At 42.6% G+C, this 71,548-nt stretch overlaps 2 protein-coding genes across 3 annotated transcripts; one reads left to right on the top strand and one right to left on the bottom strand.

Annotated features, from left to right (window-relative positions):
* The first annotated feature begins 27,816 nt into the window (after positions 1 to 27,816).
* DLX5 (distal-less homeobox 5) lies at positions 27,817 to 32,221 on the top strand. Of its 2 annotated transcripts, XM_079149253.1 has the most exons (3): positions 27,817 to 28,365; positions 30,311 to 30,495; positions 31,565 to 32,221. In XM_079149253.1, the coding sequence occupies exons 1-3, from the start codon at positions 28,011 to 28,013 to the stop codon at positions 31,892 to 31,894; spliced, it is 870 nt and encodes a 289-aa protein (XP_079005379.1). In that variant the 5' UTR covers positions 27,817 to 28,010; the 3' UTR covers positions 31,895 to 32,221. The 2 variants fall into 2 exon arrangements, with proteins under 2 accessions (XP_079005379.1, XP_079005380.1); XM_079149254.1 differs by lacking the exon at positions 31,565 to 32,221 and having other exon boundaries at positions 30,393 to 30,490.
* Positions 32,222 to 41,574: 9,353 nt separating this feature from the next.
* DLX6 (distal-less homeobox 6) lies at positions 41,575 to 46,631 on the bottom strand. The gene is made up of 3 exons (XM_079149442.1): positions 46,155 to 46,631; positions 44,718 to 44,911; positions 41,575 to 42,874 (listed from the first exon to the last, which is right to left on the bottom strand). The coding sequence occupies exons 1-3, from the start codon at positions 46,582 to 46,584 to the stop codon at positions 42,623 to 42,625; spliced, it is 876 nt and encodes a 291-aa protein (XP_079005568.1). The 5' UTR covers positions 46,585 to 46,631; the 3' UTR covers positions 41,575 to 42,622.
* Positions 46,632 to 71,548: the final 24,917 nt, after the last annotated feature.

Raw genomic sequence — 71,548 nt, forward strand, 5'->3', positions numbered from 1 at the left:
TTTTTATCTGTTAGTTAATCCTGTAAAAAATGAGTCAAAATGGTATAGAAATGGATTACTGATTGTCTTTCTTCATTTATAATTTCTGTATATCTGTTTGTATATCTTTCTGTTTATGTGTGTATGTATTTGTATGGCTTTTGATAAAAATAACTGCCTTATTGGTCTGGAGTGGTAGATACTATGTAAATGTTAGAAGTAGTATCACAATTTCTTCTTTTCTTTTAAAGAATTACTGGGTTGCCAAGGTTTCCTCTGATAATTTTCTGATATTCACCCTACCATCAGAGCAGGACTGATTTCTTCATTACTAAGTCCAAAAAAAGCATTAGGCCTATCCTTAAAAAGAAGGTTTTCATAATATTTAATCTTTTTTTCATCTTCCTTTGCTGCAGCTTAAGTCCCATTACTCCTGGTCCTGTTCTTGTTGACTAACAAGGATAATTGGACCCTTTCCTCCTGAAAACACCCTCTTATGTGTTTTGGAGAGTTATTATGACCCTTTTCAGTCTTCTCTTCTCTAGGAAGAGCAGGCCTGATTCCCTTAACCTTTCCTCACAGGGCTGATTTTCCAAACCTTTGATCATTTTTGCTCTTCCCCTCTGAACTCTCTCCAATTTGTCTGTCTCTTTCAAACTGTGCTGCCCAGGAAAGAATTCAATCCTTCAGTTGAATCTTAACCAATGTGGTATTAACCTGGTCAATGCTTACTGGATATGAAATAGAATCTTAAATATTATTTATCCAAATTCTGGTACAGAATTTCCTTTTATTTAAAAACACAATAGAAATTAGGAATTTTAATTTGACACTCCATGTTCCTTAGGTAGGCCACATGATAATATACAACAGTATTCGAAACACAGTGAGCTGTCAAACAATAGTGAACAGAATTTGAGTTGGAGAGATAGAATAACATTTTGGAGTAGACGAGCTTTCTAAAGAAGGGTAAATAGAGCTTTTCAAACATGAAGAAAGATTTCCGTACTGTTCTTATGCCATTTTGCTCTGTTATGTAGTATCTATCATTTGTAAAAGAATTTATTCTGTTTCTGTTGCCTTAAAAATCTCCTGGGAGTAAGTTTTCACAATTCCAGTTGACATAAGGCTTATTTTTTATGAGGCTTATGTTTTTGTTTTGTATCTCAGCTTTAAATTATACCAGCAGTTACCAAAAACTACAATCCACAAACTAGTCAGAAAACAAGAGATAAGGCTTTTCACTGAAACGTGAGGAAATATTAAAGAATTGTTTATAAAATAATATGTTTTATATAGTTTACACCATTAAAAAACTGTGAAATATACGGAAAAACATAAGATATCAACCCTAGCTTTTTCAGCATTTAAACACTAACATGTAAGACAAGATCAGGAAGCATGAAACATTAGTAAAACAGTTAATGTTTCACTGTGTGATTCTAGGGATGAATAAAATGGTGATTCAGAGAAAAGACAGATCAGTAGGGACTTAACATAGTGAGACATGGCTCCATGAAAGAGATGGATGTAAAATGAGCCTTGAAAAATAGGCATCAGAGAAGGAGGAACAAAAGCAGGAAAGGAGAAATTAATATGGTGTGTCCAGGGACAGGGAGGAAACCACCTTGTCTGGAATAGAGAAAAGCGTTGAGGAACTGTGAGGTAGAAGAAAGCTGAAGGATTCTCTTTAGTGATTTGAAAATCAGGCAGGCACACGAGTTCAGTGTGGTGGGCAGCTGGGGACACCCGAAAGACTGATAGAAGTTCCTCTTTGGGGAGATTAGTCTGGTGGTTGCCTCTGTGGGGCAGCAGGAGCAGGGAGGGCAGTGCCAAGGCCAATGAGGCACCTGTGAGCCTTCTACTTATTAATTATCAGACTCTTTAGGCTTTCAGACTTGTACTTTTAAATAAGTGAGCCCAGTTGCCAGGCGACTTTCAAGCAAGTCACAGAAATACTCAGACTTAAACATTTCAGTCTTGATCCATCAGAATGTGTATTTGAAGTGACTTAGAGATGCAGAAAGGCCATTTAGTAGAGATAAGCAACTTTAAACACTGAACTCTGATACCACTCTTTCTGAGGGGAGAGGGAATATGGAAGCTATGTGACCACTAGATGTCACTGTCGCTGCTAGGCTACCTGAAGGTTAGAAGTTAGTATCTGGAGGCTTAAACTGAACTGAGCCTTTGGTGCAAAAGAAAATGTTTGAATTCATAATTCTTGCAGCCAAAGTGATCCCCATTCCAACTATCCCCCACATAAATCCTCTTCCTAAGAGGAAAATTCAAGATGCTTGTCTAAGGGCATGTTATAATTTCTAAAATAGGTAGGATGCCATTGTTGCTTTCTTACTTTTTATGATAGCTTCCTTCTTTAGCATTGGGTTCTCTAACTGGCTTTTTGTAAGGGCTCGGCTGTGCTGTCACTTATTAAGCAGGCTTATTGCTACACTACAGCAGAATTCCAGAGTTCTCTGTGTCAATGCTTCATAATGCATCTTTTAATACAGTGGATAATTTGGAAGCCCAGCTCATACTTACTTTTGTGTTTACAGAGTCCTAATTATCATATCATTTAAGATATTTTGGATATTTTAATTGTCTTATATGTTTAGGCTATAGTTTATGGTCTGAACATACCATCCTATAACAGCGTGTTTTGTGTTCCTAATAAAGGCTCTTAAGTAGCACTGTGTGTACTCTTCGTAAATCAATACTATATAAAATACCTTATGAAATACTTAAAGATCATCTTCTACAGTAACTAAGTTGTATTTAACCAAAATTCTGGGGGTTTTCCCCCTATTCCTCAAAGATATTATTTAAATTAAAGTGAAAGAAAGTTAGCTACATACTAAAGTGGAAGCAAGGTTTCATGAGTTTGCAATCTTAAACATCTGGATTTTTTTTTCCCGTCTCCTGCTTTCTTGGGTTTCAAAATCATTCCCACTTCTGTTTTCACCTATTAGTAAAATCCCTCAAAGGTGCTAAAGACAGGGATACAAAAAAACACTCCTATTAAATTAAGGTAATTAAGAAAAAGATGCAGATTCATTACTAGAACTTAATAAAATGCCCATTGACTTTTTGTTCTTTTGGGGGTGATATAGATTCTTATTAGAATTTTTATAAAATTATGCTTCCAAACATGGTTAGTCCCTATTCATGAACTTTGGGTTATACAGCCAAGCAAGTCTCCAGTTCATAATCTTCTACTAGGCAACAACATCTCTGGAGAACTGATTGGTCATTTACCAAAAATACAAAATCAGTGACACACATCTTACACCATCATTTTAGCACATCAAACATTCCAGATTCAGAGAATGTAGACAGCCCAAACGATTTTGAGAGTAAAGACCTTTAAGATCCCAGACAGGATGTGCTGGTCTAGAAGCAGTTCTCAAGCAGCCAGCTGTGTGAAAAAATAGGGAATGTACAAGAGGAGGATGCTCTCTTCTCTCCTCCTCTCCAAAGAAGATGTTGGTTTTTGTTTTGTTTTGTTTTGTTTTTCTTTCCATCTAATTAAATCACCACAAGGTACAGATTCAGGATGACAGATTCTTAGAACAGTATTCATGCAATGTAGTACTGAATGACAGAAAAGTTTCTTTCCATATACATACTAAGAAAAGTACATCAAGTCCTATTTTTAATGCCCTGTGGAAACTTATTTCCTGAAAATATTATACATTAGGATGAGTTTCCATGCTGATCGTAGATATTCATATTTGTTTACATTGGTTTCATCAAAGAAAGAACACATTTTTTGTGAGAATGGTGATATGAAAATATTTATATTGACAAAATAAAATAAGAAGTTGAAACAACCGAGTTACTTTTTAAGAAATGCTGATACTAAAGGAAATAATCTTGTTCTGTTTGTTGTGAAGTATAAATCAGAGATTTATAAATCTCAGATTAAGCCCCTAAACATTCAGTTATCTTCATCAATTCTTCTGCAGCAACAAGCCAGGAAGCTCAAGCAATCTGAAAAAAAAAAAAAAAAAATCTGATCCTGCGGGATCCATATTTTATAAGTTAAAATGTTTACTCACTGACATTATGGAGTCTCTGTTTTTTAAGTTATAATATATACCATCAAAGAACTTCACATATTTTCCATTAAGAATCATGTGAATAATACTTTGGGAAATTAAGTCATTTATAGGATACTTCAGAGCAACCAAAGAGCAACTGCTATTCTCTATTCCTCTATTCTATCAGAAGTCATGCAAATTTTTCCTAATTTGTGTGATGCAATAATATTTGTACTGAAGGTGGTTATTTCCATTTGAGGTCAAAATATGGTAACAATAGAAAATGAGACATTTGGTGGAAATCCTAGCTTTAAGCTTTATAAAACAGAAAAACTGTTTGATCACAAGTAACTTGGAAAAAAAAATTTGTGTTTAGTTTTATGAAAAAGTCTTTCAAATTAACAATTTGTTATTGGTAGTGAAGTTTAATGGAATATTTTAATCCAAACAAAAATGTAATAGTTCAGATGGAAAGCCCACAGTAGAAGGGAAAAAAGCAATTAAAACTCTGGGCAAAGAATCCCAGGAGAGATTTGCTCTCCACGATGACTTGTCTGGCATGCACTTTGGAAATGCTCTCTCTCCGGATGCTCCCACACTCCATCATGGGACCAGTGCCAGTTGCACACCACATTTGAGCGAAGAGCAGAGATGTGAAATCAAGAGCTTGGTGGGTCTTTCCCAAGTCCAAAATCCTGCACAGTCAATAGAAAGGGAGAAGGAGCTGGTGCTAAATACAGGGCAGGTCTCATAAATGGTTTCATGGTATTTAGAATATATTTTCAAATATATTAATTCCTGTTGTTTTCATTTTTGTTTGTTTTGTAGTGTTGGGGATTCACCCAGGTCCTCAAGCAAGACAGACAAGTGCTCTACCACAGAGCTACATCTCCACTCCTAAGGACCTAGTTTGTAGGTGTTCAAGGAATTAGAGTCAGAACCTCCCTGATGCTGTACTTTGAGAGGTTTGGAGCCTAGAAAACAATCCAAACATCTTCTCCACTGCATTCATGCAGAAGAATAAAAGTCCATCTGCTCCTGAGGTTAAGAGGTACGTTCTCAATGAGGATGTTACACCCCTAGGGGGCCAGCAAATCATGGTTCTTGGGGGAAAAAATACTACTCTTTTTATGTATGGTTATGCAGATAATCTGTAAAGAGATAAACTGTCTTTCTGAGGTATTAAAATTTCAAGGGTGTAGCTCAGTGGTAGAGTACTTATCTAGCATGTGTGAGGCCCTGAAGAGTCAATTCCTAGAACTAAAAAAAAAAAAAAAAAAAAAAAAAAAAAAATCCTCAGAAATATTCTATTGAGATTACGTTGGCAAAGGAAACACAGAATCAAGTGATGAACAAACAATATGGATAATGTGGACAGATTCAGCTATTATAAGAGAACCGAAGAAATAAAAAATTCACTTCCTTTTTTACAGTGTGTATACATCCTTCAGACAAAGAGAATCTAGCACAGAAAAAATAGATGCTTAGCAGGCATATCACTATGTGACTATGTAAAGAACTGTCTAGCCAGGCATGGTGGCACACACCTATAAGCCCAGCAACTTGGTAGGCAGAGTCAGGGAGATTGCAAGTTGGAAGCCAGCTTGGGCAATTTAGTGGACCCGGTCTCAATATTTTAAAGGTAACAAGAAGTAGGGTTAGGGATGTAGTTCAGTGGTATAGTGCTTGCCTAGCATGCACAAAACCCTGGGTTCACTACCCAGTACCATGAAAATTAAAAAAGAAAAAGAATTGTCTAGGTCTGGGATTGTGGTTCAGTGACAGAGTGCTTACCTGGAATGTGTGAAGCACTGGGTTTGATTCTCAGCACTGCATATAAATGAATAAAATAAAAGTCCATCAACAACTAAAAAACATAAAAAAAAATTATCTAAAATGTTTTTAACAATGTTAAACAGTTTAGGTTTATAAACAGCTAAATAATAGTACAAAAAATAAAGTCAAGGGTGGCTCAAGGAGCAGAAAGATTAGGGTGAGGATCAGGGAGGGATTCACACAGGAAGTGGGATTTGAACTAGGCCTTAAAAACAATGAGAGGGGTTTGACTCAGTACAGAGGAAATGGGAAAGTATCCAAACAAGACTGAGGATTCGTATCAGAACACAGAGCAAGTCTCCTGTTATGGTTTGAATGTGAGGTGTCCCCCAAAAGCTCACATGTGACAATGCAGGAAGATTCAGAGGGAAATTATTGGGTTGAAAGTCTTAATCCAATCAGTGAATTAATCCCTCATGGGATTAATTGAAGTGGTAGGGTGTGATTGGAGGAGACTGGAATTGGGGAGTGGTTTGGGGGTATAGATTTTGTATCTGGAGAGTGGAAATTCTCTCTCTCTGCTTCCAGATGATGCAAGCTGCTTCCCTCTGCCATGTTCTCCCCCCATAATGCTCAGTCTCACCTCGAGTCCTGAGGAATGGAGCTGGCCTTCTATGGACTAAGACCTCTGAAACCGTGAGCCCTCAAATAAATTCTTCTTTCTCTACAGTTGTGCTGGTTGGGTCATTTTGTCACACAGCAAAAAATGCTGACTAAGACAGCTCCCAAGCCCAGAAGGAAAAATAAAGTCTCAAGGGATCTAGGTGAGTTAAGAGACCTGTGCTGAATTTTGGTCACTACGTAGGTCACCCTGGAAACCTCTCCCACCTCTACTTCTCATTAATTTTTAAAAAAAAAATTTCTGTAGCAATTCTGGTATAGGGTATGAGAAGTGCTACCCTATTGTGGGTGTTGTTTATTCTTATACTTGTTGTAAAATACATACAACTTAAAATTTACCATTTTAACCATATTTAAGTGCATCGTTCAGTGGCTTTAAGTACATTGATTGTTGTATAACCATCACTACTATTCATCTCCAGAATACTTTTTCTTCATCTTGTACTGAAACTCTAGACCCATTAAATAACTCCCCTTTACCTGCTTCCTCAGCCCCTGGTAATCACTTTTCTACTTTCTGTCTTTACACGTCTGACAATTTGTACAAGTGGAATCATACAGTATGTCATCTTTTATGTCTGGCTTATTTCACTTAGTGTCATGTTTTCAAGGTTCATCTATGTTATAGGATGTATCAGGGTTTCATTCTTTTTTAAATTGCCTCCTGCCCTTTCTTCTTGTTCTTACTCTTTTGATAATTGGAGATGAGAGAAAAAAACATTCACACAACTTTCTGAAGGCCTTATAGCACTATAGCCTTGAGAAGGCCAGATTACCCAAGGTTGAGCTGTAGTCACTGAAAAGACCCTTCAACTAAGGTAGATGTAAACACTGTCAGAAAAAATCCCCTGCAGAGGAGGGGCAAAGAGCAGAGCACACTGAGCATGCCAGAACTGCATCCCTGGCCTCAGCTGAGGAAGTAGCTCCCAGGAGGTTTGCAGGATGACAGCTACTACAGTGAGTGAGGAAGGTGAAGAAGTACTGGGGATTACAGCAAGGAGAAAAAACCATCACAGGAAATACAATCAAGGAGCAATTTGGTGTCAAACTATTGTTAGCTTGATCCCTAAGGGCTGGGGTGGGGAGCGTGCAGAAGACTTAACCAGGCTCAGAGTTACAAGATGGTAAGGAAAGGGAAAGAGCTGAATGGTAAGAAGATAAAGGAGTTATTATAACACATGATAGAAAGAAGAGAAGCAGTATTTCTGTAGGTGTATCAGTTAGCTACTGCTCCACAACAAAACTCCCCAAAATTTAGTGGCTTGAAACAACACCTGTGTATTAATTCTAATAAATCTATGAGTTGGCTAGAAGATTCTGCTCATGGGAGCCAGATGTGGCTGCTCTTATCACTCTGCTCACACATGAGTCCTGTTATATCAGTTGGGACTAGCTGGTCTAGGATGACAACATCTGGGACTTGAGTGCTTACAAGATCTCTCTTCTCCAGCAAGCTAGCCACAGTTTGTCCTCACAGGATAGCTGAGGTCCCAGAAATCAAGAAAAGGCTTCCTGGGGTCTAGACTTGAAATTGGTGGGTCATCATTTCTGCTATTTTTCTGGCCAATGAAAATACAGCCCAGTCAAGATTCAAAAAATAGACTTCACTTCTTGTTGGGAGAAGCTAAAAATTCATGTTATAAAAGACATACATAGAAGGATGGAGAATTAGGGCCATTTTTGCAAGGTATCTTACAGAAGGAAAGTGTAGCAAGACTTCAACTGCATAAATTATGTGCACAAGAAAAAAAATTCCATTTCTTTATCTTTTTATGTGCAGTTTTCTTCCTCTTGAGTCCTTACTACCCTAAATATGGATCCCTAAGTATGGGTCAAGAAAGCTTAAAATTTCAAGTCTTACTCTCTGTGTTTTAAAATCACTTCTTACTCTCTGTGTTTTAAAATCACTTCACAGTAACTCAGTCTCTTCTGAAAGCTGCTTAATCCTGTGTACTCTCTCTCCCCCTGTTTCTCCCCAAAGTGATGTCTCCTTCCTGGCAAGGCTCATGTGACATCCTGGCAGTGCTGGGTTGGTGCTGCCACTCTCTGCTGAGGTGTGATTGGGTAAGTTCCTGAACCAATAGCACTCAGGCCTACTTAAAAATGACTAAGGAACCTTCAAGTCACATTCTCTTTACTTAATCCACACCTGTGGTCCTCCTTCGATAAATCTATTCCATCATAACTTTTGCCATTGTTGAAATCCTTGGTTGAATTTCTGTCACATTTTTTCTGCTCCCTACCTCTCACTGCAGCAGTCCCCACTACAAGATTACCAGCTCACTAATTAGCTATCCTTCATGTACAACAAGCCATGGAGCCTGCAAAAATATCTAGATCTCCCCACATCACATGGGAGCTGAGGAAGATGAACCACAGCCATGTCCTTAACCATGCATACCAACATCTCCACCTTGTGGCCCCTCCATGTTGGCATGTTTGCATCCTAGCCTACTCAGGACATTCCCACTAGAAGCACAACAAAAGCCTTCTTCTTCAATCCAGCTAATGATCAACCCCTATGCATACATCTGCAAATCTGAGCCCAGACTGAAGCCTCAGCCTCTGCCTTTCTACTTTCTTTCCTCTACATTTCTTCCTGCTCTTACCACCAGGGGCAGTAAGGCCAGGCTTTCTCTCCTGATGTGGCAGACATTTTCCCTACCTCATATTTAGCTACATTAGTGACTCCTACTGATTCGAATTTCATCACAAGTTTTGCCCCACCACACTGAAGAGAAAGAAAAGTCAGACTTGCCTGGTGATATTACTTCATTCTCTTTAGCTTTAAAAAATTCCTGTTTCAAATAATATTTTAGGCTTACATCTTGAATCTTTTATTTCATTTGTTGTTTATAGATATACATGACAATAGATATCTGTTGATCTATTATACATACATGGAGTATAACTAATTCTAATTGGGATCCCATTCTTGTGGTTGTACATGATTTTAAGTTACACTGGTCATGTATTCATATATGAACATAGGAAAGTTATGTACAATTCATTCTACTGTCTTTCCAATTCTTATCCCTCTCCATCCCATCCCTTAATTCCCCATTGTCTAATCCAGTGAAATTTTATTCTTCCCCTCTCCACTCTCCCTTGTTGTGGGTTAGCATCCACATATCACATAGAACATTCAGCCTTTGGTTTTTGGAGATAGGCTTATTTAGCATGATATTCTCCAGTTCCAACCATTTACCAGCAAATGCCATATCATTCTTCTTTATGTCTAAGTAATATTCCATTGTGTATATGTGCTACATTTTCTTTATCCATTCATCAGTTGAAGGGCACCTAGGATGGTTCCTAGCTTGGCTATTATGAATTGAGCTGATATAAACATTGAAGTGGCTGCATCACTGTACAATGCTGATTTTAAGTCCTTTGGGTATATGCCAAGGAGTGGCATAACCAAGTCAAATGGTGGTTCCATTACAATTTTTCTAAGGAATCTTCATACTAATTTACATAGTTGCTGTATCAATTTGCAGTCCCACCAGCAAGGTATGATTGTACCCTTTTCCCCATATCCTTGTCAACATTTATTGTTACTTATAGTCTTGATAATTGCCATTCTGACGAGTGAGATGGAATCTAGTACAGGTTTTGTTGGCATTTCTCTAATTGCTAGAGATGTTAAACATTTTTTCATATAAAGTTTTTGACCATTCATATTTCTCCTTCTGTTAAGTGACTGTTCAGTTCCTTTGCCCATTTACCAATTGAGCTATTTGTTTTTGTTGTTGTTGTTTGTTTTTTGGCAATAAATGTTTGGAGTTCTTTGTATATCCTGGAGATTAGCTCTATCTGAGATGCAGGTGGTAAAGACTTTTTCCCATTCTATAGGCTCTCTCTTCAAGTTCTTGATTGTTTCCTTTGCTGGGAAGAGGCTTTTTAGTTCGATACCATCTCATTTATTGATTCTTTTTTTTAACATTTTTTAGATGTTGATAGGCCTTTGTTTTTTTATTCATTTATTTATATGTGGCACTAAGAATTGAACCCAGTACCTCACACATGCTAGGCAAGTGCTCTATCACTGAGCCACAACCCCAGCCCCATTTATTGATTCTTGATTTTACTTCTTGCAATTAGGAGTCTCGTTGAGGAAGCTGGTTCCTAAGCCAACATGATGAAGAGCTGGGACTACTTGGCAACAGGATCTCTTATCTAATGCCTAGGTCCTTGATCTATTTTGAGTTAAGTTTCATGCAGGGTGAGAGATAGGGGTTCAATTTCATTCTTCTACATAGAGTACAGTTTTCCCAGCACCACTTGTTGAAGAGGATATCTTTTCTCCAATGTATGTTTTTAGCACCTTTGTCTAGCATGAGATGACTGTATTTATGTGAGTATGTCTCTCTGCATTTATTCTGTTCCACTGGTCTTCATGTCTGTTTTTGTGCCAATATCATGTTGTTTTTGTTACTATAGCTCTGAAGTATAATTTAAGGTCTGGTGTTGTGATACCTCCTGATTCACTTTTCTCACTAAGGATTGTTTGGGCTATTCTGGACCTCTTGTTTTTCAAAATGGATTTCATGACTCCTTTCTTTATTTGTATGAAAAACATTATTGGAATTTTAATAGGAATTGCATTAAATATGTATAGTGTTTTGGATATTATGATTATGGCTTGAATTTTGAGATTTCCTCCCCTTCCCTTTCCTGTATCCCAACACAACATCTGGAAATAAGGGACAAATTTGGAAGGGATTTATATAGCCTAACAGCAGTGAAAGGAGATAGGCCTCAGATACACATACTGGTTTAGGCTATATAAGGTAGCCTAAAGGTGGCTGGGCAGGTTTCTGTGCCTTTTGTAAAATGAAAGATATTTGTTGGGCCTGCGACACTGGCCAAAATAAATCACGGATTTTTTTTTTCACACTCTAAGTATCACAGTTATCTGTATATGTCATTTTCTCATCACTATTTTTGAATTACATTATTAGCCATGCCACCACATCTTGTGATTTAATGCATTCATAAATAAGAGCATTTATAAGTATATATCACAAATTTGCTTTTTAAGATACTTGATTTCAAAATAATTGAGTTTCTTCATGATCTGTTGGTTTTATTGTATGCATTTTGCAAATACCATTCTAAAAAAAAAGAGTGCAATACGTGTCACCAGACTGTCAAGTGGATATACGATGGCTCAAAAGCTGCTAAGAACCCTTGCCTGGAATCCTCAGAGCACTCCACTGGGTTTGAGAGTAGGTGGCTTGCACTGAGGGTTTCAACGACCCACCCTGAAAGTGGTGAAGCCATCAGCTTTGCCACATTCCATTGGCAAGAACTTAAACAAGTGGCCCCACCTGACTGCAAGGGAACCAAGAAATGCCATCAGAGCATCTTCCAGGAAAAAGCAAGTTTGGTGAGCTTTTAGTCAGCTCTGCCTCCAGGGCAGAGCTCTGTTTATGGTTCCCCCCTCATTCCTGACTCTCACTCTAAAGCTTTAGTGCAAAAGAGAATCTGACCACTTGTTCCCTACCATGAGTGCTCCTTCTCTTCCTCACACCCCCAGAATCACAGCATTTTCCTGTTCGCTTTCTCTCAGCTTAAGCTCTAGGTAGTCTTTCTCTTCTCCCTAGGGCAGAACTTAACAGCCTATCCATCACAGGCAGAAGGTGAATGTTCCTCAAACAACCGGGAAAACTCCATGATATAAGTTTGGCTTTAAATGGGAGCGCTGTGGGGGAGCTATTAATTAGAGATTGCCAAAGATAAAACATACCAGTTTAATATCCTCCTGAATAGCTCCCCTGTTACATAAATAAGAGGCAAGATGTAGTCAAGACTGATTACCACCTTTAGGGTCAGGAGAATCTTAGACTCGCTGAAGACAGAAAATCCAAAACATAATAATGAATTCCATCCTGACTGAATTGGAGGTAATTATGGAATAAATGGAAATGTCTACTTGAAGATGTTTAACTGGAATTCAGGACAGAGATTTGAAAAACAGAAGTAAAATCTGGGATTGTGAGCATTAACAGGCTCATGTGAAGAAAATCTCAGCACTGAATGACTTATTTCAGGAATAGGTCATGTCCTACCCTTCTGTATTTAAGGGCTCATATGATTGGACTGAGCCCACTCAAATAATCCAGAATAATTTTCGCATCTCTGGTTTGTAAACTTAGTCACATCTGCAGAGTTCCTTTTGCTATTTAAGGTAACTTATTTACAGGTTCCAGTGAGTAGAACATTGGCACCTTTGGGTAGCCACTATTCTGCATGCCACACTTGGCTTTCATGCCAAGATTTCTACCTGATCTAGTTTTCTATCTTTGTTTTCTGCAATCAGAAGAGTAGGAGAACTGCCACATAACGACTTGAAAGCCTGGGCCATGCCTTTGTCATTTCCATATCCCTAATAACCTGTAAACATATCATCAGAGTAGGTGCTTGTTAGTGTGTTAAGAAGGATAAAAGGAAAGAAGGGAGGCAGAAAACAAAGATAGAACACTGGATAAGGAAGAGATCATGGCATGGAAGCCAAGTGTGGCAGGCAGAGTAGTGGCCATGCAAAGGTGTCAATGTCCTACTCACTGGAACCTATAAATAAGTTACCTTAAGTAGCAAAAGGAACTCTGCAGATGTGATTAAGTTTTCAAACCAGAAATAAGAAGATTATTCTGGATTATTTGAGTGGGCCCAGTTTAATGGTATAAGTCCTTAAATACAGAAGGGTGGGTTAGAGAGATGTGACAGGAGGACCCCAGTAACTGTTGCTGGCTCTAAAGATGGAAGAAGCAGCCCAAGAGCTAAGGAACACAATGGCCTCTAGAAACTGAGAACAGCCTTCAAATAACAGCATAAAAATGAGGACATTGGTCCTATAACTAAAAGGAAATGAATTTGACAAACAACCTCCTGAGTGAGAAATGGATTCTTTCCTAGAATTTCCAGAAGGAACACAGCCTACCAACACCTTGAGTTTAGTCTGGCAAGACCTATACCAGACTTGTGACCTGAAGACTATTAGATAATAAATTGTGTTATTTTAAGTTTACAGTAATTTGTAATGGCAGCAATAGAAAACTCACAGGCCATATAAAGGCAAATAAGGAAAGTCACTACGACAGATAATGTTGAGGCAAAAACACACCAAATTCTCAGGCTTTCATGTGTTTTAGGTAAATAGCTCAAAAAGGTGACAGACCTGAAAAATGGAAGATGGTAAATGAAAAAGTTTTACAGTATAGGGCAAATCCCCAGAGAGTAAATGCCCATGAGGAAATTTAAGTATCCCTAAGACAGTCTCGGAAAATCAAGGGAAAGAAGAAAAGAAAAGAGAGATTAAAGACAGGGACTGATTGAGATAAATTTCACCTATTTTGCAATTTTTCTCAAAGTTGAACTTGGAAACAAAAAGCAACACTATAGTTTATAAACTCACATAGATGTTACTTAGTGATTTGGGATTATTTCATTGACAAAAAAGAAAATAACAAAGAAAAGAAAATTTTAGTTACTAGGCAGGTGTGGTAGTGCAAGTCTGCAATCCCAGCCACTCAGGAGGCTGTCAGGAAGATTATAAGTTCGAGAACAGCCAGGAAACTTAGCAAGACCTTGTCTCAAAATGTAATTTTTAAAAAGGGGAATGGCCAGGGATGTAAGTCGGTGGTAGAGTGCCCCTGGGTTCAATCCTCAATAATGAAAAAAGACATAGTTTCTAAGATTCTGTTTTATACATTGCAATTAATGATCAATAATAAAAAGCATGAATATTTGAAATAGCTATGTTTCTAATTCCATCTTGAAATGTAACATCCGGTTGTCAAATAAAACATTATATATTATCCATGTAACCTTAGAAGTTTACTTAAGTTCTCTGGACCTCAGTTTAGTCATTTTTAAAGCCAGGTATAGTAACTTTCATGCCTACAGACTATGAGCTATACCAGGTTTTCTCTTAAAGCCCTTTCTAGCTCTAAAAATTGATGATTCAGGAACTATTTACTTTCCCCCACAAATTCACAGGTATATTTATTGCAGACCATCAAACTATTGCAGGGAACAATCATCAAGTCACAATTTCAATCTAATGTAATCCAAGGCTGTCCTGATACCTAAAACATCAACATCAGGGATGGCAACTGGGTTTATCTGAAGTATCATCTCCAATCAGTCGATTGAGGTTGACCTGAGTACTGTGGTAAGAAGGATTCTGAGGCCAATTCCAGACTGAGGAAATCTTATGCTTTAATCTTGCAATTCAAGCGGGATGGCTCAGTGATGTGACAGGGTGTGGCTATGTGAACCACCTATTTGCCATCTCTGCAATGTGAATTAAGGATAATTAGGAAGTATAAAGATCTATCACTAACATTTCTTGCTGTTTCTTGGAGCAGAAAACATTTGGATTGAGGCTTGAAATGGACAAATAAAATTTTGGTAGAGAAGGAAGAGGGCAGACTTTGAGGATGTGAGCAGGGACTGCTGTTAAAATCACAGACTAGCTCTCTGAAATGCCACTCATTCGGTTTATAGTTGCCTTCATGTTCACCAAGAGTTCTTTGCAACTAGAATTCCATAATGCAGAATAAACTATGTGCCCTGTATTTAGTGTGGGAAAGAGAAGAGAGGGGGAGACCTCTTAAAATTTGTTCTAATTAGTTATACATGACGGTAGAATGCACTTTGACACATCAAGGAGGGGGGGCCATTTTTATATCCCTTTTGGCTCTTTACTGGCAGTGATAGGATATGAGATTTGGGGGAGGGTTCCCCCAAATGCATTCTAGTGTTTTTTCTCCAGCTTCTTTGATGGTGAGACCGTGGCTCCTGATCCTCAAGTAACTGTCTAGCAGCATATTAAGAAATCACACTTTCTGACACCACCTTTCCCAGTGCTCTAGGAGTTGTAGCTGGAGGCCCAAACTGGACTTTTACTCCAGTCCTTCTGATACTTTGTAAGCACTCGATCCCCTGTATGAAATCCCTTTCTGCCTAAAACATCTAGAACAACATCTCCTTCCTACAATGATTTCTGATATAGGTAGGGGTAGAATAGTCAAAGATGCAGAGGTGGAAAATATGATCAGAAAACAAGGAGGAAAGCAACCAGAAAGAATAAATGAGACTGGGGAACTCAAAGGAGATGGAGATATGCTGGTTTGGCAGACTTGGACAGATTCTGGAAGACTTTGGTGCCATCATGTGGAGTTCAGATGGGATCTCATAGCAAGCAGTAGCTGTCATTGGCGAGGTGACTGGAATAGTGCACAAAGAGATTGAAAGTAGGAGGACCAATTGTAGGTCACTGCAATCACAGGGCATGAAATGATCTGAGAATAAAGCACTCAGGTTGGGAGAAAAGAGGAAATTTCAAGGCATAAAGAAAGACTGAACTCTGTACCTAAGATGTAAAAGATACAATATTCCTGACCTCAGAGGCTCATTTGATTAAAAATACTTGTTCGTCACAAAATAAGTACAGCTGTAAGTAGGCCAATGCACATGGATAGATGGGAAATTCCAGGTGTTATGACTTTATCCAATTAAAATGAAAATAGTATTCTCAATTGGTTTCATTCTTTTGCAAGTGAGTAGAGGAATATTTTGTAAAATAAAATTACTCAAAGATAAATAAACTGGTTCTTTTTTTCTTTTATTTTTAGTACTAGGGATTGAAACCAGAGGCACTCTTATTACTGTACTACATCCCAGCCTTTTTTGTTTCTTTCCTTTTGAGACAGGGTCTCTCTGAGTTGATGAGGCTTGACTTGAACTTGTGATCCTCCTGCCTCAGCTTTCTGTGTGCACTGTAGATAAGCTAGTTCAGATCCATCTATAGGTTCCATCCAGTGACACAACTGTATTTCACTGCTGAATCAATGCAGAGGCTGTCCAAGGAAAAACATCTAGGACTTTGGACTATTGATCTATCTAGCAGAAGTGCCAAGAGTGAGGAAATATCTCTAACAAGTCCCACTCTCAAGCCACCAGTTTCTGTCCTAGTTCCCAGATTGGTCAAGGTATTTTGAATTACAGAAATCATTCCTCCTTTTTGAGTGTCTATTATGTCCAAGTTCAAAACCAAGAGTTTTTATCTTTCATCTCATTTTACTCTAATGATAGTACTATAACAAAGGTTTGCTTTGTAAATGTATAAATGAGAATACTGAGACTCAGAAAGTTTACAAAATTCTGAACAATTCATACAACTACTTTATTTTATCACCTTAAAATTGAAAATCAGAATAAATGATAGAATTTAGAAAAAAGAAAAACTAATTAGTCCATCCTGTCCTATCTAAACACCATGTCTACAACATTGGTAAAGCATAATCTTTGTGAAACATTTTAGAAAGACATGTGAAGGAAATATCAAAGTTCAATTGTGAAATCCTAATGTTGTTTCTAAATCATCCTTGGATTGCCCCATTTCCTGAAGAGCTATGCTGAAGTTGACTTTTTTTTTCTCAGACCAAATCAGTTCTATTTTATTAAGATAGATCCTCTAAATAATGCTAGATTATTTATCTACCAAAACCTAGAATTGACTCTCATTCACTGCTGTAACAATCATGTAAAAGGAAAATAGGAAAAATAGACTTCCAAAATTAAGTGGAGTTTTCTCACATGTATGACCTTTCAAGATAGTGATTAATTACTATAAATCCTTACACCCAACTTTCTTAGGCTTAAAGAAGTCAAAGAAATTAAGAAAAGTTCAGCCACTGCCCACTCCTGTAACACTAAGTCACTCTGTTTGATTATCCTACTTGGTGAAAAGAGAGAAGTAAGTTTCACTGGATCCCAGAAGCTTGGGCAGACTAATTAATAACTCTAAAATGCTTTCAAATTCAGGATGTTATATCTGTATGTGCTAACTTCTTCAGTGATCATGTTAATACCCTATTCATTTCAGTGGTAATTGTATAGCGCCATCATAATGTAATGATGTACGCCACGCAAAAGTCAGGTGAGATGATCTAATGATGTCGAGATGAATTGCTGTCAGTGTAAGTCTATAAAGATAGTGTAACACTGTCAAAAGTGAAAGGAAATTATGGCATTGTAAGTTCTACTACCATTAAAAGATGTTAGAAGGAAAGGGTTCCACAATCTGGGGCAATGTCTGTTATGACAGATCTGCTCAAGCAACTTATAAGACAAACTGGCATTCCTCATCTAATTTTCTTTATCCAAAGATTTTTATTAAAATTCTGTTAATTTGCTACATGAATGTCTTCAAGCCCAGAATAGGACTGTGATTCTCAAAAGCAATTTGTGTTTGAAATATTCATTGTTCTTTGGGTCTATGGTCCAATGTTAATTACACCAGATAATCATTTCTCTTGCAAGGGCAGGAGCACATTTTAAAAGTTCTGTGAAAGGTAATAATCCTCAAAGTTTCACTCTTTGAAGAAGCCTTGGCAGTAAGAGAGATCTTTGTTATACAGGGCACTCCTCAGAAGAAAAGAAATGCAGCCCTTTAATGCATGGTCAGTTTAGGCACATTTATCCTCTCTCTATACACTGGATTTTGAAAAGCCTTAGCAAAGTCCAAACTGAAAAGAAAATAAAACCTTTCAGTATAATTTTGAGCATTTCAAAACCTCAGGTTCCAATTCTCTGAAGTTTTCTATTATGTGGGGGATTTAGATTAAGTGATTTAAAAAAATATAAAGGCACAATTTCTGCCAAGACTATTAAAAAGATAATAATGGAAATGAAGAAAGGGATATAGAGACAACACTTAGGAAAAGTTAGACAAGGGAAGTGAACTTTTTTATACTCAGGGATTCCATTAGCCTATGTGGTGCCTTTGTGTGAGTTAGAAACAGATGCTCCTTTCTCAGAGCAGATGCATTCCCTTACCTGAGCATGTATAGATTTCAACTCCCATTACCCCTTCATTGTGGCATGCTTGTGCAATGTGCAACTGCTTAACCACAGGTGATGGTCCTGACCATCCCCAATCTGCTAAGGATCCCAAGTCTTGGGCATCTAGAAAATCTCTGCTCATCCAACTAGACAAGTTTCCATGATGCCAGGCTTCTGGACAGGAGATGGGCCTAAAGGTCTTTGGAGTGTTATAAAAATGTCACACGATTAAGATTTAGCTAAGACCATTCCAGTTTACTTCTGCTGTCACAGTACAATTATTACCATCTCCTTTTCACTTTTAAAAATAACTAGGTTTGGATGTTAAATTACATGGTCTTGTGAAATTTGCCAGAATAGTACGTCGAGAGCCGTGTGAGATATGTATGTGAGTATGAAGAGGAAGGGTAAGGAAATAATAGAGGCACATAGTAAGACAGTAAGACAGGATGTCCTGCTCAGTTCCCTGTGGATTTGTCCTCTGGTCCAGGGACCAGGTGCTTACTGATGTGTAATATCAGTTATAAATTAAGCTTTCTTTTTTTAAATATGTTTTTATTTTTAAGTGACACATAGTCATTGTACTTATTTATGGGATACAGTGTGATATTTTTATACACGTACGGAACATGTGATGATTAGATCAGGATAATTAGCATATCCATCACCTCAGAGACCTATATGATATTTTGAATTAAGGACACTAAACATTCTCTCTACTAGGTATTTTAATATATATGGTTGAGCTGGACGTAGTAGTGCATGCTGTAATCCCAGAGACTGGGGAAGCCAAGGCAGGAGGATCATGAGTTCAAAATCAGACTCAGCAAAAGTGAGGTGCTAAGCAACTCAGTGGGATCCTGTCTCTAAATAAAATACAAAATAGGGCTGGGGATGTGGCTCAGTGCCCCTGAGTTCAATCCCTAGTACCAAAAAAAAAAAAAAAAAAAAAAAAAAAAAAAAAAAAAAAAAAAAAACAAGAGTAGCAAGTTTGCTTCAGTCTATGACCAACTCTCATATATGTATATACAGATCACCTTTTGATTATGGGGAATTTTGACTATTCTTAAGTAACAACAAAATTTTACACAGTGTATGTCCTGGCCTTGTTTACCCTTTAAGAATAAAAGGTAAATATTCTTAAATATTACATATTAAATACTAAGAATAAAGGTAAATGTTAAATTATGTAAGCATATTCTGGGTTTTAAAAAAGTGTTTAATACTCTAAGCAAACTATTATTATTATTATTATTATTATTATTAAACTGGACTGTCTGAGCCTCAGTGTATTAATCTGACAAACAGGTTACTCAAGGAAAAACTTTTTTTCAAAATGAATGTATTGAAATTAGATGTCCATTCTCACAGAGCTAAATAAATATATAATCTCTAACTGTGGTCCCGGTCAGTGCTACCTCCCTTGGTCTCAACCACCTGGAGAAAAAGTGAGGTATCTTGTCTTTCATGGATGTAAAAGAGCTGAGGGACACATCCCTTTTTCAGTAGCACCTTGGCCCCACAGAGACGAGAACCGAAGGTTAGGTCTAACTTCTACACTCCTAGAAAGAGTAAGGATTGCAATGATGGCAATAGGGAGGGAAGAGAGACTGGCTAGGCAGGAAAACATGGCAGCCTCACATCAAGCCAGCAAGTCTGAGGCTGGCTATTCCTAGACCTACTGAGAAGTGGTGGGACACACACTTGGCACCATTCATACCAGTCCTCAAAGACCAGGCTCTTTACTCCCAACAGCAGTGGCTGGCAGCAGTGCCACCACATCACTGCTCAAAACCACCAATAAAGGGTGGGGGAGGAGTGCCAATATGGAACATGAGCAAGTTCAAGTTAAATGAAAGGCAAATATATAAAACTTGAGGACCACCCATAACAGCCTGACATAGCCACTTCGCAAGGCTACTGTGAAAGTACAAGTGAGTTATATGTGAAATCCCTTTGGAAAACACCATTTAATGCTCTATAAAATCTGCAAAAGACATGCCAAATGTTCACCATAAGACTGTGAAGAGGAATGGAGCCTAATAATGTAAAAGAAAAATTTAAAGAACATTTCTCCTAATCTGTGGCATTCAGAGCCAGATTGGAGTTGAATGACCCTCATAAAAGAAAGTCACAAAGAAGAGAACTATCCCTAGGACCCATCACTCCATTCATTCCAACTTCTTTAAGAGGTGTTCCCCAAAAGACAACTTCGGATGCACAAGCTCTTTTCTTAAATGTTAGTCCAATGATTATTCTAGTTAGGAAAAAGCAAAGCAAGGAGGTTCTGTTATCTTTTTTACTTTTTTTAAGCTTATTTTTCTTCTAATCTTTTCCATGGTTCCTAAAACTTAGGAAAATTTACCAGCAATTCTAATTATCAGATATCAGTTTTATGCCTCATTGACAGGCTTCAAGAGTAATTCTATTAGAAATATTTTCACTGTAGCAAAGATGATCTCTTTGATTCAACTATTCTTCAATGCTGAAAAAATCCCCATCCTCTCCAAGTTTATTATGCATGTTAACTGCCAACAACCTAGCACAGTTACTCTATAATGTGACCCTGAAAGTATCTGAAACTCTTAAATGGCAAGTGTGAAAAAGCTGTAAAACACCATACCCTGAAGCAGTGAGAGACTCAAATAACCAAGAAGGTAATGGGAAAGTATAGGGAAAAACAGTGCCTCCATCCCATAGTATATACAGAATTTTTCCATGTATGAAAACTATTCTTGCCTGTATCATATGTTTATTTCATTTGTTGATTTCCACCCTCACTTCTTTTTCTAGGAAAGGATTTAATGCAATGTCTGTATATATTCTGTGTCTAGCTGAAGTTCCATTTCAAAAGAAGTATCTCTCCTCTTTATAGCACCAACGATTCCTGGAATTTCCTTAAATCCCATTTTAAACTAACAATAGTTCATGCAGACACATAGTAGGTTGCCTGTGAAGTGAAGTCTATTGAAAAGTCGTAGCAACAGCCAAAGCGTTCCTTGATTTCCTGGGTAACCAATTGAAATACATATGGCAGTGGGGCTAGGGGTTCAAAAATGCACACAGCATTGAGTACGTGCAATTACACATCCAAAATTATAAACCAGGATGCAGTGATAAATTATATAAATGTATATGTTCACAAGTGCATGCACTACATGCACTAGCAGAGAGTTTGCTATACTGAGACAATGAAATAAAATAAAATTGAAGACTCAATGTTGAAAAAGTAAAATTTTGCTTAGCTCCCCATGGGTTATATATTCATTCCTCTTTATTCCAGGAACCACCACCCCCATACCGTAATACTAAAATTCATATGCCTTTAAGTCTCTTATATAAGATGGCACAGTATTCCCATATAACTACCCACATCTTCTGTGCACTTTAAATCATCTCTAGATTACTTAAGCTATGTAATATAATGAAATGCTATATAAAAAGTTGTTATATTGTTTAGGGAATAATACAAGGAAAAAAGTATTATATGTTTAGGACAGATGTAATTTCCCCAAAAATATATCAATCCAAGGTTGGTTGAATCTGAGGATGTGAAACCTGTGGATACAGAGAGTTGACTCTATAAATTGAATAAGATCTGGCTGCAAGCAAAGTATCTTTTCTGCCCACGATTTTTAAAAATGACTCCATTGCAGTGTCAGCTGCACTTCACTTGGAAAGCTATTGACTTTTTCTTTCTTTGCCTTAATTTTTCTTCTGTAGGAGCACAGAGGGATGCAAGTCCAGGTGGGCACTGTGCCTTCTACTGATTATGCTGTGTATCACAGCAGGGGAACCTCTTATCTCAGACTGGGGTTGCCTGTTTAAGAATTTTTTTCTTTATAAAAGGTATAAGGTAGTAAACACAGCTGTGGAAAAGGTTTTGTGTTTTCTTGCTATTTGCTAATCTATTAAAATGATATAATTAAGGCAGGGTGTGAAAATGTTCATAAAAATTACACTATCTGCCTTTGTGCATGTATGTTCTGGGCCAAATTTTACCTGGCTTTGGCATTTGAATAATCTGAATGGGTTTGACTTTAAAAGTAGTTTTCTACATCTCTGAATAGTGTTGTCAGATCATAAAATATAGAAGCCTAAGATCAGTGAACTTTAAAATTCTAAATTGATTTTGGAATTAGGACGTTATTAAAGATGACTTAATCTTCACTCCTGTTATTTCCTTGCTAAAGCTGGATCATTGCTCTGAATTCCTGTCTGCTGGTTACCTTTCTTTTAACTCTAGGAGGGGCTTTTTAAATTGGAATATTTATATATGTATAAGAATAATAAAGACTTATAAATGGGATCACAGTCAAACTTTCCTTACAGGAAGATGAAATCTGAGTTTATGTCTTTTCAGTTTGCAAAAGCATATAATAATATAATCCCATTTACTTCCTACTTAGATGAACTTGAAGTGTTTTCAGCTGTGATATATTAAAATCATCTCATAGAGAATAGATTTGAGTGGATACTTAAAGTCTTTTCCTAGCTAGCAATGTTTAACTTAAGTGAATAAACATATTTTAATGTTCTTAATTATAAAAACAAAATGTGTAGAAGTCTATGATCTGCACTATCATTTGGAACAAAGTGAAAAATTCTATTAGATGGAATTAAGTGGAAAACAGTTTTCCCCTCTGGGGATTTTTAATTTATTCAGAATATTTATATAATTGCCAACTAGTGAATCATTTGAGATTACTTTGTTGGAGATGCTCTTTAACTCCAAACACATTTTTCTTGCAGACAAGTAGGTATTGTATTAATTTTGGTGTAGGAAGAATCCTTTACACTTATCCTTTCCATTTTCTCTTTATGCTTTTTCCTTTTCTCCCTTGCTGAGTTTGCTCATTGTTGATTCATATGGGTTTCTAAGCATTTTGGCTTAGGCCTGGTTAGTAAGCCTCATAAGAACTTTCAAAGGAAGACCTTGGAATCTGTGTGAGGAATTAAATAGTTTTGCTAACCCAGAAGATAAACCACCTGTGTATGTCACTTCCAAGCCAGAGTGTTTGGCCCTATGCTGGGAGACAAAGCCCATTTACTTACATTGCCCAAACTAATGATCAACAACTTGTGATGGTTTTGAAAGCCTTTACTACTTTTACAATCTTCAATACTAAGTTTTTATTATTTATAATTCATGGAAAGGTGTCTTTTCTGTATAACTATCATAGTGAACACTTCAGGACTATTACCTTAAGTTATTAAATGGTCTTTGTGCTCTAACTTAAAGATAAATGAGGCTCCATTGTCAATATGATTACTTAGACCTACCTCCATAGAATGTATGACTTAACCAGTTTTGTTTGTGTTTGAGACTTCTGGGATGAAAATCACCCTAGATGGATCCTGATCAATAAAAACATAATAAGAGTGAACTACTCTGACAGCATTTTTCGCTGGATGAATAAAGAAAAGTAATGGATAAAGCATTGGAAATAAAAAGTAAAATAAACCTATGCCCAAGAACAGAACTTTAAAAAGACAGTTATGCCACTGACAGAAATTCTAAACTCAAAAAACATGGTTTATATCAAGTGTGCATATAAATAATGTTAGCATCATATTATGTAGTTCTTTATTTACCTGGATTATATGAGTAGTGTGTAAAATGTATTAAATAAATGAAAGTTTCCACAGTTAAAAGATCTTAAGTTTTTAAATTAAATATTTTCAAGGGCATTGAATTGTCCGAGGTACAAGTCCAAAGGAAGGAATGTTGTACCTTTGGAACTACATCTACAAATAAATAGATTTCCAGAAAGGCCAGGGGAAAACAATGGAATTAATGCTTCTATTATCCCCCAGTTGCCTTGTACCACTCATCTGTAATCCCCGAAATTCAGGGGGCTGAGGCAGAAGGATCCCAAGTTCTAGGCTAGCCTCAGAGATTTAATGAGACCCTGTCTCACAATAAAAAAATAAAAGGAGCTGGGGGTGTAACTCAGTGGTAAATTATCCCAGTACTGAAAAAAAAAAAAAAAAAAAAAAAGAAGAAGAAAAAATTTCCCTACCCAACCCTTCCATATAGCATTCTTCCTGCAAATTCATTGTGGCAGGCACTATCTAGGAAAAGAGGGTCACCCTCAGTGTCTTCAAGTTATCACAATTGGGAAAATTGACCAGAGCACACAAGAATTGAAATAGGGTGCAAGCAAAGATCACTCAAAAATGGAATGCATGAATATGTAAGAATGGAAGGAAAGGGCGTAGGGCTGGAAAGAAAAATCTACTGAAAATTGAGAGAGAGAATCTCACCTGGTATTGGACTCGAACCTGGAGGACCATCTAGAGTTGCCCAACAGCTCAGAGTGCTTGAGAAGTTCGCCATTTGTACTATGTTCCTGGAGGACACTGGGGGGCGCTCGTGGTAAAGAGTTGCACTTCTCTTAGGTCTTCTCTTAGGGTGTCCCCTATTCACACACACACCCTTTGCAAATTTCGGCTACTAAAAGATGAAATTACTTGCTTTTGTCCTACATGTCTCAGTGGGAGCGCACTGCTGGAGGAGTCTGATGCCCTGGGGTTGTTCCTCCACGGCCTGGTCCGTTGATGGGATTTGAGAGGTAGCAATACCGCCCGCTGGCCTTCAGGACAAAGCTCCAGGCCTTGTTGTTAAAATCACCCCACAATACCAGTAAAACCTGCAGCCTCGAGAGTCCGTATACCCAGTGTGTGTGCGACCCCAGTGTGGGTCAAAGTCACTGCCAGGCCCGCAGCGGGTCGGCAGTGCGCAGAACCACATTTTTTATATATTGTAAAAATGAAATGATGCTACATATACTGAGAACAGACTCCTGCTGCTTTTAACTTGGCGCCTGCTCTCCCTCCCGCTGAGTTTAAGGAAGGTGTGTGTGTGTGTGTGTGTGTGTGTGTGTGTGTGCGCGCGCGCGCGCGCGCGCGCCCGCGCACAGGGTGAGGATGGGGGAACCTAGGAAAGAAGCTGTCAAAAAAGTCTAGAATCTGGACCTTCAGAGACACACCCAGATTTGGTCTCATCCAGAAATGAACTGAGCACAAGTGATTCAAATTTCCATGAGGATCAACATAACGCTTAGGAATACAAAGAAAAATTAAGTTTTTCCCACCTGCCCCACTGCCTCACACAAAGTGGGCAAAAATGTCTCTTGGCCACAGAGGAGGGGAGGTAAGAAGTGAAATTAAGCAAGACCTAGAACTAACATTGAGTTCAACCATATCTTGAACTTTACATTTTTGCCCAAATTGTCAGTTTCCAATTCCATTCTATCTTCTCAGTAAGGTGCAAGGGCACTGCTAGAAATATACTGATTAGTATAACTGTATTAACCATATTTCCCTCCTCCTTGCTAAGCTTAAATCTCTATTAAGCGAGGTGTTGGGGTGGGAGGACTTGTGGAAGGACAACCCAACTCCTTTCACCACTTGACTTTGCTGGGAGGCGCTTTGACCCGTCTCTGGTATTTATTTGGACGAAGTGATTTGTGCAATTAGGTTGTGTGTGAGGTGACTCCATGGGGACCGAGAGAGCCCAGGTTTGCAGTCCAGTAGGGTCCATACTGTTTCCTTGCTGCCTTGCAGCTCCTCGCAACCTCAAACTAGACGGTGAGTGGACACCAGCGCAGAAATGAATAGCACAGACTCGAGGCTGGCTCTAAGCCATGGCTTGGTTTGCCTCAACATCTGTCTCAGGGAAGAAATCCAGGGCCACATGGGCAGCAAGAAAGCAACCCCGGCTGGTGGGGGGAGGTGGGGAGCAGAGTGGCCTATGGAACTCCAGCTTCCTTGTGCTCAACCTGCACTGAGGTTGCCCTCCCGCCCCACACCCACCCAAAGAAGTAGGACAATGCTTGTGATTCTGTGGTGCCCAGGGAGCTGATGCATGTGCTACTGCTCAGATTTGGAGTTCTTCAGAGTTCCGGAGGGGAACTGGCATCCTGCTCCGGGTGCCAGACACACTCTGCCGACTTGTTTTGGACTCGGGTAGCTCCATGGCCAAAATGAGGCAGAACTAGTGAAGACACTTACATCTTTGGTTGGGAGAGAAGAGGAGGAAAAGCCTGAGGTTCCCATTCTGAATATCCATATCTGGTGTTGCTCCCGGTTCCGGGCCTTGGGCATCAAAGGGGAAGATGCAGAAAAGTTCCAAATCAGAATCCAGCTCCTAGAGTTGCCTATTTGAAGGGAGAGGAAATGGAGAGGCAGTGAGACTTATGTTAAACTTCTAACCCCCCACTGGATCACTACTAAAGCAAAAATAACACATAGTACAAAGTGAACTTTGGATTGTGTGTACCAAATATATGATTCTTGATCCCTTTCTCCTTTTGTGTGTAAACTAAGATGTTTTCTCCTTGGGAAATAAAGGGGAGAGGGTACAAGGAACCTGGACCTGAAGAATGAAGAGGTGGGGCCTAGAGTGCAAGGTCCAAGGAGTCAGGAGGAGGACAGCTATGGGCATCATCTGACTTCCCAAAAGGGTTTTGATCCCTATCTACTTTTCCATCTTCTCTGAGTTCCCATTTGGTCCCGAGGCATGATAAGTCACACGTGGACCCATTCACTTTTGCAAGAGTCTTTGGTTACTAAACAGAGTTACAGATTCTCTAGTTCAATGGATCCCAGAGAGACAAGAATATTGAGCAGAAGTGGGGCTGCCCAGCTCTTCTTGAAAGTCAGCAAAGAGGATTTTAGGCGTCATTAAGTTATTTATGAAGAAAACGATGATTTCTTAAAGGTCCATGTAAAGATTTAGGTTAGAGGAATTCTGCCTTTAACAGCTTTATGGGCACCGGGCATTCTCATGCATCTCTGTGCAGTTGTATCTAAAAGATATTCAACTTGTGCAAAAGAAGTGCTTGCTACACATTTGTCTCTTTCTCAAGTTTTCAACACAAGAAAGTTACAACTTGCTTCCCAACACTACACTTTAAAAAAAAAAAAAAAAAAAAAAAAAAAAAAAAAAAAAAGAAAAAGCTACTGCTTGAAGTTCTTTCTCGCCTTAGTCTAAATTTCTTTCCCTTGACTTTCCATTTCAATATGTGTTCAATTCTATACCCGCCCTTGGTGGGGCTCACAGGGGCAGGAAGGCGGGGAGCAACGAGAGACCGTCGCCGACCTCATCCTTGAAACATGTGCACTTTTGAGACTGCTGATTGGAACACATTGTATCCAGACATCATAGAGCTGGGTGTTGGGCTTCTGCCTTGTCTTTGGTATTCACTAAAAACAGATTGACGGGGACCCCCCTCCCCCAACCAGCAACAACACACATACGCGTGCACACGCGCGCGTGCGCGCACTTCCCTTCACCCCCCCTCCCCTCCTCTTTTTAAGCAATGCTTTGTTGTGCTAAAACTAGTTGGACGAGTTAGGGTGTTGCTGCTGCTCCCGTGGCCCTGGCCAATGGAACCTGATCCACCCCGCTGTGCGTAAGCGCGCAATTAAGGATTTAACCAAGGCAGTGCTGCGCCTCAGCCAGCAGTCAGCTTGCCGGAGACAGAGCCTCCACGACTCCCAGCCTCCTCCTCGTCGCCGCCGCCACCGCCTCCTCCTACTCTCCTCCTCCTCTTCCTCCTCCTCCCTCGCTCCCACAGCCATGTCTGCTTAGACCACAGCAGCCCCACAACCAACTCGGGCAGCAGTCGCCGCCACAGCAGCAAGGATAGCCGCCACCGCCTGCGAGCGATGACAGGAGTGTTTGACAGAAGGGTCCCAAGCATCCGATCCGGCGACTTCCAAGCTCCGTTCCAGACGTCTGCAGCCATGCACCATCCGTCTCAGGAATCGCCAACTTTGCCCGAGTCGTCGGCCACAGATTCCGACTACTACAGTCCGACGGGGGGAGCCCCGCATGGCTACTGCTCTCCTACCTCAGCTTCCTATGGCAAAGCGCTCAACCCCTACCAGTATCAATACCACGGCGTGAACGGCTCCGCCGGGAACTATCCCGCCAAAGCTTACGCCGACTACAGCTACGCCAGTCCCTACCACCAGTACAGCGGCGCCTATAACCGGGTCCCGAGCGCCACCAGCCAGCCAGGTATGGGGCGGGGCGCAGATACCGGGGACCAGGACTCGGGGGATGAGAGGTAAAGTGGTAAATTGGGGGGCCACAAGTCCACTGCAATGAAAGGCAACCGGCAGAAGGGAGTGGGGGACCGGACTTTGCAAACAAGAGAGGTTCTGGGGCCAGCACTTTTAGGCGCTGAAGTTTCCCCCTTAGTGAAAGAACCCTGTGGAGGTTCAGACTAGCATCTCTTCCCTCCCGGCACCTTCTGGAATCCCTCAGTCGCTGTATTCCCAACTCGTCTGGTCAGAAGCCAGCTAGGCTGAAAAGAAAGTAGGGGTGGAGAGAAGAAACAATCAAGCAGCCCCAGTGGCGTTTGCGTAATAAAAAGGGAAGGTTAGTTGTTGGAATTCTTGGTCAGTGTGCTGGGTTGGTGCGAGTAGGAATGGAAGGCTGCGTCAAAAACTCTGTCGGGATTAGTCTGGGAACCGCCAGGAGCCAGCGTGGTGCGGGTGCCCGGAGAGCGCGATATTGAGGTGGGGGGTTGGGGAGCTGTGGCGCGCCAGAGAGGAGCGAGGCAAAAGCTTTGCGGCTTATCCATGGCATTTCCAAAAACAAAAAGCCTTTTAAAGGTGGAGGAGGGTTGCTGAGAGGTCACGTTGTTGGAGAGATTGCTGGCGCACTCTCTCTCTCCCTCCCTCTTGCTCTTTCACTCTTTCGGAGCCTAAAATTTGCCACCTACTCCTGTTTTGTCCACCTTGAAACTTACTTGGAGAGTTCAAGAGGGTTTGTGAGCTCCGGCAGTAAGAGGGGTATTAGATCTCTGTGGATAGATTTTACTTGTCCAGTTTGATCTCTCCTCACCAGCACATTAATAATCTTGCTAATATTAATATCCCATACTCTGGTAGAATGGAGACCACAGCCCTCATCCGCCACCCTTCCTCTCCCAAGACACACACACACACACACCTGAAGAGTTTATCCACCCGTTTCAGATAGGTAGTACTTTGGGGGAAGGAGCTTGAGGCTTCAGGGAATGTTTGTAAAACATGTGTTGGGAAAGTCTTTCATACACACACCTGGATCTACATTCATGACATGAGAAAGTCATTCTAACCTGCCTCCTCTTTGCTGCGAAAATATTCCACCACTGATTTCTTTTCACTATGACTCTTGCTAAACTTTAAGGAGATCGTTCCTTTTACGGTCGATGTAGTTCGGGCACAAGTGGAGGATTTTTTTTTTGGCCAAGAACATATTAAGTCTATTTGTAAAAGAAACCAGACACATCTGTGCCTTCGCAGATCTGCAGTGAGATTATGGGGGCTGCATAATCGGCCCTCTGTCTGCGGCGGCCCCGACCGCTTGCAGCTGAAGTGAAGGAGCATAGTTTGCTTGTGGGTCTTTGAACTTTGGAGACCTTGGTTAGCGTCTTCCCCTGCCCAAGCGTCTGGCCTCTGCGGGCGCCCCAACAGACGCCGACAGAAGCCGGGTCACGGCCCAAGGCCTCCCGGCTTTAAGGCCCAGGAGGGATTGTCAATTTTCGTCCCAGAAATTCGGGGAGCACAGGATGGGCATAAAAACAAATCCAGGAGAAGTAGGAATCTCTGAAAGGGCAGAATTCCGGACTCCAAGAAGAAGCGCATTGTAAAAACTGAGTGAGCAGAGTAGGAATTAGAGACTGCCCGGGTCTTCCATGATTCAAGGGAAGGCCATATTTCTCTGAGTTTTGGAAAGCAAAGGTGGTGGGCTGGGGATGTGGCTCCTTGGTATAGTGCTTGCCTAGCATGAGAGTCTCTGGGGGACGAGGAGGTTGTGATAAAGGGGACGAGAGTAAAGACTACTTGATAAAAAAAACAAAAAACAAAACAAAACAAACAAACAAAAAAAACTTCAAGGACTGTATATGAGGCCCTTCTGCGAAAGAGCTATTGTCTGCCCAAAAGCGCTAACCTAGTCTGTTTTGATTATTTAGAGAAAGAAGTGGCCGAGCCCGAAGTGAGGATGGTGAATGGCAAACCAAAGAAAGTTCGTAAACCCAGGACTATTTATTCCAGCTTTCAGCTGGCCGCGTTACAGAGAAGGTTTCAGAAGACTCAGTACCTCGCCCTGCCAGAACGCGCCGAGCTGGCTGCCTCGCTGGGACTGACGCAAACACAGGTAAATCCCGCCGCGGTCGCCTCGCCTGCAGGCCTGCCTGGGCCACACGGTTCGGTCCTGACCGGCTGGAGCCGATTCGATGGTACTCGCGAGAATCTCTGCAAGGCACCAACCCCGGCACCCTTCCCTCCATGAGTCAGGTTGGCTGTTGCCAACATGTAACGATGGGGACGGGATTCGTCGTTTATCCCGAGATACCCCCCAGGCATCAGGCCTCCAGAAGTGGGGGTTAATTTCCTAGTTAGCAAATAAGGGAGGGTTATTTCTAGGATGGTCTTGCAGCCTTGAGAAACTGATTTTCTTCACGATTTGAAGCCTTCGCAGGGTGAGCAGGGACTGGGGCCTTGTGGTGATCTCAAGCCGAGCAAAGACCAAGAACATCGCCTCGGGTGGGAGAAACTTAAGTCTTGCCCTGTTCCTGCCAGAGCTTTAGGCCGTAGCAACCCGAGGGTCGCGAGGTGGGGGGCGCTGTTGTACGAGGAAATATTCCTGGAACGTCCCCTTCCCTTCACTCCCACTCCAACCGGCTTGGGCCTATGGAAGCATAAAGAATGTTCAAGTCGCCTCCCAGAGCTGCAGGCGGATTCTAGCTTCGCCGAGTTGAGGAGAGTGAGGGAGTTGTGCCGAAGGTTGGGAAATCGCTTCTTTTCCTCAACATAAGCGCGCCTTAAGCCGGGCCCACGCCCCTACCCCGCCGAGCTTAGGCCATTGTTCGTGAAACCTTCGTGGCGCGGCAACCCGTGCGCCCCACGCAGGCCTACAAGTGCGCGCACGTCGCTGCGAACCTCGGGCGCACGCATTCTCCTCTCCTAGTCCAAACAAAAGACAAAAGCCTAGGGGTCCTTCCCTTGCCGTCGCCAGTGCGGGCCCAGCCGGCCAGGGTGCCCTCAGGGGCCCGCGCTCCATGCTTTGCCTCAGGCCCAGCCCCTTGGCCATAGGCGGCAAGCCGCTTGGAGACACCCGGGCCAGGTTGCCTAGGGCCCCGAAGATGCCTCCAGTCGCCGCCCCGGGGAAGGCGCGGGCGACCTCTGAGTGTCCCGGTAACATGTGCCTTTGTTCCCCCACCCAGGTGAAAATCTGGTTTCAGAACAAAAGATCCAAGATCAAGAAGATCATGAAAAACGGGGAGATGCCCCCGGAGCACAGTCCCAGCTCCAGCGACCCTATGGCGTGTAACTCGCCGCAGTCTCCAGCGGTGTGGGAGCCCCAGGGTTCGTCCCGGTCTCTCAGCCACCACCCTCATGCCCACCCTCCGACCTCCAACCAGTCCCCTGCATCCAGCTACCTGGAGAACTCAGCTTCCTGGTACCCAAGCGCAGCCACCTCAATCAATTCCCACCTGCCGCCGCCCGGCTCTTTACAGCACCCGCTGGCGCTGGCCTCCGGGACGCTCTATTAGATGAGCTGATCTCTTTCTTGCTCTTTTTTGGGACTACTGTGTTTTGTTGTTTTAGAAAATCATAAAGAAAGGAATTCATATGGGGAAGTTTGGAAAACGGAAAAAAATCATGTGTAAAGCTTTTTTTGCATGTAAGTTATTGCATTTCAAAGGACCCCCGCCCTTTTTTTTACAAACGAACTTTTTTGCGCAACTGTGGACACTATCAATGGTGCCTTGAAATCTATGACCTCAAATTTTCAAAAGACTTTTTCCAATGTTATTTTAACCATGTAAATAAGTGTAGATAGAGGAATTAAACTGTATATTCTGGATAAATAAAATTATTTCGACCATGAAGCAGAATGTTTCTGAAAAGCACACCTTTTTGCCTTCTTCATAATGGGCTAGTGTAGTTTTATGCAGGCAATAAAGAAAGACAAGCTCTGCAGAGATTCAACAAGGCAAAAATAATAATAATAATAACTGAAGTCAGGGGCTGCATAGATACAGAAGACTATGTGTATATGTTGGATGTTGTACTTTGTCTATATTTGTCTATATTTGTTGGATTTGTCTATATTACATGTGTTATACTGTTATATAACATATATTTAGGTATTTTTGGCCTAACCACAAAAGCCGTTTAGATAACGTTGTCGAACCCCAAATTATTTAGGGTAGAAAGTAATGCTAGACCCTAAATACATCTCTCCCACCCTGGATGTGAGTGAGAAGGCAACAGAAATCCCTCAATAACCCCTCTGAATTCTAAACTCAATGCAATTATCTTAGAGAACTGCAACCCCCCTTCAGCCTCTGTATTTCCAGAGCAATTAGACAAATCACACTCTCTTCAAAGGGTGCTTCCAGAGATGAGAAAAAGGAAAAGGGAGAAAGGGGGAGGGTTAAGAAGGAAAGAAAGAAAATAATTTTTCTATAATTTCTATTGCGTTTTTAAAAAATGTGAAATGTTTGGGGCATAGCAAAAGGTAGAGCCTTGGACTCCTTGTGTGTATGATTATAAGTTTGTTCAAGCTCCTTCAAAGAAATGAAAAGACTGCAGAGATTGAGGACAATGATGAATCTAAACCACTAGGCCAAGCATGCAGTGTAGAAGGGGGAAGCATTTCTTCGTCCTCCAATAAAGGGTATTGCCAAGACAGGAAACTTCCGGCTGAGAGAAAGGAATGAAAGCATTGTGACCCTGTATACATTTCATTTCATATAAGATAATGTTCTTAATATATTTTCCCCCTACATTCTCTTTACCACTCTTTTTTTTTTTTTTTTTTTTTTTTTTTCCAGGAAGGAGCTCCCTCTACTTTGCTTTTACTTACAAAACAATGCATTGCAGGTTTTAAACCATGGGAAATGGAATTTATATGCTGGGTATTCTTCTTCGTGAAGCTTTCTTTGGGGGCAGACATGAAGGACTTGCAACCACCAAGGCCTATGTCTAATCTTTCTCCTCTTATCACTTCATGTGGCTATTCACAATGTGACAGAGCTACAGGCAGGTCCAGAACTGTACTGCCAGGCCTGAATTGTAGGCTATTTTCTGGCTGGCTGTCCCTTAGTCCACCTGACTCTCTTTCCTTAGAATACCAGGGGAAATGTGTGTTGAAGATTGCCAGATGCATGTGAAATATTTTATAGCTAGGAAGTCGGCAGTAATAAATGTGACAAAAAGAGACTTCTCAAGGGGGGTGGAATATAAAAAATTACATCCTGTCATCTGAGGATTTCTGAGAAGGCTCTTCCAGGGTTGGGAGACTAGACCTGAAAAGGCATGCTGCAACCTGGAGGGGAATTTACCTGTGTGTTCTTTCTCTCCCTGCCTCCCTCTTCTGTTCTCTCCCTATCACCCTTCTATCTCCTCTTTTTCTTCTTTTTCCTTTCCCTTTCGTTCCAGAAGAGACACCAAGTCCATCAGTTTGGAACAACCCTCAGGGGGTTGTACCCTGCCTGACTCCAGGGCAGCACACTCTTGGCAGCCGGGGTGTGGACCTCTCCTCCCCCACCCACAATGCCGGAGCGGCCGTGTCTCCCACTTTTTCTCTTTCCCCATTCCGGTCCAGTCGTGGGGTGGCTAGCCACACTGGAGGGTGAGGGGGACGGGAGAGGGAGAGGCCGGTGCCCTGTTTTGTTTTCAACGCTGGCAGAGAATACGATGGGAGAAGAATTGAAGGTATCCACTTCCTGCTTTTCTTTCTTTGCTTGCAAGGATTTCGGTAGTTTCCATTACACCAAAGCCGGCGCTTTATTTCTGGCGACTCCGACTGGGAGAAATCCCCGCGATCGTGGTTTGTGAGTGCCTGGCTTTCTGCTGTCCTGGCGCCTCTCCCTGCGAATTTGGGAGGACTGGGGTGGGGGGCACATCCACTGGACACTTCTAACATTTTCCACCCACTGGTTGCCCAAGAGTGTCAAGAATGCTTGAATTATGTTTTTTCCTTCCTGCACATGGAGAGGGTAGTTATTTTTTCAGCTGTCTGGTCATCTCTTTACTCCCTTTCTTGGAGGAAAAGGGGGGATCCCTCCACCACCTCCAGTCACCAGCCGCAGCCCGGCTGAGGGATAGGTAGATTCTTCAAGGAAAGAAGAGGGAAGCTCTTTAATGACCACCCTCCTCTCTTAACTTTGATGCTGCTTGTCGTTAAGGACTCTAAAGCCTGGTTGCAAGGCGTCCAGGCCCAACGATTCGCTGACCCAAACTTGGTTTCAGGATTCCTTCCCCTGTGCTAACCTCACTTGTTCCACTCTCAGTGTCCTCTTCTCTCCCGAGCGTTCCCCCACCCCTCTTGGTCCGGGAGCCGTGAACAAAAATATTCTGGAAAGCCAGTCTTTAGCGGGCTTTCCCTGGCACCACGGGGTTTCTCCCCGGGGAATTTAACTCCCTGCAGTCCCGCGCCCAAGGATGTAAAAATAACAGATCCTCAGCAAAGCCTAAAAATATCTGTGATGTTTCTCTCGCGCACCCTCCCTCCCACCTTTCCTCTTTCTCTCTCCATTGTTCCTTCTAATACATACGCGTACCGCTCCCTAGAATATTCCACTGGCGGATCCCACTCTCCCAGACTTGGCGCGGATCGTCCCCTCTGTCTGACCCTTCCGGTTCCCACCTGCCTAACTCTCAGGCTTGTATTCCCAAGACGAATCAAGTCCACTCCAAGATTCCCCCCACCTCCCCAGTGGGTTTCTTCATCTCGAATACTTTCAAGCCTCCACCCCGGTCTTCGGACCTCCTGCCAAAGCTCAGGAGACCCAGGGCAAGCGACTCCTCGGTGCCCTGCCCACCTCCTGTAAGAGATCAGATAAATTGGCCTTTGTTTGAGGCTTGGGTTGGGCTAGGCGGATTTCTACCCTTTTTCCCCCTTTTTCCTGGCGGCCACCTCCTTGTGGGACAAGAGGCGGCCTGGGGATCCGAGAGAAGCCACATTCCTGTGGGTGCCAGGCGGCTCCAGTGCTGAGCCACAGGGCCTGAGACACACACACACAGAGGAACCCGCAGACCTCGCTGCCCTTGATCTCACTCTCTCTCCTTCCCGTCGGGGCACCCACCCGGGAGCCCGTCCACCCACACTCGGATCCACCCAGAGCCCGGCCTCAGGCAGGAGAGCATTGACCCACACAAAGATGCACACGAACCCCCTCCCGGTGACACAGGCAAGGCCAGCATCTCCCCGCCCATGCCAATCCTCTTTCTCCCGCCCCTTATCCCACAATCCCAGACGCGCCGGCTGGCCTCCTTTGACTCCTTTGATCCCACCCGACGCCCCACTGCTCGCGGCGTCCGGACCGAACTGTCCTGGGAGTCACCCACAGCGAGCCAAGGCCAGGCAGCTCTCGCCTCCTCCCAGCGCGCCCTATAGCTCACTCTGGCCGAAACACCGCTCAGTCTCCGGAGCTCCCCAGCCCGAAGCACAACGAATGCCCGCTGGAACACTGTCCCTGCACTCCCATTCTCCTCAGCAATTCCTTGAATTCCGAAAGAGGGGCCTTTAGGACCACCCAACCACCCCCTCCGCGCCCCATCCCTTCAACCCCTTGGATCGCGCGCCTCCCACTGGTCACTGGGATCTCGCCAGCCTAGAGGTCTCCAGCCCTCCTGAGAGGCACACCCTGAGGGCAGAAGCCCTTGGGCACCTCTGGGAAGCGCGCCACGCCATCGGATCCGCCTGCGGTCACCCCTCTCCTCCACCCTTAAGCACCCCCTCCCACAGAGACTGGGTGGAGGCTCCCACCGCCCGGAGCTTGGGGAGGGGACACTGCGGCTTGCTGTAGCCCTGAGCTCGCGCTCCCGTGTTGCCTGTGGACTTTGCCCATGGTACTTGGTATTTTCAACCCCAGCCCAGTCACAGCAAACTTTGGGCCTCGAAGAAAGTCCAAATAGCGGTGGCACATGTGGGATTGTTTAAGTCTTTTCTACGTAGTCCTGTCTTTCCCCAATCCCTGTCGTTTTCTTTTTCCCACTGACAGCCTTTAGATTCCTCAGTGGTGCGGGGCAGAAAGGATACCTTACATCTTCTGCCGGGGTGGGAGGGGGCCTAAGGGGAGGTGGGGGAACCTTCCCTTTCAATCATCTAGGGCTGCCGGCTGTAATGTAATAACCTGTTTTATAGGTCAGGCTCTAGCCGTGAAGATAGGAACTGAGAGAATTTACATGAATCTCTTTAAAGGAGATGAGAGTCCTGTTTGTAGCAATTAAGTGTTTCTGCTCTTTTGTTCGCTTGGACTTCTTACTTCTGATTTATGGGGATCCGAAGGAGTCTCTTTGCCAAAAGCACATGTATTATTGAGTCTGTTCCACATCCTAAACCAAGATTTATATAAAACTGTGAAATACTACACATTATGACCTTTCACCAGAGGAAAGAAAAAAATAGCTTCATAACATCATTCTACACACTCATGATCATCATCATCATCATCATCCTGGTTTCAGTAAGAATTTTCTGTGAAATCTCGACTATATTCAGTCTAGTGTATTTTTTAAGTGGGTGAGGGTAAAGGACAGTAAACAGTTCCTAAGCTATGATTTATTTTAAAGCATCTTTTTTTCAAAAGACATGAAAACAGAAACTGCCACTGGAAGCTTATTGTCATCCAAGGACTATTTCAGCCACTTGCCATTTGCAAGGTGGGGACATAGGGGCGGGGGAAGAGGCAGGATATGGACTCAACTTTCATCTGTAAACAGGGGTCACTAAACAGGGGACATTTCATTATTGCCCTTAAATTCCCAGGAGCTAGGAAGCCTGCTTGCCACCCTGCAGGGTGGCCCTGTCTGGGCAGCTCCCTAGTTGGTGAGGTGGTGGGAGGAGGGAAAATCAACACACACTGGCCTAGATGCTGGAAAGGATGCCCAGGAAATTTTCTGTGCTCACTGTGGGAAAAATTGAACTCCTGGGGATATAAGGGCTTTAGGTATACTTGACCAGGAGGTCCCCACCAGGAACCAAAATGAAGACTGGGGAAGTCTCCACCAGGGCAGGTTCATCCTCCTAGAAGCAATAGCTAGAATCCCTAGAGAGCCTGGACTCTAGGACCAGCATAATCTCCCAGTCTCTCTCATTCTAATTCTCCCATCCCTGGTCTCTTTGATCCTTACAATTTTAAGGAAACTGACCTTGTTCTGCTAGGCATAAGATGACATGAATTGAAAGAAATAGCTGGATTGGTTTATATGGAAGGATGATAATAAGCGATAATGATGGAATTAAAACCAATAGCCAGTCAAACCAATTGGAGAAGACAGCTTCCCAGCCCGCTAAATTCAATTAGCAGCAATTAATATATTTTCTGCTAATATCCTCTAGGACTCTCCATGATTTTTTCACTGTGAAAGAAAGTGGAAATGGAGCACAGGAACACTTACAAGCACCCACGGCGTTTGGCTCTGATGACAAGAGAGACTGCAAATTCACTTAAGAAAATGTTCATAAACAAGTGACAGGCACACTCTGAGGTGGCTTTAGTGGAAACAATGATGAAACTGACAAATGTTCTTTGCTTTGGGGGAAGGGCACTTTTTTATAGTAGAGAAATGCTTTGGGAAAGAGAAAAAAGACGGGAAATTAAAAAAAGAAAGAAAAGGAAAAGAAAAAATATTTCAAACTCCAGGCAGCAGCAGACACTGTAGCCCTTGCAAATACATCAGCCCTACACTATTGAAGATTTGGACACGTAACGCTTCAGACCACTGATTTGCTATTTTCTTAATTCCCGCTCTTCTTTTTCCATATGAATCAAACAGTCTTTTGTCCTTCAGGGTTTGATTTGATCGCTACTGTTCACATTTCACTTTTGTATTTTCCTCTTCCTATACCATTACTCATTGAGTGCCCCGTGAAATTACAATCGTACATTTTCAACTCAGCAACCCATTTGCAGTGCAAAAATAGGGTCTAAATAATGGCTGAATTAGCCCTACTGGACAGTTTCAGATGTAACACTCTGTAATAATTATATTGCAGGCTGGATTAGGATGCTATTATCATAATCTGGACGTTTACAATTATCTGTAATTTGCAAAGATGCGCCAGGTCTTGATTACAGCAGTTTTTTTTTTTTTTTTTTTTTTTTTGTATCACGCTAACCATCACTAAACAGTGACAGTAATAACAGCTAATTTTGCTGGCAATATAAGAGGTGCTGGGGTGTGCAAACAATTTCACACCTGGATGTGCTCACTCAACCAAGAATATAGAGAAAGAGCTTCTGCCCTGAGACTCAGAAAAATATTCTCCTCTGCTTCGGTTCAGTATAGATTTCTAGACCTTGATCATTGCTTAAGAGATATTCACTGGGGGTAAGTTTTTATTTCTTGCATACTTCAAGGCACAGTTCATATTTCTCTTCTCACACTTTCCAAGCTGTATGTGTTGTTGTAATTTATCATGGACTACAACTTTGCTTTATAGATTTTTCAATTCTGAGATTTTAGCCCCTTTAGCAGTGAAAGAGTTGTTCTGGTGAGTAAATGGATTTGGGTGTGGATGAGATCCTTAAGAACCTGAGTTGTCTTTCTTCCTTTCTGTGCTGTTGATGTGTTTGGTGCCAGGGTGTGACTGGAGACTGCGAAAAGCACCAGGTTTCTCTAAGGTGTGGAGGGAGGCTGAGATTCCCAGTTAAGATCTATTTGAAAACTGTTACAGTGTAATCCTAGGTGAATCCATGTACATGTGGCGGTGATTTAAGGTTTTGAGGCATCAAGAGATCAAACGGAGCTCCCGGCAGGACTCCTTTAGAATCACAGGTATGCGGTCGGTCATTTGCAAAGGCAGGTGTAGTCAAAATCTCCAGACTTTTAGCCCCTACGACATCGTTCTTCCAGTTGGGGAAAGTTTCTGTGATAACTGGCCTCTGAAATCCTTCAAGGCTGCTTTTCAGGGCCTTTACCTCAAGCTGGTGTTGTGTATGTGTAGGGGGTGGGGGTGGGGTGGGGTGGGTGAGGGTACCAGGACCTTGGAGCTTACTGCCCACCCAACCCAAAAGCTGTGACCTTGGGGCTGGAGGGGAGTGACTGGCTGATATGCAGAATCAAGCTGCAGAGCCAAGGAACCAGTATGGTTTAGGAAGGCACCAAGATTCAGGAAAGTAGTGCTGTTCTATCTATAGATGACGCTGTTTCCTGACCCTGTATTCATTATAAGCTGCTAGAAATGTTAAGTGCAGAAGTCTGAGAAATCTTTGACTTCCCTACCCCAGTGCAGAAAAGCCTTTCTCCTGTGGCAGGAACCTTTTGACTAAGTTGTGGCAAAAGATAATAAGATGCTTATTGGTGCTCAGGAAAAATAGTCTCCTTCACCCCTACCCCCTGCAGCTATTGTTCTCTTTCTCTTTCTAAAATGGGAAATAAGGTCAGAACTCGGCTTTAGAGCCCCAAACTCTGCAACCTCCCGGGAAGTTTGAACCTGGGGAGGTGTGTAGTAGGCATCAGAGGCTGGGCGAAGCCTTTTGCCCATGCCCCTCCTACCAGTCCCTCCCTCAGAAATCGGTTTACTATGGGGTCAATACCTTTCAAAGAGCAAAAATATTAACCCTTGAGGTTCAGAGGACCTAGAGAAAGCCCAGTTCCAAGGAGAGTTCTAGAGGGACTGCTTGGAGGTTTTAATTATCAAGAGATAAAGAGATTCATACCGAGGCATCACTGACAACACCTCCAATATGTTAACATATATTTGCTGGGTTTCAGAATTCCATGCACTCACAGTGGTTTGGCATATATCTGGTGAATTTTTTTTTTTAAAGAAAATTTAGTGTTGGTTCCGATGTATGGTAGCTTTCCCTCTAACGTAATTTGAATAATTCAGCAAAGCCCCACTACCAGCTGTACTTCTGCAGCCTCTTCCATTCTTTTCAGCATTATAATTTTGGTTAATTTTCAATTTTAGGTCCTACGTCTCTGCAATTTGTGTATGAATAACAGAATAATTTCCCTCTTTTGTTTCGCCTTTCCTGTTCCTGAATCTAAATAAAGATGGCTTTTTAGTATTAAAAGTGGAAGAAAATTACAGGTAATTATCTTTGACGGTAAAAACGCTGTAATCAGCGGGCTACATGAAAAATTACTCTAATTATGGCTGCATTTAAGAGAATGGAAAAAAACCTTCTTGTGGATAAAAACCTTAAATTGTCCCCAATGTCTGCTTCAAATTGGATGGCACTGCAGCTGGAGGCTTTGTTCAGAATTGATCCTGGGGAGCTACGAACCCAAAGTTTCACAGTAGGAAGGGGGAAAAAAGAAAAGAAAACATTTTTCCTAATGTAACAATGCGAATGCTAGAAAATGACAAGACTGATCGGTTTTAAACCATTCTGAAGACTGACTGAGCGTGGAAGTTGCTCAACAAAAAAAGGAACGGGTATATTGGTAAGTAGTCTTTGCTTTGTGTCTAATTATAGTGACTGTCCTTTTGCACGACTGTATGTCGCTGTCATTATATGGAGCACTCTGAGTATCTCTATTGACTTCTGATAAATGGCTCAGTGGTTTCAAGGTTCATAATTTGAAGGATGCCCAGGTCTGTAGCCATTAATTCTCGCAGTATGGGGCTTCCTGCTTGTATGACGAAAGGACTTTTCATTTTCATTATTTCTTTGCTTTCCACAAGATCGGAAGGATGTGTTTCATCCAGGATAGGACTTTTTTCTACCTAGCTAGCTTTCAGTGGGTTTTAAACATTAAGCAGGTATAATTGTGCACTTTACTTTCTGTTTTTTTTTTTTTTTCTTTTATTCTTTCTTCTTTTGGTGGAAAAAAAAAAAAAACTGCTTCCAAACAAAGGCAAATGCAGCTGTATTATTTTGCTGGGAAAAGGGAAAAGAAAATACTTAGTTTCAGCATTAGAAATGACTGGCTGTCTAGAGGTTAACCTGAAGATACATCATTCTAATGTTTAGAAAAAACAGATAAATGTGTAGAAATCACAACAAAAATATGTAAAGGAAGCTGAAAAAATATCCATGATTAATGTTAAAATACTTAAGACAAAGGCTAGTGGTGCAAACTGACATCTTTGTAGGCACTTGTCATTTATATAGAAGGCTTCCCATATTAGGAAACAGAAATTCTTTTAAGAGTGATAAAAAATATAATGGGAGGAGGGAGGAGGGAGGGGGAGAGAGACATAAGCGCACAGAGAAATATACAGGACACTCCCGGCATTTTGTGGCTTTTACTCCATATATGAAAGAAGACAAAAACATACAAAGTATATATACAACTAAAATTCAACAATATATACAGAAATGTTTCTTGATATAAATGTCCCTATTAGCTTAGTGAATACCACCAATTCACCTAGCAAAGGTGTCAAAGCAATAGAATGGTGATTTTGGTTGTTTCCTCTGTCTTTCCTGATTCCAGTTCAGGGTTTGGGAGTGGGGTAGGGAAAGAGCATTTTTCTTGTTGTTGTTTGTTTGTATTTTAAATGAATCATCATTCCTGGTCATTGCATTTTGATAAAACATGCAGCATTCCCTTTGTGGCAATGTTCTAATCTTACAGCCAATTCTTCCTTTTTCTTTAGAGAAGGGCTGTTAAGTGAGGGGTTTTCTTTTCTTTTTCTTTTTTGTCAGTCTGGTATTGGTAAATAAAAATTCAGGAGTCCGAAATGCTTCTCTTTCATCATGTAATGTCTTAAACTCATTAAACAAGTAAAAATGCTGTCATGTTTACGCAGATTCTTCTGGTGTGGGGGGTAAATGTCTGTTTAAAAAAAAAGTCATTTTGATGGATATTCCCAAAGAGAAGAAGAGGCTCAGAGCCTGGATCCCAAGGGATAAGAGAAAATATCCTTATAGTGAGGGTTTTCCAGAATGCTGGCATAGAAACCAGTCTCCAGTGCTCGCTCTCTCTCTCTCTCTCTCTCTCTCTCTCTCTCTCTCTCACTCTCTCTCTCGCTCTCTTTATCTCTTTCTCTCTCTCTTTCATGTAACATTGATTACTTCGAGAGGAAGTGGATAAGGAAAAGACAGCAATGGAAAGGGAGAGGGAAAAAAAGGTGGGAAGGAAAGAATGGAGGAAAGGTAAAGAAGGGTGAAAAATAAGGAAAGAGTAAGAAAAGGAGAGGAAAAAGGAGAGAGAGACACACACACACAGAGACACGAGTGAGCGCCCAGACGGCTTCTGGCCATCCCCATCTGGAGCCTGCTTCTTCGACTTGGTTTGGCAGATGCAAGCAGGTCCCGGATCCTCCTTGCCTTGTTCAGACGTTCCCCTAGGATGTCCCCTCAGACAACTCACATCATCTGTGGTCTCTGCATCGTGTCCTGGTGTGGTGAGGAGTACCAGTGCGAATAGCCAGGCATGTAGCTGTTGGGGGGCATACTGACACCCTTAGCTGAGGCTGAAACGTCCCACACTGGAGGCAGAGCTGGTGAGCGAGGTGACAGGGCTGCGGAGCCTGGTAGGGGATCACTCTCGTGAGGGTTACTGCCCTGCTTCAGCAGTTTCTTAAACTTAGAGCGCTTGTTCTGAAACCATATCTTCACCTGGAAGAAATGCAGCAATCTTTAGGGCTGAGGAACATTGAACTGAAGCCTCTAGCCTCACTCCAAGCTCAAAAGCAATATTTAAAAAAACAAAACAAACATAACAAAAACACCCACCATTACACCAAGAAGCCAAGTCCCCGCCTCCCTCCACCTCTTTCTAGCCTCCCCATCCCTCCTCCCTTCAACCTACTAGGTATTTGTAATACCTAAACTCCTTGTGATTCTAGAGTTGGATACTAGACTGGTTTTTAAAACAACAGCATAAATAGGAATGCAATAAGAACACAAATGAGATAATTGGATCTAAAGTTTGATGAAGAAGGATTTTTAAAAGAAGTACCTTTTGAATGTACCTCCTCCTCATAGCCTGATTTTAAACTTACCAACTCCCAAGGCTAACATCTCTATGCATGTGCAGTGGGCAAATGACTCTGAACAGATTAAAGACTGTACATTTATAATCAAATAAATATATACCTATGCATATAGTGCACATACCACAGATTATGCATTAAGCATCTTTCTCCAGACATAAATATATTCCCATAATCCTACAGGATTAAAGATGGCAACCCCCCATTCCCCATTCTGAGGGATGCTTAGTCAAACTGTGGTCAACAATCATCACATGATCGTTAGTGTAATCACTAAAAGTAAAAGGCTTCTCAAAACTAAATGTGAATCAGGAATCTGGAATGGAAGCACTGCTAGTTCAACATTCCAGATCTACCTTATTTGAAGAAGGAAATTATATAGTGTAGCTTCCTTTACCTTTCAAATTCCTGAAATCTGCTCTCCCAAGAATAATACAAGTTGTGAGTAGCTGGGATCCCCTCCTATCAAACACCAAATATTTTCCTTGGTAATATGGCAAGAAAAGGCAGGTTAAACTGAAAAGAGCTTAAAGAGCATCTGTCTTAAGGTACCACACTATTAGTCCCTTAGCAATTGTCTCATACAACCTGAAGTCTCCTTGCTAAATAAATAAAGGCCACCCATCTCAGATGAGGTCTACCACCTCATGCAACTAAGTCAGTTGACAAGAAAAACTACAGGTGATTGCAGTCTGACTTTATGACCAGTGTCCTAATATACCCACCTAAGCTAAACCCCTTCCCATAAAGTCTGAAATGTCCCATATGTTTTCCAAATTAGTAAAAGTGGGGAACTTCAGCAACTATACTTAACTGTGGCTTTACCTGCTATCATTTGGAGTGTATTTCTTTTTGATTTTCAACTCTGCTATTGCCCCCACCTCCAGGATCACTCTCCATCAGCTTGCCACCCAGAATGATTTAACCAGTGAATTGAGGGTAATCTTCAGAAAAATCCATCTCACCCATCAGATGATAAACAGTTCCCAAACTAGTGCCTTTACTGAATGCCACTGGAGCTTATGCCTACCTGTCTTCCTCACCCCATTTCACTTCATAATTTCTTTCTATGTCAATGAGTTGAAATTCTCATTAGCTCTTAGGGCCCACAAAAGAATCCCCAAGAAAGGTGGGCTTTATTTTGCCTTCTGGCCTTACACATTTTTCTCCTACATGATTGTTCTCTTTCATGTTGTTCTGCTCTGGAATAGGATTTGCTTGAATTATGAGTTTGGTCACCAAAGGATGCTAGGCTGGGGTGGGGTCGCTGAGATTTGAGTGGATGTACAAATCCAATCCAGTATTCAAAACCAGGTCATTTATTCCAAACTGTGTGATCTCAGGAAAGCACGCATTTGTCATTAAGCTCCTTCCATCCTTGGTTGACTAGGCCAAGAATTCTTCCTGATGTGCTCCCTGCCCCATCTGCAAGTGGGGCCAGCATTTCAGGGCTTCTCGGGAATTACCTGTGTTTGTGTCAGTCCTAAGGAAGCTGCCAATTCGGCTCTCTCAGGAAGGGCCAGGTACTGAGTCTGCTGAAAGCGGTGGTTTAAAGCCTGGAGCTGCAGGCTGGAATAAATGGTCCGAGGCTTCCGAATCTTTTTCCCTTTTCCATTGAACCTGATTTCCCCGTTTTCAATCACTGTAGTTTTTTGTTGATCTGTAAGCAAATGATACAAAGGTGCGGTCACCCGTGAGGCCACGGCTGCAGTCTCCCTGCGTGTGGCAGGATCTGTGTCAGGTTTCCCCCCCTGTCTAATAAGGGTTTCCTCGAAGCATCCCTTCAACGTTCTAACCTCTCTGGGTCCACTGCGCCGGTGTGTACCCAGCAGCCCTGTCTCTGGCCCTAACAGTGAGCGACGGCGACGAGTACGGAGAAAACGCCCGAGGCCCTTGGGCAAACAGCCGCTCACTGCCGCAGCGGAAGCCGCGCCAGCGACTTTCTAGGGTGCGCGGTGTTGCAAAGCCTCTACTCTCTGGGACAAACCAGACTCTTTTTGGCCTGGCTTTACAGTGCCCGAGGGTTTGCTTGAGCCACCCGGGTATTTGCCCAGCCAATTGAGTTGATGTCACCAGCTTTAAGCCTGGTGCACCAAGTTCCCTTGGCGTGTTCGAAATGATTTTGCTGAGAGGGGCCAAACCCCCAAACAAAACACAACCAGGTGCTTAGGTCAGTCCTGCGTCTCTCACGACAACTTTGTCCCCTCGGGTGCTGAGAACCACCAGCCCGAGGCCCTCTGCATTGCCTCCACGAACAAAAGAACAGCTAATATTGTATCGAAAAGCCAGAGGAAAGGGGCCCAGACAGTAGTAGGGGTGGGAGACGCCTCAAAGCCCACAGGAAAAAGGCCAATTATCACTAGTTTAACCAGAGCCACAGGCCACACCAGCTTCCCTCCAAGTCACCGAGACGCACTGGGCGCCCCACGTAAAGTAGGCCACTGCCTGTCCAGTGTGGGCTAGGAAGCAAAACACGCTCCCTGTCGTGGCCCAGAAAGGTTCTCAGTCCAGGCAAACGCGGGTTACAGCCCGGAGGGAAGGAGCAAGGCAAAGGGCGCACAGACTCAGCGGGAGGGAGAGCGCAGTGCGGATCGACTTGTAGGTAGAGCGAAGCCTACGCCGACCCAGAGACGCAGCCCGAATCGCGCGCTGGAGGCCGGGGAGCGAGGCGGGTCGCACCGTGACGAAGCCGGGGGTCCGCGGCGATGGAAAGGGGCCGGGCAGGGAGAGGCCGGCAAGCAGGCGCCAGGCTAGCCCGCGCGCACGGGGCCCGACTGGGGGCGCGCCGGGCCGCCTGGGGGAGGGGGCCGGCGGAGGCCCGGGCGTTGAGGAAGTGAACGGGGCGGGCGGGGTGGGGGGCAGTTGGGAGGCGGGAGAAGCGAGCTGCCCAAGCGGCCTCTCACCTGTGTCGTCCCCTCGCGTCTGGGCGGCCGCGCTGCTGTTGTGGTAGGACTGGAGGTAAGGGCTGTGCTGCGAGTGGCTCATGTAGGGGTAGGCGGCGAGCGAGCGGTGGTTGTAGGAGTTGCCTCCGCCCGACGCGTAGGGCGAGCCGTGGTGGTGGTGCTGGTGGTGGTGGTGGTGTGAGCCGGCCGCCGCCGCCGCCGCTGCCGCCGAGTGCAGGCAATGCAGAGGGTAGTGCGCGCCTGCCATGGCCGGGGAGCTTTGCTGCGAGTGCGGCTGCGGCGGCGGCGGCGGCGGCGGCGGCTGCTGCTGCTGTTGCTGCTGTTGCTGCTGCTGCTGTTGCTGTTGCTGCTGCTGTCCGAACTCCATGAAGGCGGATTTGGACGAGTCCTGGCCTTCCAAACCGTCAGCCATCGTAGTCATGGTCATCATCAAAACTTTGGGGGCTGGAGAAAGCCTTCTCCCGGGTTTCCTCCACCCTCCCCCACTTGGCTCGCTCCGCTCTCCCCTCTGCAGCCACCTTAGCCTTTGGGATCCTTGCAAAAAAATAAAATAAAATAAAAAAAATTTTAAAGAGGGGGCGGAGGTGGTTCTCCTTCTCCCTCGCTCTTCTCTAATATATATATTTTTAATATAAAGAGATATAGTGAGCGGGCCTTGTTAACCCAAAGGGAGGAGGAAGGGGGAGGGATGGGAGGAGAGGGGGAGGGGGGAATCTGCTCTCCCCCCCTGCTTTCCCCCCTTGAATTTTTTGGGGGCTGGTGCAGTTTAAGGCAGAGATTTTAAGGTGGATTCTGCGAAAGTTGCGCGTCTGCTTTCAGACTTGATGCAGACGCCACGAGTCGAATGGTTTGTCTCCAAAGGGCAGCGCCTCCCCATTGGTCAGTGGCTCCCTGACGTCACAGGCGCACAGCTTCTACTGGCGTGTGCGCTGCTCGCGGAGTTCTTCGCCTACCTTCTGCAACTCCAATCCCAACGCGTAGCTGCAGCCGGGGGCCGCGCTGCGCGGCACCCGGGGCCGCCCGGGAGGGAGGTGCCTCCTCCCGGCCCGCTGCCGATGCTACCCTTCGAAGCTCGTGCCCCAAATCCTGGAGCCCCAGTTTTGAATGTCGTAGCCTTTGAACAGCCTGCCTAAAGACTGCTCTCTCTCAATTCCCTTGCACCCTTGAAGGCTGCAAGTGCTCTGAAGCAATGCCCCTTACATTTAAATCCAGGTCCCCTCCCTTCACCTCCCCCACCCAACCTCAGCCCAGCTACACTCCCGCGGGAGCGCCCTGTCACCGAGGATTTTTCTAGACGTACTTTATTGAAACCACAGAGGGAAGAAGAACCCCCATACCTGGGCCCCACTCTATTGGGGGGTAGCAAAGAAAATGAAAAATCAGATCCTATTCTGGCGTGGTTCCTGCAGTTTCAGGCCGTATTTCTTATATATTGGACCAAAAAAGTGGGGGGCTTTTTTTTTTTCCCCCAGAACGCAGCAGCCTGTTTTGAGAGCGAATCGTTGGAGGACTGACAGTAATGCATTTTTTCCTATTGAAAACAGAAGCTACTGTAATGCTTTCAAATATATGCAAATGATACATGCGGTTAGTGGTTTGGCAAATCTTGATTACAATATAAACTACCCAAGTAAAAGTGCCTTCGTCCTAAATTTGTCTCTCGATTACAATTCCAATTGATTTTATTTTATTGTCAACATTGTTAATGATAAAAATAGAGTCGTTTTACAGTTATTTTTACTTTCTGGAAGGAGGCAATTAGAGTTCTAATCAGGAATACACAAAAATCTCCCATGATTAACTGCAGTACTTTGTTCAAATTGCTGCTATAAAATTCAGAACAATTTGCCTGTAATGATTATGGACTGGGTTTATTTTGGGAGGTGGAATAAAAGTGGATATAGCATAAATTATCCTCTAATTATACACCAGTGTCGCCTCAATTATCCTCTTATCAAAATGGTTGTCTAACTGCCGCATTTAGTTTCAATTCTCTCCTTTTTTTCTATAAAAAGAACTTCATACCTTGTTATTATTAATCCATTTATTATTTGCAAGGGGATTTATATCCGCACATCCAGGTGGTAGAACCACTTCTCTTTCAAAGATGGACTGGGGAAAGACATTAAGTTTGGAGCAGCCCAGGGCTGCGGATCTAGCCTTTTTCCTTTCGGTCTCCAGACCCACTTGGGTCCAAGCAGCAGGCACAGACAGCGGAACACAGACGCGCAGCTCAGGCCCAGCCACAAGGTAGGAGAGCCGAACAGGGCACTAGGCGCCGAGGAGGGCTAGCCGGGCCGCCTCAGGGTCCTGGTCCGGGAGTGCCGGTAGGCTCCGGGAGCCGTCTCTGCCGGAAGATCGAGACTGAGTGGGCCAGACCTGCAGACCCTCGCAGGGCCCGATGTTGGTTTTCGGTCTGGGCAAATACCTAAGAGTCAAGCCGCTGACCCCATGGAGAAAAGTGAAATTTAACAAATGTGCCGTAGTGTCTGGAGTGTGAGAACGAGTCTGTCTACCTTTGGGAAAACTACTGGAAACTTCGTTGCATCCGACTTCACCTATACCCCATAAGTTATGGGACCCAAGGAACCAGAGAAATGGAGAATTTAGTGGTGCTACTTGCCCCTGCACTCCAGAAAACGGTCGCTGCAGACGGAGCTGCTCGGAATCTATTCACATTTTGCGAAGGTCGCCGGCAGCGGCTTATGCTAATTGATTTTTCCAGCTTCCAGCCCCGGGTCTGCAGGCATCGCCAGGCGAGTTTGCCTCCCCCCTTTTCTTTCTTTCTTTCTTTCTTTCTTTCCTTTAATTTATCAGAAGACCTGAAACTTGCTGCCCGCGGGTTTTCCCCAGAGTTCCCAGGACAGCGACGTTTGCTCTCCTCCCTCTCCACCTTTCCCCAGTCGCTGTGCGTAACTTCTTGAGTCTCGGGAGCCGGTTCAGTAACTCTGAATTCATTTTTAAGTGGCGTCCCTTGTCCCTTTCCTCTTAACAAGAGGTGCACTTTAACACACGAACCAGTAACCCGATCCATGCGTTTACAAATCAGCAGTGAATTAAAACAACAACAAAAATCTTCAAGAAAAATGAAAGGTGAATTGGGTAAGGGGGAAATGCCTGGGGGGGGGGGGCAGAAGGAGAGGTCAGGAAAAGAAAGGGTTCTCTCCACCCACTCCTGGTGCGCTCTTGGTGCACGCGGGCTAAAAGCCGAGCTAATCTGTAATGTCCTCAAAGCCCGCAGGTAGATGTGGCAGTTTTATTGCTTTATACCCTGCAGCTTGCTGTTAACACGGTGAAGGCGTTTCTCCCCCCACCCCCCAGCTTGTCTATGTCTCCCCCTTTATGCTCGCAGGTGCACAAGTCTGCATCCAGAGCGGGATGGATCTTGGTAGAGCCCAGGTCCCTGCACTTCAGCACCAGACCTAGGGCACAACAGCTGTCTATTTGCAAACCCTCTCTGGTTTATTTAATACCTGAGAAAACCAGGGCAGGCTGGAATTGTCCATCTGGGTTGTAGCCTCAGAACTTTTATCCCTCTTCCATTAAGTATGGATATAATCCCTTCATTCTCTTGCAGGGGTACAAGTGTGTAGCTGCACCTAGGTAATAGTTGTGTATGATAAAGGTCCTGCTGAAACCAGCTGGGTGGCCCAGGCTGGACTCTAAGAATCGAGGGCAGAGGCAGTATATCGAGCAAGGGATCCTTCCAGGCTTTATAGCGGTCTCTGTGTGCACTTGCCGGATAGATTCCAAATTGCAGACTTGACCGTCCGATTTCCCCGCCAGTCTCGGGTATAAGAGACCGAGAACTGGTGTGTCCCCACGCAGCCTTGGCGCGCTGCGTGTGGCTGCCACATATGGCCTCTGCTACCAGCGACCGCGCAGAGTTCAGCGGGCAGAGACTGCAGAAGCCGCTCCGGGCGGTCATTTCTGTTCAATCGAAGCCGGCAGCTTGCCTTCCCAGTCATTCGCCCTGTGTCATGGGCAGCGGTAATGAGGCGAAGCGAGGCAGTTGGAATTACCCCCGGTTCGCCTTGGCCCAGCCCGCACCTTCAGCCCTTCTATAAGAAGCAAATAGGGTTTTTTCAGAGCCTGGCAAAAAGGCACACACCTCAGAGACTCCCAGGCCCCAGTGCCGGGTTCGCCGCCAGCGGAGTCCGCTCCTATGTCTTTGTTTTGCCCGCCGGGAACCCCAGCCAACCCCGGGGAGGAGGAGGGCTGCCCAGGCGGGCGAAGCCTTTATCATTCAAAATAGAAGGAAATCCAACATTGTGGAGTTCAAGCTCGAGGGCTTTTTAGGGACCCGGGGTGAGGGCATATTCGCTAGTTTTAAGAAGCAGGATTTGAGGCCTAAATTGCATTTTGCTCTTTAAGGTGTTGAAGTGTTGGGGTTTGTATTGCGGCTGTCAGTGTCATTTGGAGAAAAATACTTGCGTATTGCCAACACAAGACCTCTTGGTTTGCCTGCCAAAGGCCACTGTTGGAGGAATGCTCTCATTGAGTCTGAGAAACCCTCGCTATCCAGTTCTGAACGGGTGTTTGCGCACACACTGGAGGCCTGGGAATGCCTGGATGCCCGAGGTGGGTTTGCAGCCTCTGTGCGGGATGTGGAAGTACATTCAAGCTGGCCAGGACTTGGCTGGGTTTGGTTGCTAAGTTGGGCTCAGTTATCACGTTAATTCTAAAGAAATTAGACCTGGATAAATAGCCTTTGAATTCAAAGAAATAACTTGGTATTGATTTACATACCCATGTTAAGAACCCCCTTCTCAACAGAAGACAGGTAGAAAAAAAATTTCTTGCTAGTCTTTTCCTCATTCAATGTAAAATTCTGTTTGTGTATGTAAGGAAAGGGTGCCTGATATCCTGGAAACTCAGACACCCTCCCCTGACACACACCTGCAAAAGCTTCAGGACACAAGAGAGCTGCCTTTCTTAACCCAGGTTAGTGATGATATCTTCAGGGCTAACCTAAAAACTTAGTCTAGGCAAGAGAACTCTTGAGATTTTAGAGACATTTTCTCTGGTTATAAAACTTTAATGTCTGTGTTAACACAGTCCCCTTCCAGGTTCCCCAAAATCCAGCTGAAAAGTGGACTTTGTTTTTCTCACACCCAGAAAGCACTTCACTGAACTCTGGGGACGTTCCCCTCATCTCTTCAGTCCTGCATGCCAAAAACAGGCTAGTAGGAAACTCCAACATGGCACTGACCCACCAGGGGGCTTCACCGAGTTTTTTGAGTGTTCTATTTGACGAATATCAACTAAGCATGTCCCAATCTAGAGGTTCCTGCTCCAGGCATTTTAAAACCTGGAGTATAGTGGAGTTAGTGAAAATGAAGCCAACCAAGTCCTCAAACACAACCCTTTTTGCCTCTTCTCTGACTCCATCTTCAGGTGTGCCCAAAGCGCTCTTAATACAGAGAGCTGAAAGACAATAGAGAGAGTTGAGAACAGAGTATGTTTTTTACTCCCTTAAATTTGGAATTGTATATAGAGGCCTTTATGTCTGTTTGCCCGTCTTCTTCCTTCCTTTCCTTCCTTTCTTTCCTTTCTTCTATCACTATCTCTCATTTTATCTCTTGTCTCTCTCAGCAAGTTTAGGGCCCTACTCCCTAAAACATCCTTCTTTCTCTTAGCCTGGGGAGGGATGCAGGAAGAATGCCACAATGTTTAAACACTGAGTTTAAACAGAATAAGTGCAGATGTTTGTCTTTTCAATATGCAGGCTAAACCAAGGCTGAACCCCCCACCCCGCATTATCCCTGCTGAGAAATGTAGCAGGGCAAAAGGAGGAGGGAAGGGGTGTTAGAAGTCAGCTTTCATCAACTCAGTCTTTGGAAAGCAGGACCCCATGACCATTGGAGGATAAATGCAGCCCTAGAGTGGCAGGGAACAAGCATCAACAGGAAACCACAGACTATTTTTAGGCATAATAAGGAGTTAATATAGCTGCCCAAGCGTCTTCCGAAATGCCTTGAAGCATCCTCTGGTTAATTCTTTCATCCCTTCATCAGTAGTAACAATAACAACGTCACAGCAAATGCCCCAACATTAAAGAAGAGCCAGGGTTGGGACAGCTCTCCAGGAAAACCTGGGATGAAAAACATCCTCTTGCTATCATGTGAGCTCTTGGTTCTCTTATTGCAACAGAAAAATAAATGAAAACCATTTTTCAGTGGGAAGCGTGAGAGGTGTTCTTTATCTGATTATATTTGTGATATAAATGCAATGGTAATTTCCATAGTTTTACCTGTTCATGGACACTTCTTATCACCTTTATTTTGTAACATCCCAAATAAACAGGAAGACAATTTATTAGTTTTTAAGCAAAACTTTCCTTGGAGGGCAACAGATTTGAGAGCCCTTAGAAGAAACTAAGATTAAAAAACAAAACAACTGTGAACTTTTTCTTTTGTATAGAAAAAGATCTTTTCTTTTACACAAATCTAGGAGATAGGAAGCCCTTCCATTCTACCCTGAGAATGGAATGGTGACTTCCCCACACTTGTAGGTTTTACTAATTTGGTGCAGAAAGATGTTCCTTATCCCTTTTACTCCATTAAACTAGGCCCCTTCCCCTTCCAGAGATAAAGCCCTTGGTTCTTAAATACATCCTAAGAGGATGTGTTGATTATTGGTAAACTCATATCTGAATTCATCATCTTTGGGAAGCTGAAAATGGAAAGGAATTAAGCATAGGGGAAAAGGGGTGTTAGAGAAAGAATATTAGAGTGTGGGCAAAAGAAAAGGAGTGTGAATCTGCTTGTATTGGAAGTGCCAAGTTTTAAAGTTTTCTTCCCATCGCCCCACAGTGTTAGTAGCACGAGTAAACAAAACTAAAGCTAATGAATGGGGCCTTGTTTGCCTGCAGAATCTGCACAGTATATATTTGCTTGGAGACCTGAGGGGATTAAGGCTGGAAGGGGGTGGGCTAGACCAAGCACACTAGTGCTCCTAGGCTAGTCTTCTACTATCTCCTCCCCTTAATGCTCCTCCCCACTCCTTAACCTGATTTCTCCTTAAATACCCAGGGCATCAAGTTGCCCACTCCAACTGCAAAGTGGTAGTAGGAGAACGCTTTAAAAAAAAAAAAAAAAAAAAAAAAAAAACTACAAAATAGGTCACCCTTTCCTGTACAAAAGCCAAAAGCCAATTTAGGAACAAGGCTCCAGAAGCTTTGGAGCTTTGAGCCCAAGAGTTTTTTTTTTTTTTTTTTTTTTTTTTTTAAAGCAAGGATGTATGTTCAGGTGTCCACCAGTCCCAAACAGACAGGCAGGCATTCAGGGGTGTCCATGTGTCTAGGGTGAAGGAAGGGGCGAGGGGCAGGAGCAGGGAAGGAGGTTAGAAGGCGACAGGAATTCCCGCGCCCACAGCTGGCTCCCACGCGCCGTTGTCTGCGGGGAACAGGGACCCGATAATGGAATTCAGGAGGCAGGGATCCTCCAAGAGCCAGCCACTGTCTTGTACAGATTTGTAGAGAAACCCTCACTGTAATTAAAACCGTACAGTCAGATTAATTCAATGTGTTGCTCGGCAGCGTTTTTAATAGTAAAAATCCGCTTTAAAATTGAATTAGGGTCGAAGAAAATTTCTGCGAGACTCGCCGGATTTGCCAGCTTTCATTGAAGCCAGCTCGGTGGAGTTAGGCGGTGACTGCACTGGGGAGAGGTGGAGGTGGGGATGGGAGGGTGCTAATCAACACGGGGTGCCAGTTCCGCCGCTAGGTTGGCCTAAGCAGAGCGCCCTGCCTGGGCTTAACCCTTCTGATCTTGGGGGACGGTGCCAGATTTCTGATACGCAGGACACCCCCTCCCTTATCACCCTCTCTGCGAAGTTCTTGGCTCAGGAAAGGTGGGGGGTAGGTTGCGGGGGTAGGGTAAGAAGTGAGCCCTACTATATCTTGAAACAATTTCTCACTGTGTGTTTCCTCGTGAGCGGGAGGTTGGAGCCCTCTCTGGACGCTTGAGTGACAGCCAGGAGAAAGTTGTGGTTCTCTCACAGACCACCCCCCACCCGTCCTTCTTTTCTTGAAAATCTTCCAAAAGTTAAGGGTAATATTTCAAGCATGCTGTCAAAATGTCTCCCAAGCTTTGATTTGGCTGGCCGCCCCTCTTTTCCCTCCCCCTCCCTGCTCCACCCGGAATCCTTTGCATTTCGCGTGGTTGTGAAATAGAAGTTAGCATTATTGTTTTCCTCTTTTAAAGTTAGACACCTTGGATCTGAAAACTTGCTTTCAAAGTTCCTGCAAGGAGTGGCGACCGAGAGCTAATGGATAGGTGCTCACTTGAGACGGGCCTGGCGGGTAGGGTGGAGAGCAGGACTGGAGTTTCTCGATGCTAACCGGCCTTTTAGGGCTCAGAAGCCGTTCTCGGCTTCCCCTTCCCCACGGATCCCAACATTACACAGGCTTCTTGTCTGCTGAATACACACACGCATAGGCAAAAACCTAGGTGCAAATTCCCAAACAAGTTAGTCACATCATCAGGCCTGGGAAAACAAAAACCGCTGTGGGTCCTTGTTCCTCGGCAGCAGCGCGCAGACGCTTTAATTGCCGCAAATTGTCACTCTGTCCCCTTTTCGTTTTCTCGCTCCTTCGTTTATTTTTAGTACACTTCAAATGCCTACACACTTCCCTGGTAAGGAGAGCACGAAGCAATTATTGCCTTTGCCTTCAGGGCCTGCTTTGCCAATCACTGAGTGGGGATGGAGTAAACAGGGCGAAAAGCCAGGCGCGTTATTGGTCTTGCTTATTTCAGGTGGAGGGCGGTAAATAATTCCTCCTACTGCGCCACCCCCGCCCTCATTTCTTGGGTACCAATTATCTGGAAGAAAGGAGATGTGCACCTCTCCCTTGTGCTCCCCATCACACCCAACCTCGTGTGCACCAAGTTTTACTCCGAATTCAGCAAATCCCATCAGAACTGGCGAGTTCCTCAGAGAGTAGTTAAGAAAAGAGATTTCCACAGGGATTCAGCTCTTAATTCTTAATAGAAGATACGCTGATACCTTCCCTGCCCCATGCTGGAAAATAGGGTCCTTTCTCTCCGAGGGCTACCTGGGGTATAGAAGCCCCCAGACAGGAGACCGTGAACCTCCAGAGGCCCCTTCTAAGTTTAGGCAAGTTTTGAGATTGGTTTGGACAGTCTATTAGGACGGCTCTAGAATGAGATTGTTGTTCTAAATGTTAGCTAGGATTTCTTAAAAGAGAACTTTAAATTTTGAGATGTGTCGTGTTGAATATTGCAAAGGTCATTTTGCACCTTACAGTCTTTTGGTCTGTGTTGGCACAAACACAGCAGTCCGGGATCGGAGGGAGGCAGGTGTCTGCAGCAACCGCGGGGTGGGGGCGGGGGGCGGTGGTGGTGGTGGTGGTATACGGCGTCCTGCAGATGGATCCGAAACAAATCAGCGCGGGATTAACTTGTCTGTCTGCTGAATTGTCTCCAACTGCTAAAGCAACGTGGGCCGAGCCTGCCAGGGCGGGTTCGGGTTACTTGCTTGTCCTGGGCAAGCGGAATCACCCTTGTGGGGCGGGCGGATCGGCTTGGGACCTGTCGGGTGCCGAGGCCCGCTGGTTGGACATTTTAAAGGAACCAAGCTAGTATCAACTGCTCCATTCTCACATACATCCCCCTCCTATTTCTTTCTTCCCTTCTTTCTTTATGAAAACATTTACAAGGAACCTAATTTCAGATTGTGGAAGTAAATTTCATGCTAGGATATATTTTACAAAACATGTAATCTTTCGAGGCCGGAAGACGTTTAATTAAAACCATACTTTGACAAGTTGAGTTTCAAAGTGAAGTCACACCAGCGCGGAAGGCTAATTCTTATTCAAGATGTAGCCTGTAATTCAAGTTGTTTGAAAACGCCGGCCGGCCGGGGCAACGCGCTGCTCGCCCGGCTCTTACCTGCCCAAGGGCTCCGGGACTCCAAAGAGTCCCCACTTGGACCAGAGCGTCGGTCCACCCCATCCCCCACCCCTGCTAGGCTGCTCTTCTGCAACTGGCTTTGGTAAGCTGCGTGGTCTGGAGAGAGACAGAAGAGAAAGCTCCCAGGAGCACCTTTAGCGTCCTTAGATAGCTCGTGCCGGCAGTCAAGAGGGGCCCTAGGTGCACAGGACCCCGGGAGAGCAGTCAGAGGCAGAGAGGTGACAAGGCACCTTCTGGAAGCACAGAGGGACTGATGAAAGTCCCAGGGCCCCTGTCCTCCTACTTGCCCCCTGGCTGACCTATGCTAGAGAGAAGGAATCTCTCACAATATCCTGATTCCTGATGATCCAAACATGAAGTGGGGGAGGTTTGTCCCCAGCAGATGATTAATGGACACAATTTTCAGAGTCCTCACGGAAGAGCAAGTATTGGTTCAGAAGCCTCTACTGCATTTTTCTAGTTATCATCCTCAATAGTTCCCTTTTGTAACCTCTTTGCTGTTTCCTTCTAACTTGACCAGTCTCAACTTAAATTTGAGGATGGTAGCCCCACTCTGGGAGGAAGGAAATAATTTCAGCTCAGCTTTTTTTTTTTTTTTTTTAAACCAACTAACCTTGTTGATACAAGGTACTAATGATCAGCCATACCTGCTATGGATGGGAAGGAGCTAGTAGGTACCCTGAGGTCTGCACAAATATGAGACAAAGAAATTTTGCACATCTGCCCGGGTTGAATCAAGTGATTGCAAACAGCAGCTCCAGAGGCTCAAGCTGTAGCCAATGTGGGGTTCCATGTCATGGTCCCGAGCCCACATCTCAGTGCCCCTCTCCAGACCCTCAGCTTTGTGGTCTTCTCCCAGAGAGGACAGTGAGTTGTCATCAAAGTTAGACTCTTGGATGATCTGAAACTTGCCTTAAAAAGAGGCCAGGATGTGAACTTGCAACATATGTTGGTTCAGTTTTCCCCACAACACTTAAGAGAAACCTTTTCACTTATCCGAGCCACCCATAAGAGAAGAAAGAAAATTTTGCTTCAACTGGTGGCATTGAAAATAATTGGTTGATGGACTTTTATTTTTTTAAATTTAGATCCGTGTTTCTTTTCAAAGATGCTTTTATTCCCCTATTTTTTGGGAGGGGGGACTGGGGTGTGAATCCAGGGTCACTTAACCACTGAGCCACATCCTCAGCCCTTTTTTGTATTTTATTTAGAGACAGGGTCTCGCTAAGTTACCTATGACCTCTCTAAGTTGCTTTGAACTCATGAGCCTCCTGCCTCAGCCTCGCAAACCACCAGGATTACAGGTGTGTGCCACCATGCCTGACTTATTTCTCTATTTCTTAAAGCACTAAGATAAGTCAGTTACAAGAAAAAGTCTAAAATTCAAAGTACTCAAGAAATATTTTAGGTTGAGGGAGTAGTTGTGTGATAGAGCACATGCACCATGAGTTCAACTCCCAGCACCATGAAAAACAAAACAAAAACAAACAAAAAAATCCTCAACTTTTGCAAAGACAGTTCCAAAATATGATTGTGAGAAAGTTTGATGCTCTATATAAAGATTGCAAGCTGGCATTTTTGAAGGGTTCAGTAAGTGTCTCCTTTGAAAATACACATGGTCATTGGAAGCTATGTGCTTAAACTATATGTCACCTTAATATTTATTGGTCAAATAATGATTTTAGATAAACAGGTAAGACCCTGAGGTTGCTCTATATTTTCTTACATTTTGGAGGACTGGGGGTGGAATTTTGGTTCTCTCTTTTTCTGTCTCTCAAAAAAAAAAAAAGCCATCCTGTAATTGTGGGCCTAAAGGGTGAGAAAGACAAATAGAGGTACTGATGGGGTGTTTTTAAGCATGGTATTGTATGAACTGAGCACTAAAAATATGTACTTGAAGCTTAATCTTATGTTGGAAACTGGTGAATTACAGAAAAGGAATTGCAAACAATGATCCTCAACTATTTTATTTCAGTGATAAGAAAGAGCACTTTCTTGTCGTAGGGTATGAATTCTCTTAGGGATTGGAGTCCCATTTATAGGCAGCTTTTCTAGCAGGAATATATAATGGGAAGAGTACAAGTTGGTTGATAAAAATCAGATCAGTACTAGAGCTAGGACAAGCATCAGTCTTCTGCAGAAGGGGCAGGATGGCTAATATTTCCCAACTGGCCCACCCCCTCTGTAGCCCCAGAGAATAAACCTCATTGTTTTCAGCCTCTGAGCTTGGGTAAAGGCCCAGACAGGGTGGAGATCATGCCACTTCTCTACCTTTCTATTCCTCTGCCTTTCTATTATTGGCCCCATTTTGTAGATGTGGGAGCTACCACGTGGACCTACCTACCACATGGACCTCACCCCACAGACCCCTTTGGTGGTCTGGGAAAAGCAGAAGGATGGAACACGGGTGTTCCACCCTCCGGTTTCCCTGGCAACCATGTGTGGCTGGGGATGAGCGAGTGGAGCTGGCTCTGAGGTTGCTTTCCCAAGTTAGGCCCTATAGGTGATGTTCTGTTTTTTTGAGGCTCATTTGGTCAATGAAGAAGTGTGTTTTTCATGTGATAATGAGACTCAGATATTCAGCATTCGTCCAAGTCTGGGGGCTCCGAAGGCAGCACTCACAGGATTCCTTGACTTCTGCCGGTACTCTTTCAACAGCCTCCTCTCTTCAGCCTTCTAACTTTTTCTTAAATTCTGAATACTTTAACCCTTGCTTGTGGTAAGTGTATTTGCAGTTCTAAAATGTGTCTATTTCCTACGGAAATCTTCAGTGCCTAGGTGAGAATCAATACTAAAACACTCTTTATTTTTAAAGTGGGTTTTAAAGGCCTATTGTGGGGGAACCGAGATGTCAATGTGACCTGGAGGCGCAATAAGAGCCAGATTCTATTGGCTGCGGAGGGGCTGCGCCAGAGTTGGCTCACGTGTGTGCCTTATCATGCAAATCTGAAGACTTAGGCATGCGCACTGCTTCCCTTGAGTACTCTCCTTCGTCTTGTAGTTGGGACCAAGACTTCCAGATGCGCAATAATTAGGTTTCCCCATTAAACAAAGGTTTCCCCGTCATTCCCTTCCTCCCACGGTTCTCAGCCACTAGCGTTCCTCACCAAACCAAGCTGCTTACCCATTTCCGTCGCCCCTCCCCTTTCTACCTCCCAATCTCCAATTATCCAGACTTGGGGCTACTTCCGCTATTTCGTAGGGTCCTCGAATTTTAGGGTCCTCTACCACTCCATCGTTTATTTTCTTTTGGTTGAATTTGAGGAATATTAAAATCTAGCGTTCTCTTCGTTGTAGGTCCTCTCTTTCCTATCTCCCATCTAACGAGATTAAAAAAAAAAAAAATCCTAAAAAAATAATCCCTGCCCATCAATTGAGGAAAACAGGGTGTCAACACCGTCGCATCCTATTCCACTCTGCTTTGATTCCTTCACCCCTCCTTGCCCTCTGGATTTCAGTCCAAAGCGCTGGACGAGATGGTCCAAGAACTCGACAGTCATTAGAGCTAGACGCTGGCCAACTTCAGTCCCCATGACCCCTAGGCATGAACCAAGGCCGCTAAGAACCCCAAGCCGGGCATATGTAATTTCCTTTGGGTGTGTGGGGTGCTGCTCTTCGGCTCTTGGTAGAGGCGCATACTCAGGGAATGCCTCCAAGACCCCCTGTGTGGGGATGGGGACTTCAGGGATCCATCTCCTGGAGCAGGAGAATGACCTTTTCCGGAAAATCTTCTCAGTAGGCGAGAAATAGCCACCATTACGTTCAAAGCTTCCCGCGGGAGAGCTCCGAGGCTCTGCTCTGAGTTCGGCCCCACCTGCGAGCGCCGTCGTGGCTGGGACCGCGCCCACACGCACTTGGCCGAATCACGGTTAGCTCGTTCTCCCCGGTAGAAACAGGTATCGCTCCTCTGACTTTCAATTACTCTCAGCTTACCTGCAGGGCGAACGGATTTGTATTTTTCCGCCAGAAACCTCCTGCGCCAGATTCCCCCTTCCCCCTCATCCAACGTTAACCTGAGAAGGGCGAGATAGGGATTTGATTCTCTGATATGACACGAATAATTGTTGCATCATGTAACTTCCTACATCTTGGTTTTAATTTTCAGTGAACCAAACAAAGATATTTGCAATTTTAAAATAAGCACTCGATTTAATAAATGGGAACATTGTGCAGGAAAGACTGTGTTCCCCCCTCCACCCCTTTCAGAAGACGTTATTAGCTCTGACAGCATGCCGCTCAGGTTTGCGGAGAGGATTTTGTAAAGGGATGACAGACAGGAAGGCCAGCAATCATGGACTCCTTGGCTGAAGCTTTTTTTTTTTTTTCTTTCTTTTTTTTTTTTTTTTTTTCTCCTTTTCTTTCTTTCTTTCTTTCTTTTTTTTTTTTTTTTATCAGAATGTTCTGTTCGATGCCATTTATCCTTGATGATAGAAAATTGCGCTGTTGCCAGGACGCTGCCGCCGCCGCTGAAATAGAGGGCAGGAGCCACATTTCCATTTTCCGGCTTGAAAGCTATTCAAATGAATTTGCCGAGGGGGTGGGGGGAATCTACCGATAAACAAATGAGAATAAATCAAGTTCCCCTTTTCATTCTTTCCTTTAAATGGATAGCTCTTCATTTCCCATATAAAGATTTTTGTTCATCAGTGGTGGGGAATACCTGTGAGATCGTGTAAGCCAACGCACGATTTATTTTGATACTCTTAAAATGACTAACCACAAAAACATTTAAAAAGAAGTATACGTATAAATATATACAAAGTACAAGAATTATATACACATAGATCATATACATTCCTCCCTTCACACAATTCCAAACTCCAATGAAAGATAAACTAAGCAGTGGTTGAGTATAATTTGCAAGAACTGCCAGCTGTAGATAGCTGTGTATATGTAAGTATTGCTAGGTGGGGTAATTTTTAAAGCCCTCCCTGCCATGGTATGTATTTCAGCACACCAAGTAATTTAATTGTTACTTAGTCTTAACTAATTTAAACTCCCTCCTGGCAATAAAATAAAATAAAAATAAAAGTCATCATCTGTTAAGTGTTCCTTTCACTTTAATTTTCCAAATTTATCTTTAAAGTTTTTTTTTTTTTTCTAAATTAGGAAATGCAAGTTAAAAGAATTGGCATACTTTACCTATAAAATATGTGAAATAAAAACAGCCTACATTTCCCTTGTTTAAAAATTAAATTCTTTGCTAACTTAGAAGAGTGTGTATTGAAATTCAAGGTATCACAACCAAAATATGACATCTAAAAAATGAAAACTTAGAAAAATGCAACCCTAACACACACACACTCTCTCTCTCTCTCTCTCTCTCTCTCTCTCTCTCTCTTGACCTCACTGTGTATTAATAATTAAATAACTTTTATCCAATTTTAACTCTAATGTTTTGTTTCACTAATACAGACAGTTAGAAAATTTCCAGCAAAATAAAGGCCTTGATAATATGGCAAGTAATAATATTCTAGATTTCAGTTAGTACTTTAAACTTGAAAGAAAAAAAGTGCCTGACAACACTTTTAAACTCCATATTTTTAAAACGAGTCATAGGTCTTTTTGACTATGGTACATTTAGCTACATGACTGTCTCGGAATGATAGGCCAACACTGGACAAAACAGGGCTGCACAGAGTCCAAGTATAAAATCAGAAAGAGAAGAAGTTGATAGTGGTATTCCGAACTTTCCAATAAAATTTTCAGGTGACTCCCTCCACCCAACTGAGATGCCTGATAACCAGATTAAGAACAACCCTTATTCAGCTAAAATTTTCTCTTAGCATTAGCATAATACTGAGAAAACCACACCATCAGGTAAAACTAACAAAGCCAAGAAACACCCCTAGAAAGTTCGCTTTGCTTGTGTTAATTGTGGTAAAAACAATTGGAGGTGAGCTTAGAGTTTAGGCATTGAGAGTCCCTGTCCCTTTTTCTTGGCCCTGGGAATTGTGTTGTGGACAAAAAGCTTCACTTAACAGGCTGCTTTTCCAGTTGAGGCTACTCACAGGGTTCTTCGGGTGAATTTCCCCTCCAGGTACGAGCTTGGGGCGGGCTGCGGGAGTCCGGCGCCAACAGGACGCTTGGCTAAGGCTCCAGCACCTGGGAGCCCCTTTCCAACCCCAGAAACTCTTGCCCTGGAAAAAAAACCTGACTCCAAGATCCCCTCCACCCTCCTACTCCGTGAGAGACCAGCGTGAGTGAGGAACGTAACACAAGGGAGGTGTAACCTCCTTGGGTGCCAAAACCCGGGAGGGCTAAGTGCTAGAAAGACCCGGGTGTTCAGGCATCGGGTCGTGTCAAGATCTCTCTTTCTGAACTATCTTGCGGCCTGATCTCGGGTCACTTCTTGGACTTTGGCCACACAACGTGGGCCGTTTTGGTGTGTGGCCTCAAGCCAGGGATGGGAGGAGACGTGTAGGTGGAGTGGGGGAAAGGTGGTAAAAGAAAAGATATGGCCTTGGAGAGCAAACCGAAAAGAACTTGGAAGAGTGGACGTGGTGAAGTTGTACGCAGGAAAGATATACCCTGCAAAAAGGCAGGGTCAGCGGTCTGAAAGTCTGTAGGTGTTGGGACTTGTCTTTGTGGGACTGGGTGTGCAGACTTTCGGGAAAGTTGAGCTTGGGGTGGAACTGTATAAGCTAAGAGTGGAGGCCTGGTTCGCATCGCAGGCTGAGGCTGAGATACCCTCAACCCCCATCTCTGCCATCCTCTTCTCTCAGGGAGTACTGAGTCCGTATAAAACTGCACAGTTGAGCTGCATAGTGTGGCGCGCCCTCTTCCAGGTAATGCAGCTAAAATCACAGTTACGTTTGGAGGAGTGGAGCTCCCCACACCAACCCCAAGGGGTGTGTACACTAAGCATTACACATGAAAGTGATTTTTTCTTCACCTTCTGAGATCCCAGGAATATGGACTTGCCTTTTTCTTCAACAAAAGAACAAGCAGTTCTAAAAGGCTGCAGAAACACTCACCCTTTAGGGGTTCCAGTATCCAGGAATGTCACATGCAGTGGAAACACAAAAGCTCAACATTTTGATATTTTAAAAGATTTTTTCTTCTTTTAAATCCTCCTTGTAAATGCCTGGTTGTAGCAACGTGAAAGTGCTTTCGTGTGAAAACATGCAGCAGGGTTCCCTTCCCTTTGCATGTGTACTAGCAGCTGCAAAACATTCCAAATGAGCTAGAAGGTCATTATGGAGACTATTAATAAGATGACATTCAGTGCTGGCCTCATCAACTAGCCAAAAGCCTTGCCCCAGAAAATGAGAAAAGAGAAAGCAACTGTGTTTACAAGTATAAAGTACTGCAAATTCTGTATTGCCTCACCAATCCCAAATAACTTTTCATAGTTAGCTAACCCTTGTGCTGTTAGCCCACCTCACTCAAGCTCCATTTCTCCTGTGTTCCAGGGTTACATTTATACTTATTTCTTAAGTCTCCAGAGCTTTGAAATGTGCAACACAAACACTAAAGAATCACATTAATCCTGCTTTGATCTCAGAAGGGAGATCATAGAAGAATTCAGGTCATCACACAGATAGGTGCTGCTGTGAAAATGAGCTCCATTTTTCTTTTTTCCTTTCTTCTTCTTCTTCTTCTTCTTTTTTTTTTTTTTCCTTTTTGTTCCTTCAAGATATCTCACTTGGCTGCAGAATATCCACTACTAGTTGACAAACTAAAAATGTCAATATGAAGTATAAACAACTTGTGATTTAAAAACAGGCCAATTAATTTTCTTAGGTGGAATCTTTTTTTTTTTTTTTTTTTTTTGTCTTACAGATCTAGATACTAGAGTTAGTGTATTCACTATGAGGTTATTTACATAAATACATTGGACCATGTTCCAAATACATGCCCCAAAATGCCCCAAATACAACCTCCACAGCAACTTAATTGTCTAAAAGAGTTGCATTTCCTTTGCTTTTTTTTTAACCCCTGAGTCCTATAAGCATAGAATAATGGTAGTTAATCTGCTTAAATAATTTAAGACTTAAAGATTAAAAGGACTATATTGACAATTTCAGAATTCAAGTGTGAGTGCTTTGGCTAAGCAAAGCTTAGGAGATGACAGATGTGATAAAAGAACTGCCAAAAAACTAGACTTTATTAAAACTAAAAAGTGTGATGTTTTGTGCTTTGAAAGACATGATTGTTATAAAGCTCATTCAATCCAAATGTGTCCATAAACAAACAACTACAGGGATATTTTTCTACTACCTGATATTTATACACACAATGCAATAGTTCACTCTGCTTGCATATACACAGATACATTTTATATTGCTTTCAACCCACCTCATATATATATATATATATATATATAGTTAATCAGTTGCTATAGTTAATATAGCTCAGCTACATATTCAAGTGATGTGTGCATAGTCATAAGCATTTGTGCTATATTCTGGTTCTTCCCTTGATTTCCAATTTTTCTATGATAGCTTCAACATTATCTTGCAAGAGGCTGCTTATGAAGCTATAGTTGCACACAGCTTTCTTCAGAATTTGTAGAATGGAAAGAACATATGCAAATATCTGAATTTGTTAAAAATTCTGTTCTGCTTCAAGGCATCTTTATTAGAGTTGGTTTCCATTTAACCTCAGTGGCCAGTCTTGTTGACAGTCCAAATCACACTGACACCAATGCTACCCAAATGCTTTTACAAGCAGGGCAAAGTACATTAAACTGCTTTGCATCAAATATGTCCTTTGAAAGTAATTTTAGCCCACTGGTTTGGAAGCACAACTTGGAAAGAAGAATAAAGTGGAAAGAGAGAGTTCAGGGAAGAAAAAACAAAGAGAGAAAGTAGGTGAACAATGGAGAACCACATGAATGATGATTTAGGCAAAGAAATATTATGTGGCTATAGATTGTGTTGGATGAATTGTTGAGAATATTTTCAGATTCAGTGTTTGCTCTCATGTGAGTAACCTCCCTTTTCCTGGATCCATTCCTCTAAATCTGGTTCTAGAGAATATGTAGTGGAAGCTACAAAAATGTTCCTTGATAGGGTCTTGGGTACTTTTTATTGGATACAGACACATAAAGCATCACATGAGGCATTGTAGGAATGCTCATTTTGGTGATATTTAGCTAGAAACTGTACTGTACATATGAGCTGATTTGTGTGTTATCTTATTTGTGACTTAACCAGATTCTACAATTCACTTTATAAGCTGACTTTACACATATTTTGAATCAAAACTATTTTCTCTCTGAAAAAGCAACAAGTGTTGGTTGCTGGTTGATTCTTAAAGATGGCAATAAACATTCAATCTTAATTATATTTAGAGTTTTGTTAAAAATTGTAATCTTTTTGGTCTGTTCTTTCCTTTACCAGTATCCCAAGAGCCTAGCATGTCACATGTAAGGAGAGAGAATAGATCTTCTTGTCTTTTTAATTAAAGTTTATACAACTTGTAGAAAGTAGTAATTTTCTGGAAAATTGAATCATTTTAGATCACTATAGTTTTACTCTTCGACTTTTAACATGGTTGGTTCTAAGCAGATCCTGCCCTTTAAAAACCATCAAGTACAAAGCAAAGATTGCTGGAAAAGTATTCTGAATTTAAAGTATTGAGATTTAGAAATTTGACACCACTTCTATGAGGGTAGGTGTAGATGATGGATTCCACCATGTATATCTGGTGTGACAACCCACATTGGCTTTTGTGTGGCATATCAGAGTGATACAGGACAGTTCCCATTGCTGCTTATTGGAAACAGGATCATTATTCCCTCTCTCCTCATTCTGGGGTTGTGATGCACATGCACAAAACAGCCTTGTTAAGTCACACTTTTTCTTTTCTAAATAAGGTGCAACCAAACTTAACTAGGATGCAATCAAAGTTTTGAATCAAAGGTTTTAAAAAAATGACAAGGAATGGAAGTCATTTTCTCATACAAATGTTATGATTACTTTTAGAAGATTCATCTAAAATTCTTAGTGACTCCCCATTATCTATGGAACAAAGACAAACCCCTTGTGGAGGCACTCCAGGGGAGGTGCAGAGCTCAGTGGTGAGAGCACGCTCTGGAGTTTGATTGCTGGTCAGTCCTGAACAAGTTGTTTTACTTTTCTGAGCCATAGCTTCCTTTTGGTAGAGTTGTAATAATAGAACCAATTATATGACAATGGTAGAATTAAATGAGAGAAATGATTATGAAATGCTTAGCAAGGTATTTTGTGAAAAGCAAATGTTCAAATAATACTAGCTAAGGCTTAACATTAACATTTACCTTAACAAGACCTTTTGGTTTCAGCTTCTGTGTATGCTATTTCCTTATTCTAAAAAGTCCTCTCTAATTCAGCTCAAGTGACCCCACCCCTGGGAATTCTCCTCTGATTCTTAAAATTGGGTGCCTGTCTTTGTGCCTTCATAGTACCCACTGTTTTGTTCTTTAATAGCATTTTGAAGGTTTTTATTGTAATCATTGCTTTCCTTGTTTGTCTTATTTGGACTATAAGATGTAGCAAGCACAACTTATAGGCCCACTTAGAGCTCACAACTGAGCCTGATAACTAGTAAGTAATATATGTATATTGAATTAATAAATATTTATTTTTCTTTCTGTTTTGCTTAATTTATAAGTTATACTTGGATGAATTCTTCCACATTCTGTTTTCTCTACTTACTCTTCTTAAGAAGGGTGCTAAAAGAAACCTCACTACTACATCCACAAGTAACTTTATGAAGAGTTTTATTGTGTCTCTATAATGATTTATTGAAATTTTTTGGACAACTATCTTTGGTGAAATTTCCTATTTTAATTGAAGAAGTTGGATTACTTGTCTAGTCCTTATATATTTGACGATATATGGCTCATACATATTCCTTGGGTGTAATTTGAATTATCTATATAAAGTTATTAGGTTTCAACTCCACAATGCCCTGACCAATGAATCCTATTGTGGTTGTGAATTTAAAGGTCCTGTGTATATCTAAAAGTAGTTAGTAGGGATTGGAGGAATCATAAGGCATTTCAAAAGACCATTTAAACTCACTTAACTGGCATCTTGGGTTCATACAACTCTTGAACAGAAATGCCAGGAAAACTTCATGTGCAAGGTAAATTTGAAGAAAGACCGTATAAAACTATGATATGTCAGAAGTGTAGAATATTGTAATTTACTGTATTGAAAATATTTACATAAGACAGGGACCAATACTCTGTGACTGAGAGTCATAACTGGATCTACTTAATAAGTAGGCCAGAATTCTTTGTAATTATTTCATTAATCGTCAGAAACAGTTGTTACTGGAGTGTTTGAAAGCAGTTTGTTTTCTTAAGAAGATTAATCACCCCCTGCAAAGCCAATTTAATTAGATTGTAAACTCTCTTTCTTCCACTGGAGGAAAAGTTAAGTCAATTCCCCATCTTGGAATTATCAAATGTCTTGAAGGCACAAGGTCCAAATTAACTATATTTCCCTGGAATAACTTAAATAATATATGAGTTAATGATAATAATGATGATTCCTGCTGATTTGCTTATGTAAACTATAATTAATGTTTATAACCTTCCTCTTTACCATCTCAAAAATAAAATAAAGCAATGCAAAATTACAAAAGAACAAAAAAATATAGAGGAAATTCCACTTCATTGTGAGACTACAATAGAATTTCTGTTGATGATGACAGGATATTCAGGTCCTCTAATGAAAGATTGAAATAAATATTTTGATTTAATTGCAGGTCCAGAGAACCAGCTTCACAGAAAACTGCCAAAAGGGCTTGGAATGGGTCATACCATCTATTTTCTTGCACTGAATCGAGGCACTCCTAAGCCATCCTAGTGCCATATTGCTTGATACTCCAGACAGGGCTATACACATTCCCATGAAGCATTTCAGTTGCCTACTCAGACAAAGGCAATCTAAAAAAACAAGGGACAGGAATTGTATTTTGCACAGGGGATTAAGTAATATGATATGGAACTCTAAGATCAGGAAATGGTAAATAGCTAATAAGAAAAATGGCAAGTTTTGCCATTCCAGTGGGTCTTTCCATTTTTGCCACTTCTTTTGTGGCACTTCCTATTTACTTATTCCCCACATCTTTCCATGAAGGATTTGAAGTGGCTTTAATAACTGACATGTAAGACAAAACAAATACTTCACTCTGCCCACTCTCACTTCAGATTCAAGCTATGGAGTTACTCACAGCAGGCTGACCCAGAAATTTCTGCCAATGGAACTATTCATTAACTAGTTTTATTATTAACACAATGACATGCATAAAACCCCTTACTTTCTTTTTCCTACGTAGATAATATTGGTTTAGAAAAAGACAACCTCCTTTGCTCTCTCCAAATATCAAAATCAGTTTTTGTCACATAAATATGGGATACTGGTCCACCTAGGAACAGTATTGAAAAGATATTCAAACAGGGATCTACAGCTCCTCTTGGCAACATATTCCATGTGGTTGCTGAAAGTATGGTGTGAAAACTTTTATTGTTTCAGATCAGACCTCCCAAGCCTGACTGCAAATTTTTATGCCTAAGTACCTAAAAAAACTCCAAGAAAAATACAGCTCAAACCACCACATTTTGCTTTCTTTCAGGTTCAAACCCTGTAAAACCACCACAGTTTGCATGGTTTCCACCCCAAACCATAAATTGGCATGGGATCTTTCTAGATCCTCTGCTCAGGTCTAATGGAAATGTTTACCACCTTGACAACATTTTTGGTGAACTGGTCACTAACCTGGGATGTAGGTGACATAGGTGAATTCTCAGCAAGTTTCTTCATTTTGCTCCTGTTACCCTACCCCTGCCACCCAACTTGGGACATGGAACCATTCTGTTGTCCTAGGTCAATCATTGTTACTCTGACATTTTACTGATGTTTGCCTTGCTTGTATCTTTTTTTCTTTTCTCCCCACCCCCCAAACTTACCTTTTCCATGTATCATTCCTTTAGGTTTTATACTTAGAGGATAATCACATAGATCAATATGTGTTAATGGGTTTCAAAATTTGGGGGGAATTCATAGGGCACTAGATGGTATATTCTTTGTGTTCAAGTATGGTCTCTTGCTGACAATTTAGAATTCCAGGTAAAATATAGGATTTTTATTTGCTAAACATGGCAACCTATGCTCATTGTATCTTCATCTCCTTGCAACCTACACATAACAGGTATACAATAAATATAGGTTGAAGCTGAATGAATGAAAGTTTTAGAGGATGTATATCTTTGAATCTTTTGATCTCTCTAAATTTTGTAACATAGGGAGCTGGCTCACCCTGTAGGTCTGGACTTATTTCCTATGACCTCAGACCTCTAAGTCTTATTTTTTATGAAGTTTGGGTTAGTTGTGGTCTCTGACTTTTTTCATCCAGTGTTTTGGTATGGTTATGGTTCTAGAAGGGCATCTTTTCTTGGAGAAGCCTATAGGATAGAAAGAACTGAGGGAAGGTGCTTGCTGTCATCTCATAGTTCACTAAGGGAAGAACAATCCTGGAATTGGGTTAGTGGGGTTTGAGAGAATGGGGAAGCCTACTGATTGCATCTTGCTATCATTCTTCACCCACACAGAAGTGGGTGCTCCCTTGATAACTATGAATAAGAGACTCCTGGGAGTTCACTGGTGCTAGGAGAGGAAGTAATAATATCAATTTGGACCAGCTAGAATCTTTTAGAAATAATCTTAATGCCCCCAAAGTCATCATCATGAGGATTCTTAAGGCCTCTGTGGAAGGGAAAACTATCTCAACATTTTATTTTATAATTATATTAAATTATCAATTATATTTATTATTGCAACTGCTGTAAAATTGTAAGAGTGCTTTTACTTTAAGTGCTAGGGTCTGTTGGACATAAAGGCAGTGTTGACTCTATTATCATTTATTGCATCTGTTGTTTTCTTTCCAAAGGTCCCAGAACTTTTCCAGTTCTCTATTGTGCTTTTACTTGGTGTGGCGCAGCCAGTATCTCTCAGAAAAATGAGACTTGGAAAATTAAGAATTTGGTGGTTAAGTTAACACATCATATGTTAGCATGTCATCTGTAAATTTAGAACTGTAGATATGTTTACATCTCATATTTCGGGTGTTTCTTAAAGACAAGGGAGAAGCTTCGACCTTGAGTTCTGAGCCAGACTGAGTCCAGCATGTGCGCTCTCCCTCCTGCTCCCTTAAATTCTGGTTTGTAACTGAATTATCTCTGCCTCTTGATTATCTGAATTCCTGAATCTACTTCTGACCCCAGGCACATTGACAGAGACAAATTATGTGCCTTCTTGGCACTGAATTCTGTTCCTTCAACAAAACAAGGGCAAAATGCCTTAAAGGCCTATCCAGGAAGAATGCTTTCAAAGGTGTAGAATTTTGGTTTTTCTATACAACATGGTTAGAAATGTGGATTTTGGGTTCAAAATTATCTGGAATGAAATTCTGGAATTGTATTTAATGACTGGCACCAAGTTATTGTACCCTTTCAAGTTTCAGTTTTCTAGTATGTAAAGGAGAGATCATTATAGTACCTATTGAATGGGGTAATTGTTAGGACTAAATGGCTTATTACACAGACAGTCTAGCTTATACATAGTAAGTACTCAGCAAATGACAGTCATTATTGACTGTCCATATCAAACTCTACAACAGAAGATTTACTTCAGAATCTCAGAATGTTTCTTCAAAAGATGCAACTATGTGGCTTGGGTCTTGCTTATGGGCCATGATAGAAACTGTGGCAGTAATGTCCCTGCACCTGGCTGGCCACATTCCTGGCCCCTCCCCTGAATGCCCAGCTTCTGGTTTAACTGGAAGTTAGGAGTCAGAGTTAGGACACTCTGGCACTATCTAACATAGCCAGGATTGGAACCTGGTGGAAGGTGGGTGAGGCCTCCTTGATGCCAACCCAAATTACCTCTGACCTTCCCAGCTGCTCCTCCTACTCAACTTTCCTGGGGTGTTTTGGGGGCTGTGCATTCCCAGTACTGCTGAGGTGGTGGCTGAGCCCACTGCCTGAGGCTCTACTGGGTTCCTGGCCCTGCCCCCAAACTTCAAGTGCTCTTCTGGCTTAACCAGAAGTTCAGGTGTGAGGTGGCCTGGTGTGTGTTGGCTAGGGAAAGTGGGTGGGGTGCAGTGGAAAACACTTGAGCAATGAATGCAGAGGCCCTGGAGAAGTTCTGTGTATGTGTGCAAATGGAATTTTACTTCATACCACTTGTCCCTTCTACCTACTCTGGATTCAATTCCACTTGGAGGGTAAAGGCCACTGCAGCAAAGTCGAGGAAAGAGGAGATTGGGAAAGAGGGAAGAACTTGAAATCAGTTCTTCCCATCAACATTCTCTCTCCTCCCAGCATCTTTTTTCTTTAAGTTTTTCTAGAATGTCTGTCCACTTCTGGTCATTACAGAGAAGCAGCTGAGATTAATAGGCTTAGGAGCTTACCCACCAACCCTAACTTCTTTCTTTCTTATTTTTTTCTTTTTCACTCATTTT

The sequence above is a fragment of the Sciurus vulgaris genome (assembly GCF_902686455.1).
Source record: "Sciurus vulgaris genome assembly, chromosome: 8".
Taxonomy (NCBI): domain Eukaryota; kingdom Metazoa; phylum Chordata; class Mammalia; order Rodentia; family Sciuridae; genus Sciurus; species Sciurus vulgaris.

Coding starts and splice junctions, on each gene's coding strand:
- DLX6 (XM_079149442.1), bottom strand. CDS start 46,584: ATGATGACCATGACTACGATGGCTGACGGTTTGGAAGGCCAGGACTCG. Junction 44,912..46,154: donor GACGCGAGGGGACGACACAG/GTGAGAGGCCGC, acceptor ATTTGCTTACAG/ATCAACAAAAAACTACAGTG. Junction 42,875..44,717: donor TAGGACTGACACAAACACAG/GTAATTCCCGAG, acceptor CATTTCTTCCAG/GTGAAGATATGGTTTCAGAA.
- DLX5 (XM_079149253.1), top strand. CDS start 28,011: ATGACAGGAGTGTTTGACAGAAGGGTCCCAAGCATCCGATCCGGCGAC. Junction 28,366..30,310: donor GAGCGCCACCAGCCAGCCAG/GTATGGGGCGGG, acceptor TTGATTATTTAG/AGAAAGAAGTGGCCGAGCCC. Junction 30,496..31,564: donor TGGGACTGACGCAAACACAG/GTAAATCCCGCC, acceptor TCCCCCACCCAG/GTGAAAATCTGGTTTCAGAA.